The sequence below is a fragment of the Melitaea cinxia genome, chromosome 18, assembly GCF_905220565.1.
Source record: "Melitaea cinxia chromosome 18, ilMelCinx1.1, whole genome shotgun sequence".
NCBI lineage: Eukaryota > Metazoa > Arthropoda > Insecta > Lepidoptera > Nymphalidae > Melitaea > Melitaea cinxia.
The window spans coordinates 8081105-8153193 of NC_059411.1; the positions used below are offsets into that span (position 1 = coordinate 8081105).

General features: G+C 33.1%; 6 protein-coding genes across 6 annotated transcripts; 4 read left to right on the forward strand and 2 right to left on the reverse strand.

Moving 5' to 3' along the window:
• The first annotated feature begins 1845 nt into the window (after positions 1-1845).
• On the forward strand, positions 1846-3917 carry LOC123661997 (beta-1,3-galactosyltransferase 5-like). Its single transcript, XM_045596895.1, has 3 exons — positions 1846-2393; positions 2499-2646; positions 2770-3917. Exons 1-3 carry the CDS (start codon positions 2225-2227, stop codon positions 3518-3520), a joined length of 1068 nt encoding a protein of 355 aa, XP_045452851.1. The 5' UTR covers positions 1846-2224; the 3' UTR covers positions 3521-3917.
• A 351-nt stretch (positions 3918-4268) lies between these two features.
• Positions 4269-6189, reverse strand: LOC123661998. Its single transcript, XM_045596896.1, has 3 exons — positions 5869-6189; positions 5460-5638; positions 4269-4990 (listed from the first exon to the last, which is right to left on the reverse strand). Exons 1-3 carry the CDS (start codon positions 6115-6117, stop codon positions 4576-4578), a joined length of 843 nt encoding a protein of 280 aa, XP_045452852.1. The 5' UTR covers positions 6118-6189; the 3' UTR covers positions 4269-4575.
• A 1068-nt stretch (positions 6190-7257) lies between these two features.
• Positions 7258-8964, forward strand: LOC123662510 (63 kDa chaperonin, mitochondrial-like). Its single transcript, XM_045597353.1, has one exon. It carries the CDS (start codon positions 7258-7260, stop codon positions 8962-8964), a length of 1707 nt encoding a protein of 568 aa, XP_045453309.1.
• Positions 8965-11510: 2546 nt separating this feature from the next.
• On the forward strand, positions 11511-46575 carry LOC123661999 (claspin-like). Its single transcript, XM_045596897.1, has 21 exons — positions 11511-12168; positions 15731-15871; positions 16231-16436; positions 16988-17667; positions 17748-17964; positions 18319-18944; positions 19061-19296; positions 20376-20976; positions 22174-22271; positions 22521-22717; positions 23338-23453; positions 23997-24118; positions 24611-24817; positions 25517-25684; positions 26223-26299; positions 27590-27593; positions 35686-35841; positions 38697-38839; positions 39967-40226; positions 42981-43132; positions 45073-46575. The coding sequence occupies exons 1-21, from the start codon at positions 11662-11664 to the stop codon at positions 46573-46575; spliced, it is 6417 nt and encodes a 2138-aa protein (XP_045452853.1). The 5' UTR covers positions 11511-11661.
• Positions 46576-49977: 3402 nt separating this feature from the next.
• On the forward strand, positions 49978-51066 carry LOC123662511. Its single transcript, XM_045597354.1, has one exon. The coding sequence runs from the start codon at positions 49978-49980 to the stop codon at positions 51064-51066; it is 1089 nt and encodes a 362-aa protein (XP_045453310.1).
• An 8734-nt stretch (positions 51067-59800) lies between these two features.
• Positions 59801-60178, reverse strand: LOC123662512 (protein GVQW3-like). Its single transcript, XM_045597355.1, has one exon. It carries the CDS (start codon positions 60176-60178, stop codon positions 59801-59803), a length of 378 nt encoding a protein of 125 aa, XP_045453311.1.
• Positions 60179-72089: the final 11911 nt, after the last annotated feature.

The window sequence follows — 72089 nt, forward strand, 5'->3', positions numbered from 1 at the left end:
GTGCGAACTCATGTGTGATGCCCATAGTCACCAGGGCTGGCTTTGTCGCACCGAAGACGCTGCCGTCCATCTTCGGCCTGTGTATTTCAAAGCCAGCTGTTGAATAGTTACCCTGCCATCGGTCGGCTTTTTAAGTTCCAAGGTGGTAGTGGAACTGTGTTCTCCCTTAGTCGCTTCTTTCGACACCTACGGGAAGAAAGGGGTTGGCTTTATTTTTACTGCCGTAACCACCAAAGGTAACCACGAATAGATAAAGACGGTACTCCTTTTGTCTACACTCCTTAAAAAGGGAGCTTTTCACCTAAGGCCAACAACGTCATCGATCAGTCGCTGAAATTGACGTTCCACTAACGTAAAAAACGCCGCGGGCGTTGTGGGCGATTTTTTGTTTGTTTTTTTTTCACATATAAATATATAAATACAAATACTAGACCCAGAAATAAGCGGGGATCGAACCCGCAACCCGCGGCACAGAAAGCAGGGCCACTACAAACTGCGCCAACGGGCTAGTCAATTTTATAAGTGGATCGCACATTTGGACGCTGTCAAGTATCGGGTGTCAGCTATAAAACTTAATTTAACATGGATTGCTGGGAATTTGTCGTTGTGTTTTTGCAGAATCAAATGAGAGATAACATTCATAATTTGACTGTTTGATTGTTTTGATGAAAGCCAACTTTGACCCGTCTATATTTTGTGGACGATGTGATCGCGTGTGACGTCTCTCTTCTATATCCATGACGTCGAGTAGCGGTGGGCGTTATTTAACGTAATCGGTTTCAGTAACTAGTTACGAAGCTAATAACCATATACGTAGTTTCGCCGATACGAATGTAACGATTATTTTACGTACGCAGTTTTTTTGCGTACGCAGTTTTATCAAAAACTTGACACAACGACCGGCGCATAAGCGTTTTGCCTAATAACGTAACAGGTTACTATTATAATATTAATCATTACAATACGCAGATACGCTTACGCGTAGGATAAAAAGAGATGGCTATAAGTACTATAGATGCATCTTTGTTTTCGAATATGCTCATGGGATTTTGTACGCAATTGACTATGAGCTTAAGTTTATTTTAATACGCACAGTTTTTTTAAAGAAATTTTAATTTCGGTCGTGTTTCTTTTTAAATATTTTCGAATTTACTATTTAGCATTAAGTTATGACAGTTGACGAGTGATTAATTATTAACGATTAATGTTATTGTCTCGTGTTGAAGTATATACTAAAATAGTATGGGTTTTTTGTTGTATTTTTAATTAGGTATAGGTATGTATGTATGTATTTCGAAAAATAATTAAAAACTGTACATAAAATCAAATGAACTTCTAAATACGCCTGCATCGATTATTATGACTATACAAAAATCAAAAAGTAATTTAAATAACATGTTTTGCAGCCAGTCGTAAGCGTGGATAAAATATGAAGGGAAGTTAATTTAATTATACTATCCATCAATATTAACGTACGTAACGGCATTCGTATATGTTACAAGTTATAACATATAACTACTTCATAACCATAATACAAACAAAAGTAATATGACGTCGCCGTCCCGTACTGATACTGTATACAAAAATAACTAGTTTCGAAAAATAAGCAGTTTCGAAACTAGTTACGCGTATCCACGAAACTACGTATAACCGATTACACATAAAAGACGTTACGACCCACGACTAACGTCGAGTGATCGCTCGCGACAACCACGGGCCTTAAGTGTAAGCTGTGTAATGTAAGTGTAACGATAGAATGGGCGCCGCAGTCGTTGCGGACGCTAAGTGGAATGCGACCAATATACTTCATGCCATGGAGCATACAAATAGATGCTCCATGCTTCATGCCAAAATATCAATATCTAATTGTCAGTGTCAAATCTTTTCAAACAAAAATTATAAATACCTACGAGTTCCGGAATCTACAAAATAAAAACAAATGTACTTTATAAGCATAACTAGTTGTATGAGAAAAAATATAAATAGTTTCGGCAGTCTACACTAAAGTAGCGTAGCGAATAAAACCTAAATTCATTTTCATGGGAGGGGAAGTCTGTCCAGCTGTTTTGAAAGCTGCGTAAATATAATAATAAAAGAATAAAATGTGCAAAAGTTATAATTATAAACTATAGGAAATTAACATATAATAAAAAAAATGCATAAGCAATAAATAATTATTGTCGAAAAATGTGAAACTAAATCATTGATAATATTATTTATTACTATGAAAATGCCAAAAAAATTAGTCTTTTTGATTATTATCGCCTTATTATCACTGTTAATATGGATTTACCACACTTCAAATTTCAAATACAACAATACTATCCTCGTTTTAAAACAAAACAACTATTTCCGAAGTACTCTCTCACAACCTTCCAATACATCTTGTAATCGTAAGTTAATTATTAAATTAAGTAGAAGTATTTCAATAATGTTAGTCATTGTAAGCTATAATTTTCCTCAAATAAATGAATAACTTAATTTCGTATGTACTTTAGGAAATCCATTTCTTGTGATAATCGTCACCTCATATGTGGGACATGTTGAACTCAGAAGTGCTCACAGAAGGGCAATGCCTCCAGAATACTTATCATCTCTAAGAGTGACAAGAGTATTTTTGTTAGCGAAAATTCCACCAAATGAAAGGTATTGATTTAGTATAATCATTGAAATCTATTATTAAACCACTGAAATATGTTTTACAGTCTTTATTATTAAGTATTCTTTATGTTTAATAACTCCATTATAAAGGTATTTAAATTTTTATAGGTATATAACGCAAGAAGCTATCATTGATGAAAGTAATACATTTGGAGATATACTCCAAGGCTCTTTCTATGAAAACTACAGAAATCTCACATACAAACACCTCATGGGATTAGAGTGGGCATCATCTACTTGCAGAAATGCAACCTACATACTAAAAGTTGATGATGATATTGTTTTCAACTTTAATCGTACCTATCATTTTCTTAAAAAACTACCAAAAGGAGACAGAAATCTCTTAATGGGTTATATTTTAAATAGTACTGTTCCGAAAAGGAATAAAGAAAACAAATGGTTTGTTACATTTGAAGAATATAACAGAAATATATACCCACCATATTTATCTGGCTGGTACTACATCGTCAGTCCAAAAATTGCATCTATGATATGTGATGAAGCAATGTACAACACATTTTTCTGGATAGATGATATTTTTGTTACTGGCCTCCTGACTGAGTCTCTTGGCTTAAAATTGAAAGAACTCCCTAAAAACTATTGGTTGGAGTATTATGAACTTCTTGAATGTTGCCTTCGAGATATGATTAAAAAATCTATAAGATGTGACTATGTTGTTGGCCCTAATGGAGGTAGGAACAATTTAATAGTTGAATTTAATGAAGCTTATAGTAATTGCCAAAAAAAAAATTGTACATTGAGGCCAAAAGACCATGAATTAAAGACAGAGTGTGTTGTGTATAAAGATAGAGATATATTTAGTGATGGAGAAGCTGAAGTGTACAGTATTAACTTGTAAATAGAAAAGTTTATCAAGAAATTTAAACAATATACAAGGCATTACACTATCAGTATCAAATGCCCATCAAAGCTAACAAAGAATACAAAAAATGATAAACAAAATTTACCAATCTACAATGGAGAAGCATGAGGTAATAAGCATAAAGCAGCATTTACAGCAGAAAACGGCCTATACTAATCAGTTTGACATTAACTGGTTCAGTTTGTATAAGAAACAATTTCTTTATATATCTAGTGATAGATGGCTTTGTAGTCACAAATATTTCACCAGCTACCTGCTTTTACAGTTTTTAAATATTTATTACTATTTAATTATTCTTGAATTTTATATTCTTTAGAATACTGTGATCACTTTTGTCTGTTTTAACTATAAATATACTTGATATAGATGTAAATTTTATCAATTTAAATTCTATTTTACTGTTTAGAAATGAATACTCCAATTTTATGCCTATAGTATATCTAGTATTCATTAAGTATGTACCTGTTATAAAATAATTGATGTTTAGTTTCAATCTTTATAATAAGATAGCTATGATATTTTAAACTAGGTAGAACTACGATGCCATAAGTTTTAATTATCTAAAAGAAACTTGAATGAACTTATGACATAAATTTTCCTTACTAATGACAACTTCCTGCTTACTGTGATTTTATACTCTTATTCATTCAATTGGCATTTAAACAATTGTTATATTAAAAGATTGTATTAGATGTAGATGATTTGGATTACAAAAAAAAGGTTATTTGTAGAAAAATAATGTATTTATCATTAAATTTTACTAATACGCTTCAGATTATCAACTAGACAAATTATATATGGCACTATGTCAATATCAGAACATAACAACTCGAATAGATTTATTATATGAATGATAATAATAAATTCACTAACAGTATTTGTTATCAACAAAGTATTACATGACAACAAATTACAAAAAAAAATGTAACAATCAGTCAGTCAATAAACAATTGAGAATTAAACAAGTCAAAACACAAAAGTGCTTTTAATTTGATTGAAAATAATTGTCCTATTAAAAAATTGATTCGCCATCAAGATTCGACCCATGTGTTGGTTACAGAGTTTCCATTGACAATACAATCTTTAAAGCCTTTCATCACATAAGTAGATTGGAACCATTTAGTAGATTCTGTTGACTCAATTTCATTAAAATCTTGCTCAGTATCATCACTATTTATATTTAGATTATCTAAATTTTTACTTATAACGTCGCCAAATACTTGAAACTTATTACAGCAGGCTACATTTTCAGGAGTTTCAGCCTTAAAGTCTAAAACAACAATTTTGCAACTTCTAGGTATTTTGTATCCATTAACCAATACAAAACTGTCATGACAAACAATATCTGTGTTGCATACTGGGTTTTTCTTTAGGAACACATACATGTTAGTTGGAGGTAGTGAATTGAAGAAGACTTTACTTAACTCCTCAGATGTCACTAAATTTCTGAAACAAAGAAAAACAATACATTATATATTTCATATGTAAGTTAATATGTTTTTATATTTTTTGGGTAAACACACAGTTCACTCCATTTGTAAGAAAAGCAAATAAATATAAAAAATGTTTTTTAGGTAATTTATAAACATACTAACTAATAAATGTATTTTAAATAAATGTATATATATATATGTATATATATATATATATATATATATATATATATATATATATATATATACACATAACAAATAATACAATACCAAACTCAGCATGAATCAACTCTAAAATTGCATAGCAGAAAGCTCACTGCGGATTGTATCAATAGACCAGTCTAACTATTACCTATCAACATGTAATTGATTAAACATTTAACTCACTTAAAAATTCTTTATTTTCAGGTATTTTTATACTCAATGACATGTAAATGAAAAAGAAACATATAAAATTATTAAAAATTATATAGATCACTTACTTAAAGACGTTCCTTTGAATTTTCTGGTCATTTGCAATGTGAATTGAATGGCACTGTGGCTTATGACACACAGTAGGCAAAAGTAGGCGATATATTTCTTTGCAGGTAATAGGTGTTGCACCGAGTGCTATGCAGATCTCTTCAGGTAAGGTTGCACAGTCAATTTCTTTCAGGAGACTCTAAAATATACAAAATAAACAAACATTATTATATATTAGAAAAAAAAGTATTTAACTACAATGAAATAACATGAAGTAATGATAAAATAAACAGTAAAGAAATAGAACTTAATATTTCAAGACCCAAGAAAATAAGTGTCCAGTTCCAGTTCAAAGAACTCATGCTAGTTATAAGATAGAAATAACCCGTGTTCAAACAACATTTGAACATCGTGATATTCTTTACATACCTTAATAATAAAATCCAGATTATCCAGTGCTGTAGATGCAACACGAAAGTGTCTTTCAGATTGATAACTTTCCTTCACATTTTCACACGCTTTTCTCTTAGTAACAATTTGTTTTAACCATTGATATGTGTAGGGAATTTGAAGTCTTTGATAAGCTAAAAATTTAATAATTTCTACAACGATATGTCCGCAAGATATCGATGTTAATTGATCTCCAATGTTCAAATCAATTTTAATAAAATCTTTCATTGTGTTAATATTAATAATATCTTGTTTATATTAGGTATTACGTATTTTCTTCACTCCAAATTACGTGACACCGTCAAATTAGTACCTACCAAGTATAAGATACCTAGTATATACTGCTACTCAAAATTTGAGTCAAAGAGTATATCACGAAGTACTTTGTATGGAATATATAAATTATAAAGGTGCTCAAACTGCTCAGACTGATTCTTCGTGTACCTAGTTAGTTAGGTATTCAGAAAGTTTTTCTAATTTTGAATAGTAACCGTAGTTTTTGTCAATTTCTAACCACAGATAACCAAAGAGTATATAAAGTACAGATAACCTACTAAATAAATATTAGTTATAACGTATAACCAGTCAACCAAATAGAACTATATTATACTATACCACTATATTATACTTGCAGATAATTTATATTGACATGTAGCACAACTTTATACGGTAGGTACACTTACAAATTAAAAAATACTATAACAAGTAATGTAAAATAATTATATAAGCGTAGACAATATTGTCGTAAAATTAACAAAGGAAAAAAAATCACGACTCTCCAAACTTGGTCTAAGTATAAACTTTAAAACTAATAAATTTTTTATAAAGTTCGCTAAAATATTAATGTCCGTTTTAAATATGTGTTACTACACATATATGGTCGTCTGTTTCTGAGGCAGTAACTTAATGAATTGTATTTTAGATAACAGCCGAATGAAATAGACATTTTTTTGTTACTACATATCGATACTAATAGATTTATCTACGATAGATCGATCTACTTACGTATATCAAAACTCGGGGCGGAAATCAGACCCATAAACACCGAAGCAGAAAGCAGAATACTGTGCACTGTACACTGCGCCGACGTGCTGATCCGTGTTTTATTTATTTAAACAATGGTTGGTAACAGAGCATACAATAAAAAATATCTATCATTATACATAACGTTTGTTTCTAAATTTAGATTTTTTTACGTATGATAACAGATTATATAGCACCAGTAAATGATTCTGGCTTAATGTAGCATTCGAAGTAAGTTTTACATTCCATATTAGAATGGTTTGTCACCATAACTTTCAGAAGATTTCTTGATGTACTACAAGATACTAAAAGTTTTGCTCATATTGTTTTATAAATCGATCAAAAATGTATAAAATCAGAAGTTTATTGAAAATTTTGAATAAAAAATACACTCTCTTTCACCACCCGACACAACGTTTCTTTGCAAAGGAAGTGCGTTTTGGTCCTGATGTAAGGTCACTCATGTTACAAGGAGTAGATATACTAGCAGATGCGGTTGCAGTGACGATGGGTCCAAAAGGTCGAAATGTAATTTTAGAGCAAGTCTTTGGACCACCAAAAATTACGAAAGATGGAGTAACAGTAGCAAAAGGAATAGAATTGAAAGATAGATTTCAAAATATCGGTGCGAAGCTTGTTCAAAATGTTGCAAACAAAACTAACGAAGAAGCTGGAGATGGAACGACAACAGCTACAATATTAGCTCGAGCTATAGCAAGAGAAGGTTTTGAAAGTATTTCGAAAGGTGCCAATCCAATTGAAATTAGAAAAGGTGTCATGCTTGCTGTTGATACTGTAACAGCTCACTTAAAAAAAATTTCTAAACCTGTTAAAACTTCGGAAGAAATCGAACAAGTAGCTACAATTTCAGCCAATGGTGATAAGAGCGTTGGGAAGCTTATAGCTTGTGCTATGAACAGAGTTGGAAAAGATGGAGTTATAACAGTCAAAGATGGAAAAACGTTAGATGACGAATTAGAAGTAGTAGATGGTATTCAAATCGAGAAAGGGTACGTGTCACCTTATTTTGTAAATTCGAAAAAGGGGCCTAAAGTAGAATATAATGACGCTTTAATCCTTTACTCTGACAAAAAGATTTTTACAGCAAATCAAATTATTCCTGCTTTGGAAATAGCTAATAACCAGAAAAAGCCATTGATTATTATTGCAGAAGATTACGAAGGTGAACCTTTATCGGTATTAGTTGTAAATAAATTAAAAATTGGTTTACGTGTTGCTGCTATTAAAGCACCTGGCTTCGGTGAATATCGAAAAAATACGTTGATTGATCTCGCAATCGCAACTGGAGGTGTGATTTTTGAAGATAATGAAAATTTATTACGTTTAGAAGATTGTCAACCTGAAAGCCTTGGAAAAGTAGGTGAAGTGATAATTACTAAAGATTCGACTATTCTTTTGGGTGGACAAGGTGATAAAAACGAGATTGAGCAACGAATTGAACAATTACGTTCCGAATATGATGAAACAACTAAAGAATCTGAAAAACAAAGGCTACTGGATCGAATTTCTAGGCTTAAAAGTAGAGTTGCCATTTTGCGAATTGGAGGCTGTAGTGAGGTAGAAGTAAACGAAAAGAAAGATCGAATAAATGATGCACTTAATGCCACTCGGGCGGCAGTTGCTGAAGGTATAGTTCCAGGAGGTGGCGCAGCGCTTTTACGATGTATACCAGAACTAGAAAAACTAAAGGCAGCGAATTCTGATCAAGCAAAAGGAATAAACATAGTTAAAAAAGCTTTACGTACTCCCTGTTTAACAATAGCAAGTAATGCTGGCTATGATGGTTCTCTTGTTGTATCAAAAGTTGAAAGCTTGCGTACCAATTACGGCTATGACGCACTTAATAATGAATACGTTGACATGATTGAAAGAGGTATTATAGATCCCACAAAAGTAGTTAGAAGTGCAATAATTGATGCCAGTGGCGTTGCATCTCTATTGACAACTGCTGAAGCAGCGATATGTGAAATGCCATCAGAAAAAGAGAGTGCAAGCTTCGGACGTGAAAGTGCAGGGGTTACAATTTATTAATATATTTGTATAGCTCTTAAACATAATTATGATTACCAAAATATTAAATAATTTTTAATCGGTATGAATAAAAAGTATATTATTTTATTTAAAAAACGAAATAAACAAAAAAAAAAAGAACTAGTAGGTATACTTTTTATCTATTGTTTAATTATTACTGATAGGTACGTACATAAAGAAATTAAATATTACAAACAATCGGTGTTAAATTAAGTTCAGATCTTACTATCTAAGAAACTAAATTGTTTGTATCCGTAACAAAGATATATCAAAATAAATGTGTTTTTGTTACCTCTCTATTTCTTTTTGTGGGAAGCTCAAAAGATGTTATGAAAAGAAAAAAAGATTACATAATGTTTACCCAATTAAGAAGACAAATATATATACATATATATACGTATGTATGTTCGGGGATAACTTCGTCGTTTAAGAACCGATTTTGATAATTCTTTTTTTGTTGGAAAGGATATATCCTAAGTGTGGTACCATGAAAAAGAAACTAGGGTCTGATGATGGGATCCTAGAGAAATCGAGGGAAACCCTCGAAAATCTGTATAACTTTTTACTGGGTGAACCGATTTTGATAATTTTTAATTTAATCAAATGCCAGCAAACAAAATTATTATGTTTTAAAAATTTAATTAAAATCACTTAAATATATATATATATATATATATATATATAGCTCTGGTTACAGTAGGGTAGTGGTTGCTAAGAATCCCCAGGATACGGAGCCATGACGTGGAACTTGATGGTGAAGTTTGGTCGCCGACTGCATGTCACTGAGAGAGCTATGGAGCTCTAAGGAGATTCTAAGCTCGGTAACTACTAAGAAACAAGATATGAAAAACTTATCCGACAAAAGACAAAAGCGACTGTTGTCGTTCAAAAGTGTAGCAAACTGAAGTGGTAGTGGACTGATCACATCTGTCGTAGAACCGATGGTTGGTGGACCAAAAAGGTTCTAGAATGGAGGTCATGGCATGGCAAACGTAGTGTTAGACACCCTCCGGCCACATGGATCGAAGTCTTGAGCAGGACAGCTGGTAGTGACTGAATGACTAAAGTGGGTAATCGGGTCTTATAACGTACACTAGGGGAGGCTTGCATCCAGCGGTGGACTGTAAAAGGATGACGATGATGATGATGATGATGAAATATTTGCCATTTTCATATTTTAATATACTTACTTTATTATTAAATCTTGTTACAAAAGTCCAAGCACCATAACGATAGTTTAATGTTTATAAAATTATTTCATTTATCGTAGCTTCATTAAAAATATTTTCATTTTCATTGCGGTTGATATTTTATGTTAATGTATATTTTTTATTTTAATATGACTTTTTTTTCTTATGATAATATCAAATTTTGTTTCTGTATTCGATATATTTTTCTTTTTGTTTTTGGGAATCAGCTAAATCCAAAAAAATATTAAAAGTGGTCAGCCCTGGTTGGTCCTGGTCAGCCCTGGTAATCAGTGACTTTGACATTGTCAATATTGAGTTTTGACATAAATAAGGCGCGAAATGTGCGTTAAAATATTTGTTAGTGGACAAGTGAACTAATGAAATAGTCGTGGGTCGTAACGTCTTTTATGTGTAATCGGTTATACGTAGTTTCGTGGATACGCGTAACTAGTTTCGAAACTGCTTATTTTTCGAAACTAGTTATTTTTGTATACAGTATCAGTACGGGACGGCGACGTCATATTACTTTTGTTTGTATTATGGTTATGAAGTAGTTATATGTTATAACTTGTAACATATACGAATGCCGTTACGTACGTTAATATTGATGGATAGTATAATTAAATTAACTTCCCTTCATATTTTATCCACGCTTACGACTGGCTGCAAAACATGTTATTTAAATTACTTTTTGATTTTTGTATAGTCATAATAATCGATGCAGGCGTATTTAGAAGTTCATTTGATTTTATGTACAGTTTTTAATTATTTTTCGAAATACATACATACATACCTATACCTAATTAAAAATACAACAAAAAACCCATACTATTTTAGTATATACTTCAACACGAGACAATAACATTAATCGTTAATAATTAATCACTCGTCAACTGTCATAACTTAATGCTAAATAGTAAATTCGAAAATATTTAAAAAGAAACACGACCGAAATTAAAATTTCTTTAAAAAAACTGTGCGTATTAAAATAAACTTAAGCTCATAGTCAATTGCGTACAAAATCCCATGAGCATATTCGAAAACAAAGATGCATCTATAGTACTTATAGCCATCTCTTTTTATCCTACGCGTAAGCGTATCTGCGTATTGTAATGATTAATATTATAATAGTAACCTGTTACGTTATTAGGCAAAACGCTTATGCGCCGGTCGTTGTGTCAAGTTTTTGATAAAACTGCGTACGCAAAAAAACTGCGTACGTAAAATAATCGTTACATTCGTATCGGCGAAACTACGTATATGGTTATTAGCTTCGTAACTAGTTACTGAAACCGATTACGTTAAATAACGCCCACCGCTATAATGAAATAATTAATGAAAGACATAAATTGCAACAAAAAGATTATGCAAATATTGTGATTCTCCCTTCAGTCTCTAAAATTATACGTAAAATGAAGTAAAATCGTCACATTTTTGGGTGCGACCGTATCATATTAGCCTCGCAAAAGTAGTTTATAACGTAACAGTTTTATTTTTTTTAAATACGATGACTGAAGATCCTTCTTTAGATGCAAATCCTCCAAATGAGCGACATTCAGAACCTGATATGGACATCGATATGCAAGAAATAAGGAAATGTCCAAGTTCAGATGAAGACGACGAAGAAATCTTTACTGTTTCTAAAAAACGAATCCAAGCATTTTCTGATAGTGAGAGTGACATAGATAAGGATAACGAAGTTGCTGAAAGACTAAGTATTTCAAATTTATCAGACGAAGAAAAATCACTAAGCCTGCCTAGGTCTGAAAATAAAAGATCTAGAATTAAAAATATACAAAATTCAGATAGTGACAATGAAGATTCTTCTGAAGAGTTTGATCAAAAGAAAATACAGTATGAATTAGTGAGGAATGAAAATAAAAGAAAAAAACTTAAAGAAAAATTTAAAAATTTGATTACTTCTAAATCTAAAGTTTCAGAAGAGATGTCACAGATAAATTCTGGTAGTACTAACAATTTGGAAGAAGACACATATTGTGATGAGATTAAACAAGTAAGTATTTAAAATAAATTTACTGTCCTGTTTGTATATATTGTTTTTTATATGATTGAGGTGGCAAATAGTATGTGTAAGGTTCTCTTGATAGCAAGCAGTTACCAAAGCCTATAGGCTCTTGCAAAACTAGAAGCATCGCAAGCACATTGCTGACTCAACCCTGCTGTCAACACAGTGCATTCCCAAGAACCCTGGCTATTTTGCATACCACAGTAATATGACACTTGAGAATAGTATTATAATATGGCTGTCATCTTATTTAAGATTGAAATATTTTTCAGTCAGTTTGCTGTAGATTTTGCTTTACTCATAAGATTAATTTCTTTTCATCACCATAGCAAATTTTGACACAAGATTGACTTACACATAAAACAACCTTTAATTTAATCATAGTTAGACAAAAATGAAATAAAACTTAATATTTAATATAGACAACTTCTACTTCTATATCCTTTTGTTTTGATTTATTATTAAAAACCACAATTTTTTTATTATTGAATTCTCTTATTAATCTTAATGTACAGAAAAGTACACATAAAGTTGATGGCAAAGGTGGACTTATCTCAAGAAGAGATCTCTCACAGTCAACCAATGGTCATGAGAGAGATTGTCATATAGCGGGGAACACAGTGCAAGAAATAACAACGTAAAGGAAATAGCTAAATAACTGTAATATATTACATACTTATAAGTATAAATACATACATTTACATAGACTCATATACTGCCGTCTTAATTAAGAAGGGCACAACTAACATTTTTTGCGAAATTAAGTTATATATATATTCGAAATCAGAAAAAAGAGGCCTATCTGCCTAATTTTTTGTGTATTTTTAGTAGCAAAATTAACAGAGATAGTATAAGCTTAAAGGACACAACTACACTATTATTTAAGTTTTAGTACAGGAAAAGGGCGCATTGAGAGATATGACGTATAAGCCACCTTTAAATTTTAGTATATTTAATTGAAAAGGCGTAACTGGCGTACGTCAAATATAAAAAAGGCTTATGTGGCACTTGTGCTCATCTTTTATACCAACACATTAACAATTAATGTAAAAGAAAGGTCACAACTGGCAGTTATGGTAAGGTTATTTTTATTACTTGTTTCTATACTTATTAATACTTTTTATTTATTTTTATCTAAACATTTTTAACAACAAATAACCCTTCTAGACTACAACTAATGTTGTTAAAAAACCGTAGAAGGGTTAGTTGCTGGTAAAAATATTTTCGTATAGTGAAAATCAAAATCAAAATGTTTAACAGAATAAATGTTAAAATCGCTATAGCCGTGTTTTTAAGCTTTTGCTATTTATACTATTTATAATGCATAATTATAAATAGTGATGCATTTTCATGCATTGTCTATAGGTACTTTATTAGCTAATTATGTTATAAATGTTAAAATGTATTTATTTTGTTGGTTTGTCTTTCTTTTTCATCGCTATATAGGTATAACGTCGCAGTTGTAAGTGTGAAGTTGAAAAGCTAGAGAACAGAGGCCTTTTTTATACAGATACCGTTGCTTTGACTTTGATGACTAGCTCGTTGGCGCAATTTGTAGTGGCCCTACTTTCAGTGCCGTGGGTTGTGGGTTCGATTCCCGCCTGAGTCTAGGTGTAATATTTGTATTTATATATGTATTATTTCTATGTATATTTATAAAAAAAAAATATATAGTTATAACAGTCGGCTGTTACCTGTAACACAAGCATTAAGTTTTTTACCATAGGAACAGACGACCGTGTGTATATGTTATAAGATATTTATTTTATTTATTTATTTAGCGAGTGTAATTGCTCAGCAATAATAATTATACTATTTTTTTTCAGCAATATGTCATCGAGAAGCGCAAAATTAGTAAATGCTGCTTTACGCAACGAAAACTTTGTAAAGGAACAGATATCTGTCCCATCAACAAGTGCCATTAAAAATTCCGTACAGGCATCAAGTGAGGAAATTTGGTCAGTTTTTGATTCTGATGATTCATTATTAGACAAAGATTACGAATTACCTTTAACATACCAACAAAACATCAGTACCAATAACAGTGACTCGGAATCTGACTTTATAGCGTGTTCACAGAAAATTAAACACAGAACAATTTTGGAATCACCTGAACAATCGGGCGGAGAAACAGTTCAACTGACTAAGAAAGGAAGTATAAGGAAGCGGAAAACATACAACGTTAGCTTAAGAGATCGAAAGAGACTAAAGAATGAAGAAAAAATATTAACTAAATATTTTGTAAAGGCAGGTTGCCAGGAAAACATCTGCAAAAAAAGTGCTCAATTTTGATGAATATTGTTTACGTTTGTTACTGGTTGTGTTAATTTTTTTCATTTCAGACAAATTATGTGCTGCAAGCCATTTTAAATTATACGAATTTAATTATAATTTGTGATTTTGACTAAATTCCTTAATCGATACAATTAATTTAAAATAAAAGTTTGATTTTCTAGTAACTGCCTTGAATCTGCTTGCCATCTTTAGAAAAGTAATAAAGTTTTAATATTTTACTTTATATTTTATGTATCTAATTTTACACTAAAAGAGCACAATTGAATAAAAGTGCCTTTTCATGGTAACATTTCAATATTTTACTTAATATTTTACATTAAAAAGGCGCATTTTGTTGTATGTGCCTTTTTAACGTAATATTTTTGTTTTTACCTTATTTTTTATGTTAAGTTGAAAGAAAAAAAGAAAATTATTTATTATATGCATTAAAAATAAAAGAAATATATTGCTATAGTCTAATATGTACTATATAAATGCAAGTATTTACATTCGCACAATTTCGGAAAACATAGCTTTGTGATGATTTTTTTCAACAAAAAGAAAAAATATTTTAAAGTCCTTTTTCTCATTATTTACAAAATGTTAGTTGTGCCCTTTTTAATAAAGACGGCAGTATACATATCATACATATACATATATATACATATACACTACATACATAAATATATTCATACACACAAATACAAATACATGATATAATATTATAGGTAATTATATACTTACATATTCACTAAGGAGATGATTGTAAATTGACTTGAGAAATAAAGTGCTCCTTTAATTTACGTTTGAAGGAAACAAGGGAAGGACTTTTTTAACACTTGCTGGGAGTTTGTTCCACAGTAAAGAGACACGTACCGCAAATGAAATCTCTTAGTAGTTTGTTAGTTTTTGTTCCTTCAAAAATTTTGTTTTCCCACTGTTATTTTATATTAGTTGGTATTAGATATAACCACTGCACTGACCCGGCATTAATCTCTATTTATTTTGTGTTGTATGTATGTAATTTTATTATTTTTTTTTATACTAATTCATTTTACTTTAAAAGAAAGGCATATGATATATAGAAAGTGAAGCATTATTTTTCAAAACCAATCTTCCCTTTTGCTCTATATCTTAAAATATAATGAATGAATATTTTGATTTTGTTAGTTTACAAACGACTACTTACTTTTAACCTGGTGACTTTTAGTACAGGTAGTACATTTTTAAACACCAGTCCTTCAATTATGAATGCCTTTTATTGTTATATTTTTAGATACTAAGAACATCTGCAAATACAATTAACTCGATCTGTGATCCCGATACTTCAGATGAAGAAAGTGCTAAAGAAGAAAATGAACAAAAGGAGAAGTACAAAACCAAAACAATGAAATCCACATCACCAAAGCCATTAAGAGTAAGATATACACATATTATACATTTTTTGAAGTAATACTGTTTGTTCTAGTAGATTTTTATACCTACAGTAAGCATAATTACATTAATATTATAAAATTGTAAATTGACACAAAATAATTTAGTCTGATTCATCTGATTTATCTGTGTCATAACTTTTTATTTGAAATAAAGTAAAACTAAGCATTTCTTGTATAATATTATTGATTGTATTAATTTCATTTATCTTCTATTTATAGTTTTTATCATTAAAATCTTAAATTGATGTATAAAAATTATATACATATATGTGGTTTGTGTTTGCTTAAAAATCCTAAAATCAAAAATTCAATTGCCATTAATTTAAATTACTATTTCTAGATGTCTGCAAAACAAGCTATGGAAAACATGCAGAAAATAAAGAGTGAATCAAATCGAATGTTAAGAGAAATGGAAGTGTCTTTGCCCTATCACAGACCAAAAGCTTTATCTCTTAAAGATATCATGAGTAGAACAAAACCTGCAGTAACCTCTGACGGAAAGATTTTACCTATTAAAATGAATCAGGAACAATTAAAACAATATGCGTAAGTATAGAGTTTATATGTTTATTTGAATGTGCTAATTTCAGAACTTCCCAGTCCTACTTAGAAATCCTTAACATGTTAGCTAGGCTCATATTGATATGGTGTTAAACATTAAATCGGCAAATGGTTCTCTTTTTTATTTGGCCTATATGTTTGGCCTTTGAATGTTGTTTAGATTCTCATTTGATCCTGACATGATTACATAATATGAAATACATATATTAGTAGTGTATATTTGGTTTTAATGTTAAAGTCTGAGCTGTGAATGTAGTAAATAAATGCCTCAAACAAAACGGCCCACACTCCTATGTCAGATGTCCAGAAATACACACAATACACAAGCAAAAATGTCCAGACCAAGGCAAACATGTATGACTTATACATGTTTGCCTTGGTCATATCATTTTATCATATGCCATGTGTGGAGATCGAACCCGCGATGGCCAGCGCAGTTGTCATAAGTCAGTGCTATGACTGTTGCGCTTACGTATTGTCAAGTAAATAATAGTAAATATTTTATTCTGGTACTTATTATATTTATAAAATTTCAGTATGATGTTAGAACAAAGGCAAAAAGAAGTTATAGAACTGTGTAAAAGTGACACAGATGATGAAGGAAATGAACAAGAGAACGAGGAAAAAGTTGAAAATAATAGTACGAATTCAATAAATGACACTGAATCTTCAAGTAATCCTCAAAGTACTCTTAATGTAAATGACATAAATTGCTTAAATATAGACAAAGAAAATCAAGATGATAATAAAACAGAACAAGAAACAGACAAAGAAAATAGTAAAAACGATATCAAAGAAACAGAATTATTAGATAATGAAACAGTTAAAGAACGAGTCAATACTAATGAAAATAATGAAAAAACTCCTATATTACTAGATATTGAAAATTGTATAGATAAGGAACTAAGCAAACAAAATAGTGAATCTATGAATATTACAATTGAAGAAATTGAAATTCAAAGTGAAGTTAATTTGCCATCAGTTCCAAATTCGAATATAGATGACGAAAGTCAAGTTCTGACTCTACATTATGATTCAGAAAAACCAGATAATTTAAATAAAAAAGTAATTCTAAATGATACAAATGTAGATCAACCAGACAACAATGAAATTAGGGAAAATGGTAATGACAATAGTACTAATGAAGATTCGCTTGAAGATGAACTGAATTATGATGAAATAGAAGAGTTTATTGCAAAAGCTGAATCTTTACCCAGTTAGTATTTATTAAAATAAAGAATTTTAAAACTCTGTGTTAAATAGTATACAATTTTTACAAAATTCATTTCATTACAGATGTAATTAAAAAAGCTGGTGATACTTCTGTTAATAGTATGTGTCATGTAAATGCTTCTCCTAAAATAACTGGATGTCCTGGTTCATTTATAAATTTAGATGACAGTGAACCTTCTGATCCTCGTAAAGTGAGCGGAGTGGAAATGTTGAAAGAAAGGTTTACATATTTTGCTAAACTTAATTCACGGGAAGAAAAAGAACAAGATAAGGACAAAAAGTAAGTAAAGAAATATACTTTTAATCATTATAACCTTATATATATCATTTAATGTATAAAATTCTCGTGTCATGGTGTTAAACATTGAACTCCTCCGAAACGGCTCGACCGATTTTAATAAATCGGCCAACATCTATTTTTCATACCCCTAAGGTATAAGGGGGGGGGGGGGATTAAGCAGGTTAATAACATATATGGCAAAGAAACGTTTGCGGGGTCAGCTAGTATTATATATATATATATATATATATATATATATCTTATGTCTCATTAATAAGCTCAATGATTAATGAATGAAGATAACTTGCATTGTCATATTTAGATACAAACTATATATAATATTATAATATTTAGATACAAACCAGGCACACAACATCTGAAATTAAAACAAGAATTAGAAGAACAGATAGCTGAGCAAAGATCTATGGAATGGGAGAAGCGTCTTGAAACAGAGATAAAAATGAAATCTGAAATGAATGGTGAATTATCTGATGATGATATTGAAAAAATTGAAGCTAAATTAGAAGACATGGAAGCGGGTGATAAACCTGGTGAAGAAACTGGTGATGAAATTTCTGAAGGTGAAGAGGAACCTATTGAGAATGACATGATCTTAGAAGATAAGCCAAAGAAACGTAATCCGATGGTTGATGATGAAGCTGAGGAATCCGAAGTTGATGAAATCGATGAAAAAGAAGAAAACGATCTCGATGAAGCAGATTTAAAAGATGGTGATGCAGATGTAGAAGATGGAGGCGAAGATTTAGAGGATGAAGATGAATCTAGTGATAGTTCATCATCAGAGTCGGAAGAAGAAGTTGAACCTAAACCTAAAAAAGGACGAATTTTGAAGGCATTTGAAGATTCAGATGACGAATCTACTGTAAACAATCAGGATAACATAATTAATAAAGAAACCGGTTTGTCATCTAAAGACGTACCTGTAGCTATAGATGAAAATGAAATTAAAGAAACACAAGGTAAAAGGATTCACATTTAAGTTTATACTTAAAGGTTTCTCATTTAATAATATTTACCTCTATAATTGTTTGTTTTTGAATATTCTAAGTGTAACGCAATAAAATTTTTCTACCAGATGATGATTTACAACTGGCTCAAGCAAATCAATCTTCAGAAGACTTGTTTTCAACTCAAGAGTCTAATTATAGACAGGGGACTGAAAATAAAATCATTGATGATATCAGATTTGAGATTGATTTTGGCACTAAATCATTCTCAATTATGGATTCTGTGGGACCAAATCTTAAAAAGTTCGATTTTGATTCTCCAGATAAATTTTCTGTTGATTTTGGAACACCATCACAAGAAAGTGTAAGTATGAAATACTATTTAAAATTTTTACATTAAAAACATAATTCTTATTTGTACCTACTATTGTCATTTAGATTAATTTGTTTTTGTCATTTCCATATTTATGCTAGCTTTAATTAAGTAACATTGTTCTATATATAATTTCAATATGTATCTAGATCAGTGGTAAATTGCTCACAAGTAATGCTGTGTTTCTGTATTGAGTAAGGTAGCCAGAGCTTATGAAGGGTCCGGGATAGGGTCGCCAATGCGTTTGCAATGCTGGCGTCTATAGTCTTTGGTATCTGCTAACCTTAACACAGACAATAGGGTTTGTAATTACATAATGATAGTTCAAAAATTCTTTTTTGTACTGTGTTATTACTCAGAGGATTTTTTTCATGATATCTGATTGCGTCTTATGATGAAGTACAGTTTCGATCACCTCTTGATTGCCGGCATAATTAATTTCTCACCGATTTTGTGTGGTTTTCCTGCTTTTCGATTAAGAACGAAATATTATATGAGGTTCGTAGTCCATCATTTTCTTGTTTAGAACACGATGCAAAAAGGTTTGATTTAGTTGGTTGTTTTAAATATTTCTTCTGAAGTCCTTGAAAATAAATCTAATAAATCTTTATCTTTTTTATCAGTATGTGCTTATTTTATTCATCTGCTTTTGGAGCCTAGAAGGCTTCGTGACTTCATTTGAAAATACTTTTTGGCAAATTAAATAGACAGAGGTAATAAATTCGTTTAAATTTAATGTTGCACTGTTGATAAACCTATTGGTTGGGAACCTCTAGTGATATAAAAAGAAATATATTATTTAAAAAATAGGATCAAATTAGGTAAATTGTAGGTCGCATTAATTTTGAAATAAATTAATAAAAAAATATATTTAAGTGGACTTTGTTCTATGAATATAATATTTATTGTTCTTAATGTTTACACAAATTTTACTCATTATAATGAAACAACTTTTTCGGATTTTATCGCGGTTTAGTAAGTTTTTGAAATGCCCGACGTTTCGAATACTTTACAGCAACTGCGATAAATTCTGAAAAGTTGTTTCATTATAATATTTGTTTTCATTTCAGTCAAATATGAATCACATTGTCGGGTGTTCTGGAAGTTTACCGGAACCCATATCACAATCTCAAGAAATCGGCGATGATGTCCTAGCATTGTGTACCGGAAGATTTTATGATAACCCTATTGCAACACAAGATGATAAAAATAACGATTTACCAGAGTCTATTTCCTATGAAAACAGTCAGTCGCAAGAAATAGGCGATAATATAGTAGCCCTATGTACAGGAAGATTTTATGATAATCCAATTGTATCACAAAATTCCGATGACAAGATCCTTGATACTGAAGTAGATCAAAATACAAAAATACCAGAACAAAATACCGAAATACTAGAACAAAACACCCAAATACCTGAACAAAATAGCGAGAAAGAGAAAACTATTTTAAATTCAATACTGGATGAATTAGACAAACCAGAGTTAGATGTTCCTAAACAGAATAAGTACTTCTTTAATATACAACCCAAGGATAATTTAAATGAAGGTAGCCAGTTGAAAAAGAAATTCGTTATTGATTCAGATGATGAAAACGAGAATAGTGCACCAATAAAAAAATCTAAGAAATTGAAGAAAAGAAAAGCTGAAAAAAGAGCACTTCAGATTTCAGGTAAAATATGTTTTTATTTGTACTTAAAAATTAAAAATGCAATATTTTTATTTTCAAAACTGGTAATTGATGTTTATCTTATGTGAAGTTATGAACATGATAAATATGTTAGATAAGATTTGGAATATTTTTTTAGTATTTAAACTAAAGTATATACGGTGTTCGATTCCTAACTGCGTTCCTTTAAATGGGGGTTTCTGTATAAGTTGTAAATATCATGTTCCGTGTGGAAAAAAAATCTTAGCCTATTTTTAAATTTGACTTTTAATAAGGGGCCACCATAAATTTCGTCACATGTTAGGAAGTCGACGAAGTGAGACATTTTGTGAAAAGGGGCAGCGAGGGGTTCAAAATTTTGAGACATCACACTTCAATATATAATATATCTATTGTAAGTATTAAAACATGATTTTTACATACCTATTAACTTAAAAAATAAAAATTGAAATAGTTTTGTTGGCAAATTCACACTTTGCTGGAATAGTATCCGGAGCCGACGATTTTTTTTTTGATAATTTTTATAAAGTTTTATACCTATGTTGACTATGTTTGACTAATGTTGATTGTATTGAATAATAATTTGATTTGAAATAAAAATAACGTCGAATTTGATCTGCAAATTGCAAAATATTCGACGGCACACTTTGTAGGGATGGTCACAAAAATGTGACCATAAGGACGGGGAGGGGTAAAATATCGTGCAAATATTGTGACGTAATTTATAAATGGTCCTTAAAGTATGATATGTTATTGATATATATATACACCTTTAAAATAACTTATGTTAAAAAAGTGTGTGTACTTATGTACGCACGTAAGAAGTACTTTATTTGCTAGCTAACTTTACGTTGCTAACTTTTTCTTCGTTGACTAGCTAACTTCAGGGTGTCGGTTTTGTGACGGTATGCGCGCGCATCGTAAAAATTTATTCTTATCATTTTTCGCTAACGCGCCAATAGAAGTAACTTATAACTTCAAAAAATATGTGGAAACTTTACAGTTTAATTATGTAATATTTTATTGTTATCACGCATAAGTTTTTAATATTATTGTGTGCATTTATTTAATAGAAATAAAATGACAAATCTTTTTTTGCCATATTTAATTATCATTAAGTAAAAAACATCAATTTGAAAATTTTCCCACATAGTTATAAATATGTTTGAGCTTATCTATATGTTTCAAAAAATATTGTAGATGATGAAGAAGAAGAATTTGAAAAGGAATATGATTCTGAATCAGAAAAAGAAGAGGAAGAAGAGAGAATTGTTGAATATGATTCGGAAGAGAATGAGGTTTGTTGATAATCTTATGTTTTGTAGTACTATTTAGCTAATTTTTATTGTAAATAAAACTTATTTCAGACCTATATGTACTACTATAGCATTATTTATTTAACTGTGGTGACTTCAATTAAATTTAACAACAAAACTTCACTGACAATATTTTAGTTATTTGAAATTAATATTTTTGTTAGTACTTATAAGACGATGATTTTTATATAATATGATCGAATTTACCTAAATATCATCACACAATTACAGGTAGAAGTCCAAGCTAAACCGAAAAAGAAAAAAATCGGCGAGTTCTTTGAAAATGAAGCCGAGTTGACTTCGGAAGATGAATGGGTCGGTTCCGGTGATGAAGACGAGAAGGGCTTGGATCGTATGGAGCGTGAAGAAGGGGATGATGATATTTTTCATCAGGGGCAGTTGCAGAGCGAGCTTGGGCAGATACATATGTAAGACAGTAGTATTATCCGTGGAGTATGAAATTTCGAACACTTATAGTTTTTATAAAGAAGGAGAAATACATTAAATCAATTTAAAAAAACATTACACACACAACCTTTGGCACACATATGCATATATACTCTTTTGTTTATTATTATAGAAGTATAGTCTTTGACAACAGAACCTTAATAATGATCAAACTTTAAAATTTAAATTACTTATGGTCGATTTTCGACCACTGGACAATCTAATCTATAATAATTACAATAAGACATGATTTCATTTAAACTAATTTTATTGTGGGTCCCCATCCTCATCGTCTTTCTGGTGCAGTAGTAGAGTCGCCTTGATGTTGGTGTTTGCTGGCTCAGCTATCGACCTTGAAGAATAAGTAATAGATAGTAGACGACTATGATATCACAATATTGGATATCTCAAAATAATTAATAGTGTGTGTGTTGTGGTGAAAGCTTGAAAACTTATAATATTAAGTCTACGAAAATTCTCATTCAAACTGAGTACTGATGTCATATTTTTCTTTTAACTTAAGGTTCACCAAGTAAAAACATTATTAAATAGTAGTTGAACTTTAATGTAACTTAACTAATAAATACATATTTTTTAACAGGCGTGAAGTCCTCGATCAAGATAAACGTGAAGTGAGATTGTTGCAAGAATTACTTTTTGAAGATGGCGATTTAGGCGATGGGCACCGGCAGCGCAAGTTTCGTTGGAAGAATGCAGGTAAATTAAATGCGACTGTATTGTATACGACTACTGTACGACTGTATGTTAAGTCTAAAACATACTCATGTGGACGCAAATTTATAAATTACTGGATCAGTCCTTGTATTATTGATTTACATTTTTGTTATTCGCGAAAATTTTGATGATTGACAAATTAATAATTCACAATGGATAGTACTACATTAACACAATAAAGGAAGTCGCCGGCTTAATTTCCTCGCGGAACAGGTATTTGTATTTGAGCAAACATTGGTTTCCGATATGGCTGTCTGTCCCAGTAGGTCTCCCCACCGTGCCTCGGAGAGCACGTTAAGCTGTCGGTTCTGGTTCACTCATAGTTTGGAGTCACTCATAGTAGGGGATTAGGAAATGTATCCACCGACACGCAGTGGAGCAATTTGGTGGATTAAGCTCCGATCCCTTCCTACACGGAGGAAGAGGCCTATGCTCGGCAGTAGGATGGTACAGGCTGAATAATCGAATCAATATATTTTTTCTTAAACAATGTATCTCTTCCATTATATATTTCTCCTATTACAGATGGTGAAATAGAGACTGGAACAAATCCCGATTATCTTCTTGATACTCAGGAAGACGAATTCGAGTCTGAAGAGCAGTGGAGGAAGCAGAGGCATGAGAGGGAAATGTTTTTAAGAAAAATGGTTAGTAATAATTGTTAATTAGCATATTATTTTTTTTGTTTTTTTATACAACTAGGTTGGCAAACAAGCGTACGGTTTACCTGATGGTAAGCGATTACCGTAGCGTATCTGCAACATCAGAAGCATCGCAAATGCGTTGCCGATCCTACCCCTGATGACCGGACCCCAGGAGTTCTGGTCACCTTACTCACCATAGCAGCACAACACTGCTTGAAAGCATTATTTAGCTGTGATCTTCTGTGAGGTTGTGGTACTTCCTCAGTCGGGCTGATCTAGATTAAATATTTAATTCTTTTTACACCTTATTCTTCCGATTTTCTAGGTTGTTTACTGTATCTCTGTTTGTATATTTATTGTTTTTATTAAACATACTTTTATTCTTATAATAATAGTGTTTATAAGATTTTGCGTATACTCTAAATATTAATAAAATGAAAGTAACCTTTAATTTATTTTATGTGATTATTCTTTTTTTTTATTTATTCTTTTCAGCAAGAAAAAGACCAGGAAAATCTCGACACAACTATAAATAGGACTGCTATTATCAAAGCTAATCTGAACTCTCGTAGCATGTCGACCGTGATCGCTGAAATTACTGAAAAAAAATCTACAGTCTCTAACAATAAAGAAGTCTTAGCACCGGAGAAAAAAATAACAAAAGATATACCTAGTCCGAAAAAGCCATTTAGTATATTTCAGGTAATGAATAATGATATGGTTTTTTAATACTATTTTTCTACAACCATAAAGAAATTCTCTATTGACTTGACTCACTTGTTCAAATTACAGAAATTGGAAACGATTTGACCGATTTCATTCGCCTTCTTTTTTTTAGCTTTTTAGTACTTTAGCGCTATGCGCTATTTGGTGCTATGCTTGTATTAGTTAAATTTGGAATTTATTAACAAATTATTTACTCACCTGCTTCGCACAGCAGTATGAAAAAAGAGGCCGTGTACGTGGTTTTTTACATTCCCGCAACTCCTACACATGTAATCCGGCATCACGCTGGATCTCAGAGATTGGAAGCCCGTATAATAGGCTAATGTAATTTTATGACGACCGTTCTGGTGTAATGTTGCGTGTGCCGACACGGCCGCGCCTAAACACCGCCCGACCGGATATAGATATTTGTGTGTCAAATATTTATATCCGGTTTGGTCGATAGTCCTTGTGGGTCTCCTCTCCGTGCCTCAGAGAGCACGTTTAGCCATCGGTTTCGGCTGTTATCATGTACATCTGATAGCGATCGTTACTCATAGTAGGGAATATATCCGCCAACCCGCACTGGAGCAGCGTGGTGGATTAAGCTCTGATCCTTCCCCTACATGGGGAAAGGGGTCTATGCCCAGCAGTGGGATATTACAGGCTGAAGCGTAATTTTCTATATATTTCCAGCAAAACTACCACGGCTCGCTGCTGACCCGCGGCCGAGGAGCGCTCGCCCGCCTCGCCGCGCTCGCCACTCCACTCGCCACCGACTCCGACGACACTCCCAAGGCTGTGGCTTCTACAAAAAGAGGGAACTTTGTCTTCGCTACGGTTAACAATGACGATATACCCAAGGCGAGTGTTTACATTTTGGCCAATTTTCAAACAACCCAAGCATTGTTAGTGAAATTCAATGGCTTACCTGGTCCGTTAAATGTAAAACATACCATTTATATTTTTGGAGCAAATAATACTTATACTAATCTCGCTAATATTATTATAAAAATGCGAAGTTTTACGAGGTGGATGTCTTGTTACCCTTTCACGCTAAAACTAGTGAACTAGTTCTAGTGAAACTTGGTATGTGAATGGCTATTGATCTAGAATAACACACAGAGTACCTCTTAACCCGATCACGAGATCGGTATTTACGCCCATCCAGAGACCAGCTAGCGCACACGACCAATCTCAGACTATTGGGAGAATTGAACTCGCTGTTTAGCGATAAGACCGACTTTTGTACTAATTTCCTGCTTATTTAACTTGTTAAGTTGCTTTTTTTGTATATACTATAGAGCTATATATTAACTTGTTATGTTCCTTTTTTTGTATATACTATAGAGCTATATAAATAAACCACAAAAACGATTAAAAAAATTTTTTTATTATTTAGGTGACAACAAAACGAAAGGCTGAAAATGTTAATACGCCAAGATTAATAAAGAAAATGAAGACTGAAGAAAAATCTAAGTATATTAAAAATAGTTTATTTGACCTTTTATAAACTTGACGGCTGTAAAGCAGTTACAAAAGTTTTAAATATAATTTATGTGTAGTTTTATATAGAAATGAAGAATTATTTTGTATAAAAGTGTTAAATAAATTAATAATTCCTTTAATCAAAGTGTTTTATTTATAACTTCACCTGAATTACCATTATACTAGATATACACAACACAAAAATAATTTAAACTATATCAATTTTTCTGCCATTATCAGGTGCAAGTTTCAGTTTTATTGCTTAATAGCCAAAAACCCTAAAATTAACAGTAACTTTCCTTTAGTTGGATAATCTAGTAAGTAAGATTTTCCTTTGAAATAAAAAGAATTTTTGATGTTACTTACAATTTTAAATACTTTATCAGTAGAAAAATTACATTTTTATTTTATTTATTAAACTTTATTGCACACACAAAAAAGAAGATACATTTTAGAACGATTAGATACAAAAACAAATAATATATGCAAAGGCGACCTTTATCGCTTATAGCGATCTCTTTCAGGCAACCTTTAATAAAAGAAGTATATGAAAAATATGTCGGTAATAGTGCGCAATCGACAACGCAAGTTAATTACACATAATTAAATCAATTTATAATACTAAACGTAGTTATATAATACAATATTCATACATTTAAACGCTATATACCTCCATAAACATACATAAATATGTAAATACATACAAAATATATTTATACAAACATACAAATAAAAACAATCTCTCATTACAGCCTATACAGTCCACTGCTGGACATAGGCCTCCACAAGTTTACGCCACAAATAACGTGAACTCATGTGTTTTGCCCATAGTCACCACGCTGGGCAGGCGGGTTGGTGACCGCAGTACTGGCTTTGTCGCACCGAAGACGCTGCTGCCCGTCTTCGGCCTGTGTATTTCAAAGCCAGCAGTTGGATGGTTATCCCGCCATCGGTCGGCTTCTTAAGTTCCAAGGTGGTTGTGGAACCTTGTTATCCCTTAGTCGCCTCTTACGACACCCACGGGAAGAGAGGGGGTGGCTAAATTCTTTAGTGCCGTAGCCACACAGCACGCAAGCAGCAAATAAAAACAATATACCAATAGAATACATATATTTAAAACTATGTAAGTATGTATGTACATGTACTATGTAGTTTCTACTGTTTATGTACTATGTATTACATGTTCTATTAACAAGAGGTCTTATCTAAAATTATCTAAAATTGTGCACAAAGAAGTTCTCAAATATACTAGGACTTTAATAAAATTACTTAAAAGCAAAGTAATGTTAATATTTTAACCTTTTTTGTCTACTTAATATATAAATGTTAAGTATAAAAGCTAAAAAAATAATTTGTACGTTTTGAGTCATCATTATCATCATTACAGCCTATACAGTCCACTGCTGGACATAGGCCTCCACAAGTTTACGCCAAAAATAACGTGAACTCATGTGTTTTGCCCATAGTCACCACGCTGGGCAGGCGGGTTGGTGACCGCAGTACTGGCTTTGTCGCACCGAAGACGCTGCTGCCCGTCTTCGGCCTGACGTTTTGAGTAGGCAAATAAAATTAATAATGACTTATTACTGTTATTACTATTGTGTAATGTCTTTCCTATAAGATCCAAAACTTAAACATACATTTTTACATACAAAATTCTAGTTATATGTCAATGGGGTATTTTAAAATCATAACATTAAATGTTTTATGAAATTAAGAAAATAACTTAAATGTAACAAACTGGCAATATAAGTTAAATGATGTGTATGTTGGATGCATTGATATTAGCTACATCCTTCCGCTCTTTTATCTCAGTCCCTCTTTCGACGAGTACATGCATCCTGCTCTGTCCCGAGCTGGCACCCGCGCGTCCTTCAGTACGCCGTGCTCTCGTGTCTCGTTCAATCAATGCTTTTTTTCTGTGGTGTGGGGTAGTTGTGTGGCGTGGAAGAAATTCTAGTCAAGTAAGAATAGATAATAGAAACGAAAGTACGCCTGATATAGGTAGTGCTAATTAGAAATGGCTACTGATAATAAAGAAATAGGTGACATCGTAAAGAAATGCAAAATCTTGCTTTTAGACGTCGAGGGAACAACAACATCGATCAGCTTTGTTAAGGTAGGTCTGAATAATTGACCGGCCGGTGTTTTGTGCTAACACGTGATAAATTTCTTTTTTTTTCTGTTATTGAATCGTGAAGTTATTTGTAAAATAACATGTGGTGTTCTTTGAATATTTTCTATTGAAATACTTAGGTTTTGTCAAAAGATGAGAAATGCAAAATGGTCGCGATTTCGGATTCGCAACATGGAGGACAAATTCAAAATGGTACCTCTTATCCATCAAAACATTTTGTTAAACATTCTGTTTCATTGTGTTAAAAGATTTGAGGTACCTACACCTATAGTTTATTTTTCGTATTAGAATACGAATCGTTCCCTAAATTTATGGATATCGTTTCGAAGATTTAACAGTATTCTGAGAAATTGTAAATGTTATAGTGTAGTATTAATACATTTTAATAATAAAACCTTTTTTTAATAAACGTGTTTCATAAAAATTCATGTCAACGCCTACCGGCATAAACAGCTGTTCGACGCAGCTGGCTGGTAAAAAAAAGTGGACCAGTTAACTGTTCTCTTCAAGCGAACGTCAAGTTAAGAGAGCTGTCTCTTTTGCACTCGTCATATTCGTATTAAATTAAGACGGAGACAAAAATAATATTTGCTGTATGGTATTATACGCTATTATTTAGGACATAGGTATGTTATATTTTTCGTATTAATGAAAATGTTTACTACTACAAAATTCATTGAGTGTAATCATCAAACAGAAAGTTATGCTATCTGGAAAGATAACGAGATTTTTAATTATTATTTCGCACCGTTTACCCTAGTCCTCGTTGGCAACAAAGCTTTTCAAACTAATATTTTCCTTATGCAAATGCTCATAAGAACTAACAAGACGTGACAAAGTGGAATATGATTATGAGGGTCCGCTCACTGAAAGCGAAATTCCGGCGCGTGGTGAGACAAGGTCCAGTTTTTATACAATGCTTCACAAATCATGATGGTGAAATACTATTTTACGTATGTGAGGTATATGTTTGTACGTGATTTTATCGAGACGAATATTTTAAAATAGATTACTAAAATTGATGAATTTTAAATCTATAATTTTGAATTTTGTTTCGTAATTAAAATTCATATGTATCGAAAAGTAAACTATGGCTAGTTGATAAATTTTTCTAAAATAATAAGAATATTACTTCAATGAATGAATTTAAATCACAATTCAGCTGAGTAATTATAATTTTATTACTATTTAAGAATTTCAGTTTCAAAACTTACGACTATCATACCCAAAGGTAAACTTAAGTTAAGAAAAAAAAAACCGACTTCAATTACACCGACAAAAAATAGTCAATACGCATTATCAAAGATTACTCTAAAAGTTGTAATTAGATCTCGATCAAATTTAAATGTGACCACATGGTAAACATCGGCTTTCGATTAAATTAAAAATCATCAAAATCGGTACACTCAGTGAAAAGTTATGCAGATTTTCGAGGGTTTCCCTCGATTTTTCTGGGATCCCATCATCAGATCCTGGTTTCCTTATCATGGTACCACACTTAGGATATCTCCCTTCCAATAAAAAGAGAATTATCAAAATCTGTTCATGAACGATGAAGTTATCTCCGAACATACATAAAAATATATATATACGAATTCGAATACGGTCGAATTGAGTAATCTCCTTTTTTGAAGTCGGTTAATAAACGTGACTGTAAATTTTTAAATGTGTAGTTAATAAAATTAGAGTCACACAAAAAAGTTATCGTAGTCTGTAACAGCCAAGGCTTGAAAATACTTGACACTGGAAAGGCAATGATCTTAGAAAAACTCTAAGATCATTGTGGGTAGGTATATATTTATTTACAGTATCTTCAATTCTTCGCCCACGTTCAATAAACGGTGTACAATTTTTTATTGGATATAATTCTTGATTTGTTAAACGCGCACGTCTAACAAAAAGTTGGCCAAAAACAAAAACGGTGCATTCCAATCGATCAGTTACGTAGTTTTGGTTTGTACTAACACTTATTACAAAATTTCGTTTGTTTATTAGGCTATTTCTACCTATGACATACTTCTACCTCTGCTTATGAAATATATACAAAAATGAGACTCATCTGTCTGTTCATTGTTTCATGATTGGGTCTTTGATACGAACAGTCAGTACTAGGTATGCATATAAGAAACATTGATGTCTCACGTAGTGTTAAAAATTGCATTTTTTGCGAAACTCTACGAGTGGGATTCCGACTTTTTTTTGAAGCCGTCAATCCCAAGATTGACGGCTTCAATTTTTCAAAAACGGATTGGGTGGTTGCGGGTTCGATCCCCGCACATGACAAACATTTGTATTGGCCATACAGGTGTTTGCCGTGGTTTGGGTGTTTGTGCACCGGACCCCACCTCCCTGGTCTCCCCACCGTGCCTCGGAGAGCACGTTTAGCCGTCGGTCCCGGTTGTTATCATGTACACCTGATAGCGATCGTTACTCATAGTAAGGAATATACCCGCCAAACTGCATTGGAGCAGCGTGGTGGATTAAGCTCTGATCCTTCTCCTACATGGGGAAAGAGGCCTATGCCCAGTAGTGGGATATAACAGCAACTGTCTATTTTTACAAGTCATAGTGAAGTAAAAATAGTCATATTATAAATATAAACACTTTTATTTGACCATATTATAGTCTACGCTCATAACACTCGAGAACAAAGTGGCTATCCCTGCACCGAGGCCGGTCGCTGCTAGGCGGGCTATCCGGTTTGGGCAGCGATTCGCAGTTCGTTCACCCATTATAACGCATCGTAGACTGAGTTTCACTAGCGTATCACGTTATGCTAAACGGCAGACTAGCTTTTCATACATTAATTACAAACATTTTTTATATAATGATAAAAGAATTCGCAGAGAACTATTAAGAGTTTAAAATATGATTTGTAAGATAGTGTGTCCAAATTTTGTCAAATGTTCTCAAACAATCTCTAAAAGCCTTTACGAATTGCTGAAATTGCGAACCAAAAATGGGTAATTGCAACTTTTAAGAAGGAAATAGTACGATAGTAAAAATAACGGAAAATTGAAATTATTTGGTGGTTCAAGAGATTTGTTGAGCTATACAAAAAAACAAGCACTTCTTTCTTTTGTCTAGCCTTGTATATAAAAATTAGGAGTACTCAAGAGAGGACAGGAGGTTCTCAATACGATTGTATTTTTTTTTTATGTATGTAACCTCAGAACTTTTGACAAGGTAGAGTGATTTCGATGATTTTTTTTAAATCGAAGGGTGGTAAATTCGTGTCATGTGGTCTCATTTAAATTTAATTGAGATCTAACAAGTATTTTTTGAGTTATATCTAATCAGAATCAGCAGTATCAGCTCAGCCTATTGCAGTCCACTGCTGGACATAGCCCCCGCCCCCCCAAGTTCGCGCCAGACATCCCGGTTTCCCGTTATATCTAATAATACGTATTTACTTGACTATTTTTCGTCGACCTACGTTGTATTATACCGCATAAATTTTTACTGGGTATACCGATTTTGATGATTTTCCTTTTAATCGAAAGCTGATGCTTGTCTTGTATTGTCCCATTTTATAGTCCCAGTAATTTGATCGAGATCTGATGACTGCTTTTGAGTAATCTTTGTTGATAACGCGTATTTACTTGACTATTTTTTCGTTTTCTTACGTTACAGCACTTGTCGATGTAATTGAAGTCGTTTTTTTTTTCGTTTGCGAGCAAACAGTTATTATATTATAATATTATACGGATGAAAGGTTTGATTTGAGTTTGAATATGCTCCGAAACTACTTAACCGATTTGAAAAATTCTTTCACTGTTGGGAAGCTACACTATCTGCGGGTGATATAGCCTATATTATATTTAAAAAAAAATAGGGAAAAAATATTTTGAATTTTTTTTAAATCCCGTGCGAAGCCGGTGCGGTATGCTAGTTATATTATAAAATAGCTTTGAAGGTCAGCTCTTGGCTATTTATGCTATATAAGTTCACTACTTAATGTCATTGCCGTTTTTTTTGTCAAGAATGATAACAAATGTATGTAAATTGTAAGTTTGTTATTGGAAGACTCGGATAGTCCGATATCTGGCTATAATATGATGAAATCGCTTTCCGTTTTGTCCATCACCAACTGCTACGAAGTAGTGTTATGCATGGTTTCTATAAACTATAAAGGTAGGATTTTTGCACGGTTCTTGTAGGTTTTAGCTTAGCTCAGTAAAATATCGTGCTATAGATGAAAGGTAAAAAGATTTTTTTTTGTTTTCGTTATTGTCAGAACAAGGTTTGTATAGAAGAAAAAAAAATGTATTCACAGAAAAATAAATAGGCGATACGTAGTTCGCCGGGTCAGCTAGTTATAAATATAAAAATACATTTTTCGACGATGACTAATTCTATACATTAAAAGAAAAATTCTATGAAGAATTACGATTAAATGTTAATGGCTATTTCGACATGAGACCTTTGTCATCTATAAATCTATATAAATAAATAAAATTGGAGTGTCTGTTTGTAATAACAAAATAACCGCTTTTTACTAAATGCATATGGATGTATACACGGTACATATACCAAATAGACATTTTATAAAATTGTTATCTGTCTGTCTGTTTTTTCCGGCTAATCTCTGAAAAGGCTGAACCGATTTTGAAGCGACTTTCACTGGCAGATAGCTGACGTAGTAAGGAGTAACTTAGGCTACTTTTATTTTAGAAATTTATTTATTATATAACTCTGTGAACTGAACAATAACTTTTTTGTTAAATTCTACGCGGACGAAGTCGTGAGCACAGCTAGTAATATCATATACATATACTTACAAAAAATTCTTGTAGGTACCTACGGTATACTGTATTCATTTTACATATCAAATTATCTTTTACATATAAGGTAACTTACTTTTTCTTTCTCACGTATTATGTTACTTCTATCATGTTAATTTTTATAGTATTATTACTATTATTACATAGGTGTATTAGATCTATCAAATAATTTGTTGTAAATATGTACCTTTCGAATGCTTTGTGTTATTGTGATAGAAGTTTCAAATTATTGTTACAGATTTTAAAATCGAATTCCTTAATTTCTCTCATTTGTTTACCAAATGATGAAGTACGAAGAAGAGAAATGGCCAAATTTAATTTTTAAATTTTAAGATAGAATTCAAAGTACACTATCACATCAGCCTTTCGCAGTCCACTACTAGACATAGGCGTCCACAAGTTCACGCCAAAAATGGCGTGAACTCATGTGTTTTGCCTATATTCACCACGCTGGGCAGGCGGGTTGGTGACCGCAGGGCTGGCTTTGTCGCACCAAAGACGCTGCTGCCCGTCTTCGGCCTGTGTATTTCAAAGCCAGCAGTTGGATGGTTATCCCGCCATCGGTCGGCTTTTTAAGTTGCAAGGTAGTAGTGGAACTGTGTTATCCCTTAGTCGCCTCTTACGACACCCACGGGGAGAGAGGGGGTGGCTATATTCTTTGATACCGTAACCACACAACATACTACACTATGACTAGTGTTATTCAAGCATTTTAAGTTAGTCATTTATTAAATACTAAACCCGACTAATATAAGAGCGGACCCTGCGAAATTCGAAACGCCGATTATTTTTTCTTCAATAGTTTTTTTTTTTTAATTTTCTATTTTAACTAACTGTCCTTAAAATAATGAGCCGTGTTGGGTAACTTCAGCCTAACGCTGTCCTTATAACGCTTGCCTTCAGTCCACTGCTGGACAAGGCTTCCACAAGTTCGCGCCAATAATGGTGCGAACTCATGTGTGTGGCCCATAGTCACCATATATAGTGACCGCGGGGCTGGCTTTGTCGCACCGAAAACGCTGCCGCCCATCTTCGGCCAGTGTATTTCAAAGCCAGCAGTTGGATGGTTATCCCGCCATCGGTTGGCTTTTTAAGTTCCAAGGTGGTAGTGGAACTGTGTTATTTGTCCCTTAGTCGCCTCTTACGAACGGGTCGCGAACGAATTATCCAATTTGGTGCACTCGTTCGAAAGTTATCAGCGTACATACGTTTTTGCGATGCATTTTCATTGATATAGTATACCTAATTTACTTTGTAAGAATTAACAAATTGCACATTTTTTTTTTATTTGAAACAAAATAATATTACGCCTAGTTATATATTTCATTTAAACCAGTTCTGTCCTAGTGCATTGTTTACGTCGTCTGATTTATCCGTCTCGTACTTATGATTGTATCTGTTGTAAATATGTCTACCCCTTCTTATAGAACTTGTGCCAAAATTATATATTGTAGCATAGGGGAGGTTGGCTGATCATCCTTAACACAGATTATATCTATAATCCATATAGGATGATCAATCTGAACTCAAATTTTTTTGTGTAATTAACCATCTGCATAAGTGAATTCTTGCAATTGTTACCATTGGCTTAAAATGTTTATTTTTAAATAAAGCTATTACTATTATTATTACTTAAATATCAGTAAGGTATTTTTGCAAATATAGCAATGTCGTTTACATAAAATAGTCAAAGCTTTTTTAATACGCATTAAAGGCAGCTTGAATTTTAAATTACAGGTCCAGGAAACTTTCTTCTGTTTTTTTTATAATTTGTTGGTTTCTATTACTTACGTATGCAGCAAGAAATTCACCTATACAGTAATAAATCAATCAATACATGTAATAAAAATGTAACGGATCGCTGTCTGTATATGGAAGATATATGAGAAAAAATATTATTAGGACCTTTATCAACGCAAATAGCACCCAAAACAATGATTGTTAAACAGTTTGTCTCTTTGTATGTGCGTTTGTTCACGCTAATCTCAGAAACGGCTTATTCGATTTCGATGTTGTTGTCAATAATATATTATGGTAAGCTTCACTTGGGTGCCGCGTTGGCGGAACGGTCACAGTACTGGTTTGTGGCTGTTGCTCTGGCGGTTGTGGGTTCTGTTACATCATCCTATCTATGAGCCTTCTCCTACATGCGGAAAGAGGCCTATGCCCAGTAGTAGGATATTACAGGCTGAAGCGTAAATCGGTCCTCCCACTCAAAAAGTTCTGAGTTAACATACATTAAAAAAAAGAAATTACCCGCGAAATGTGAACCTCCTGCTTTTTTGGAAGTCGGTAAAAAATGCTGTCCAATGTCACTATTTCACGCGGACGAAGTCGCGGGCACATCTAGTTAAAAATAAAATTGATATTTAAATTCATATCAATTTCGTATACTTTCATGAGGTACTGTAACATTGACATCTAGTTTTATTTCCTTATAATTTTTTTTGTTATAGGACAAGCTGTTTCCGTATGCCGAGGAAAATGTGAAGCAGTTTTTGGAGACCGAGTGGGAGAACGAAGATGTGAAGGAGGCAGTGAATGCTCTACGAAAACTGGCCCTCGAGGATAAGGAGAAGAGCGTCGAAGGACTTGTCGCTATCCCCGGGGAGGTAATAATTATTTTATTATTAGCTGTTCGTTCGTTTAATGTTTGCTTTTAGAGAGTTGTTTTAAACTTAAAAGCCTGATGTTGGTTGACTTGTTTCTCAATTATTTTTTTTTACTTATGGGCTAAGTTCAGTAAAAGGTAATTTATAAATCTAGTCAAGTATGCTTATCACAACTTCACCAACGACTACTCTTGAAAGTAAATTCGTTTGTAATAATTATGCAATAATTAAAATAGGGGCAAATAGGAATTATATTATGTTCGACTTGGTTTGAAAGGAATTAGATTGCTTCCAAACCTATGAAAAGTTTTGAATAAAAAAAAAATCACTATTAGTGATGACCACTTTTGAAAATTACCTCGTGAATTGTAGTCTTCATATAAATAAAAATCTGTGACCCACAGGTCTAAAATATTATATAGCCTTCCTCGGTATATGGGCTATCCAACATAATAACAATCAATTCGAACAAGTAGTTCCCGAGATTTGCATGTTCTACAAATAGACAAATAAACAATTTTTTAAGTTTTTTAGGGTTCCGTACCTCAGAAGGAAAAAACGTAACTCTTATAGGATCACTTTGTTGTCCGTCTGTCTGTCAGACCCTTTTTCTCAGGAATGCGTGGAGGTATCAAGCTAAAACTCATATTAAATACTCAAGTAATAAATTTTTAGTTATGTCATATCATAAAAATATTTTCAATAATTTTGTTTGTGCGGAACTCTCGGTGTGCGAGTCCGATTCGCACTTGGCCGGTTTTTTAATTTTAGTATAGATTTATTAATGGGAGATAAATTATATACATTCAGTACCATGTGATTTAACATAGTATTACATGATTGTATAGTAGTGACCGCTAGTTATTCAAAATGTACGGGCAAATATATATCAGTTTCGACTAAGTTTCACAGTAGTAAATTTGACAGTGATTAACATTCATCTCGTATTCGGTTGTATACTTTAAGTGGAAATCTACATGCATCTGGAGCATAATATCTGACTTTTATTACATGAAATTGAAAATACTCGACTTCCATTTTCATCTTCCACAGACCTTTCTGTTATTTTCCTTATTATACTTTTTGCTTAAAATAAAATCATCCAATATATATATATTACTTACCGTAGAAACATTTAGTTTGATGTATTTGTAAAATTTGTTTCAATACAAATATCTTGTTTTAACGAAAAAAACATATAAAGATTTTTTTTTTATATCAGTAAGTTCTTTGATAGATATACCATATTTTATTCGTCAACAATAATTGTAAATTGATAACACACATTTTAAAAAAGTAAACACACTTTAAAAATATTATAATTTACGTTGTTTTAAATGTATATTTAATAACCATTACTTGTTTTATTACTGACGACGCTTTGCCGCAACGGTCACATCACTGGTTTGTGGCTGTTGCGCTGGCGGCTGCGGGTTCGATCCCCGCACATGATAAACATTTGAATTGGCTATACAGATGTTTGCCTTGGTCTTTGTGTTTGTGCAGTCCTTGTGGGTCTCCCCACCGTGCCTCGGAGAGCACGTTAATCCGTCGGTCCCGGTTGTTGTCATGTACACCTGATAGCGATCGTTACTCATAGTAGGGAATATATCCGCCAACCCGCATTGGAGCAGCGTGGTAGATAACGCTCTGTTCCCTCTTCTACATGGGGGAAGAGGTCCAGCAATGGGATATTACAGGCTGAAGCGTATATGTACTTTTTTATTCCGCACTCTTTGAGGCTACAGTGAATATAGAGGTAGGTATGCGTATTAAAAACAATCAAAAGTTTAATCACCATCCCGTGATTAAACTTTCCAAAACTTTTTTTAATTTTTAAAAATAACAGTGTACTGGCCAAAATTCATTAGTCTAGTAACACCTTGTACTTGACCTCAGTCGTCCTGTTTTATCAAGATTATATCTACATACATACGTCCATTATCTTTGTACATAATTAAACTTATGACCTTACGAATATGTAGCTGGCTAGGCATTTTGCTGTGAACAATATATAAAAAAACTCAAATTACAATGATATAATGAAACTGCACCAATTTTTAGGTTATATATATATTTTTATATAGAAAGTCCGACCTAGGCTGCTTAGTCTGCTTTTTTCTGCTACAAAACGTTTTTTTTTTTAAATAAACCGATTCCAGCTGAACTTTGTCTAGCTCGCACTGTCGGATTGGTGCATATTTAAGATTTCTACTAGACAGTACTCTTCTTCTTGTTTCCTATGTTTTACTTTACCTCCTCCTAAAGCAGTCATTTAAAGGTTATCATGAAGTCCCTTACTAGTTTAGTAGATTTTAATCCGCGATTTTCCGGTTAAGATTCTAATCATCACGGCCTCTTTTTGTTCTAACGAAATAATGTAAATTTTATGTTCAGGTTTAAGTTCTCGTAACATTAATTCCTTTTTGTCTTAATTCTAAAATCGTCATGTATTTTCTACGGAGGTAGACGAAGTTGCGAGAAAAAGTTAGTATGATATATTTATCATAATAATTCTTATACGTAATGTACACACCAACGATATAACCTCTTTAAATAAATAAAATTTTAACATTCAGTACGTGTACTTATGCATCATTGAAAAGTTATACAAGTAGAATTCTGGCAGTCATACATATAACTGAACTTTATAGATTCGAAGATAACAATATAGAGGTGTAACAGTTCAATGGAATAAATAAGTAAAAATCTACGAAATTGCTGGTAATATTTTATTTCAAACACACTTACATAATAATATTCAGCTTTAATAAGTAGGTACTTCTAAATTGCAATAAAAAGTGCATTTTTAGTCGTTATACAATTAATAACAAACAAACATATTAACATTTCAGGATGCGTCAAAGGAAGATCAAATAGAGGGTTTGGTCAACAATGTTAAGTGGCAGATGTCTTCCGATCGCAAGGTGGGCGCCCTAAAGCAGTTACAAGGTCTTATATGGAAACAGGGCTATGACAAGGGCGATATAAAGGGCCAGTGAGTATTCCTCGTTTTATTATAAGTACTACACGTTGTAGAGCTGACATAATACCACGTGGATAGGATCATGTGAATCAAAATCAATTGTGCAGTAGTGGAAAACAAGTGGGTTTCTAAAAAAATAGATTACATTTTTAAAGACGACTGGTGAATTTCACTCGTATTAAGTTCTGACACTAGGCACTGGTGACATTGGTTGTAGTTAATTCACCCATATGAGTTACTGTAACTCATTAATTACATGGAAATCATTCTTGATAAAAGTATTGTAATAGCCTTCGAAAAAGGTCGTTATCTTTTAATAAATGAAAACAACATTTACATCTCCATTGTTGTCCAAAAATTTAAAAAATTTCGTTGTAATTTCTGCACAGTATAATAATGCTATAATAATGAAGTAATATAATAATTTTAAGATGTTTATATCCTCTCTCCTAGATCTTTTCTAGGGATAAGTCCACCTTTGACATCAACTATACATGTAATTTTCTGTATATTCTTTTCTAGTGCAATAAAGTATATAACATCTACTTGAAATAGTTCTGCGTATGTTTCAACTCAAAGTATATGAAGAGATAAAAACAATGAATTTAGTTTATGGTTATTCATCCCCTCATATCCAAGTAATTTATTTCTAATATCATGACACTGTTGCCTGAATTGTGACAGGTACAATTTTATTTTATAGACTATAATGATAATAGGATCTACTAAACGAGAAGTAAGCAATTTATTGTTTAACATAATATATTTAAACATTTTTGAATATCATATCAAAAATTGACCGCTCCAGCGAGGTTCGAACCTGCGTCTCCGACTGACCGTGTCGGCGCTCTAGCCAAATAAGCTATGGAACGATGTACCCGCTAGAGTCAAATTTTTGATATGATGATTTTTATTTTCGGTTTAAGCGCACCGTGTGCCAATGTTTAGAATTCCTAATGTGTGGGTAACACAAAAATAAAATCGTACATATAATATATTTATTTGCTAAAGGCTTTTAAATATCATACATGCTTAGAACAAATTTATGTAAATAATTTATTCTTTTCTAGATGTTATAAGTCGCACACAAGGATGTTGCATTATTTTCACACTTTGTGACTACATGTTTGCACTTTCAGTGTCTACGACGACGTTTGTTCAGCACTAGAACAGTGGCACTCAGTGGAAGGTCAGAAGATTTACATTTACTCCTCGGGGTCCGTTCAAGCTCAGAAACTGCTATTTGGCCAATCCCTAGTGGGAGATTTGCTTAAATACATCGACGGTCACTTCGACACTGCAGTTGGTGGAAAGCAGGAACCTGCCAGCTACACTGCAATTGTCGAGAAAATTGGTTGCAACACTGATGATATTCTCTTTCTAACCGATGTTGTTAAAGGTAAAGTTTATTTTTATTATTTAAATTTAATTATTTTGTCTAGCCCGTTGCTGTAGTTTACTGTAACACTTTCTGGGCTGGTTGTGGGTTCGAACCCAAACTAAGTAAGGAGCTATATGTATATTTATGAAACAAAGAAAATCTTTTCTGGCGGTGAGTAGGCTGGGAGGCGGGGGTAGGTATTGGAAAAGATGATATAGAATATTATTGAAAAATAAAAAAGGATATGTTAAAAGAAATATGGGAAATTGGCCTGAAAAACATTCAAGATCGTCTTCTATATCATCTTTTCCGATCAATAATAAAATAAATAAATAATAATAAAAGGGTATGTTAAAAGAAATATGGGATTTTTCATTGTTTTCCTATAAATTTATAAAAATCAACAAAGAACCAACCCACACAGAGATAATTTTGCAAAAAGGAATCAACGAGTTTTCCTTTTATTATTATTAAAAATGCCAATGATTTTCCTCAATATTATATTTGTATACATAGAATAAATGATTTGGTACAATATTATAAATAAATTTTATTCAAAGTAACAAACAATTTTACTGTATACAAAATTTTGACAAAAACGGCTTTTTCTCAAAACTGTCAGTGTGTGGGTTGATTCTGTTTTGCGTAAGTAGGTCCAATTAATGTAAATAAGTTTTGTAAAATTTTACCTTGAATTTTTTTCACTGACCTAATATGTTATCTAGGCTATCTAGTCACGCCAATTGTTAAGTAATTACTGGCTATAGCTTGGAACTCCAGTACAAATTAATTACTTGAGTTAAAAAGGTCAATACATTTTGCTTACATTAATATTTGCTGTTTAGTTGTTTTTTTTTTTTGTTTATCAGTACAACTTATTTACAGATATACCGACCAGAGTGCCTAGTGCGAGTTTTATTCACAGAAACATGACAGAAATGCGTTTATACACCACCATAGCACACACCAACCAATTTTTTTATTTTTGAAAATTAATTACACAATGGTGCCAGACAAGCATAGATGATTCGCCCATGTCACGTAGTGCAAGTTATTTATTTATGTATTTATAATCTGCGCCAAAAAGATAGACACTAATATGTGGGTCAATCAACTATTCCTTGTAAAAACGTTGTCCCTACACTTCATATAAGTAGTCTGGCCATAAATACTGTTACATAAAAACTTTTCTTTTTTTCAACTTTTTAATTACTTTGAAATTGAAACACGTATATTATTTTAAAGCACTAAGTGGGTATGGAGCCGTCGATCACATTCCAGACACTTCAAAAACTTGGTATCAGCCGTATGTTCGTATATCGTACTATCATCAGATACAGCAACACTTCGTCTGTCGAAGACCAGAAAAGATCGGGGCGGCCACGAGTTGTTAGAACTACAAAAGCTGTTAATGCTGTTAAAGCAAGAATTCATCGAAACCCCATTAGGAAGCAAAAAATCTTATTTCGAGAAATTAAGATTCCCGCTAGGACTCTGTCGCGTATTATAAAACAAGATCTGAATCGTGATACGCAGGTGAAAGGCACAGAAATATCCTCTTTACCGATGAAAAAATTTTCACGATTGAAGAACACTACAATAAGCAAAATGATAAAGTGTACGCTCACAGTTCTAAAGAAGCTGCTAAAGTTGTCGGAAAGGTACAACGTGGTCATCATCCTGCGTCAGTGATGATTTGGTGGGGCGTGTCTTATCAAGGAGTCACAAAACTACATTTTTGCGAGAAAGGAGTGAAAACTTCAGCCAAAGTGTATCAAGATACAGTCTTGGATCGTGTTGTGAAACCTCTCAGCAATACAGTTTTTAAAAATATACCTTGAACTTTCCAGCAGGACTCTGCACCTGGTCACAAGGCACGAACTACCTAAGCCTGGCTTGAAACCAACGTTCCGGACTTTATAAGAGTTTTTTGAATATCATATCAAAAATTGACCGCTCCAGCGGGATTCGAACCCGCGTCTCCGACTGACCGTGTCGGCGCTCTAGCCAATTAAGCTATGGAACGAGTTGAAGACTGGCCCTCATCTAGCCCAGACCTCAACCCTTTAGACTTCATATTATGGTTAGTTTTAGAGGACATGGCCTGCTCTAAACGACATTGTTTTCAAGACTTCTGTCCACTAAATTATGGCCTTCGAAAGTTCTAAATTAAAAACAAAGATGGCCATAGTAATCCTAAACATATCAATGAACATCAGAAGATGATTAGTAAATATTCTAATAAAGTGCAAAGACAATGTAAAATAAATTCGCCTTGTTTTTTACTTACTGTTTTTTAAAATCCTTACAAAATGTACCAAGAATCCATTCACAATAATATAACACCTAGGAAAGATAAATCGAGTGTTACATCAATTATAGGCACATACAGTTAACAAGAAAACAGTAGGTACAATAAAATTTAAACGAATATCACACAATTAAAATTAATAAAAAAAGTGAAATATTTAACAATCAAATTAAGTTTGATAAATTTACTAGAAAAAGCTTTGCAAGCGCGTTGTCGACCCTACCCCCAATCCCACCAGGAGCTCTGGCCACCTTACTCACCACAGCAATACCATGTAACCAGTGTTATTTAGCTATGATCTTCTGTAAGGTCAAGGTACTTCCCCAGTTGAACTGTTCCGGATTTCGAGCAGGATATTTCCTGCTGTGCCCTAACTAAACCTAACCTAAATACAAGTTTGAAAAAGTGACAAAAAAAGTCTACTCACATTACTAAGATAGATTACTTATATTCTATTACAGAGGCTGAAGCGGCAAGACAAGCGGGTTTACATGTAGCTCTCGTCAGCCGAGAGGGCAACGCTCCTTTAACCCCCGAGGCGACAGAAGCCTTCCCAGTGATTCACTCCTTCGCCCAGCTAGCCATCTCCTACAAACGCAAGACCGAACCCCAGGTGCTATGACGATATTCACAGTAGCTTGCATGTAATATTAATAATATAACAATATATTTTATTCATGTTCTTTGCAAATTAAATATTTATTGCAGTGAGTCTTCCCAATAAGTTATCTCACTCTATACTTGTTATGGGGTTATGAATTTTAAATCCATATTATGTATATTGACATATTATATATATATGTATATTAACGATAGATTTGGCTATAGTCACAGTTGTCTATTTAAAAATATCTATGTTTTTTTTAAAATGCATACAAACATCAATCAATTGAAAAAAAAAAACGACTAAAATGCATCATCTTATTGAAGATTTCCATTAGTCCGATGTCCGATCTTAATTCATCTTTATCTATATATTTTAAAAATTATATATATTTTATGGCATATAACACTGCAAAGAATTGTAAAGAAACTACTTAACAAAAATACCTGACGGAAAGATTTTACTCTAATTTTACAACTGAGATAAACTAAAAAACTATTACTATTTTAATATTTCAAATTAAAGAAACATAATGTCAAAATAAAACTTGTTTTTTTTTGGCACGTTGCCTAAATGAATCGAAGAGGAGAATAATATTGTACTAAGCTTAATAAATTCTTACTATGTATATTGAAATGTGTTATTATACATAATCTGTTATTAGCTTTTTATAAAATAAATTATGTTAAAGTTTATTTTGATTTTTTTTTTGCATGACAAAGAAACATTTATTTTGCCTAAATTTTTATATTTATACTCCATTGTATATATTTAATACGTTTAATAAATAACCTTTAATTTAAGCTTCATTAAAATATAAAATAGATAAGACCTAAGTTTTATTCTAGTTTTATATGGAGGGCCTAAGTGACACGAGAGAAAATATTTCTTAATAAAATAGTAATAACGTATTATATTTATTATTATAATATTCCCATAAGAATTAAATTGTTATCATGCTGTTAGATTATTATTATTATTATCATCACTAAAACAAAAATGATACACATTTTTCTTATTCAGGATATAATCTCCCAAAGAGAAGTCATGTTCATTTTCAACAATTCCACCAACCTGCGAATATGTCAACATTGCTTGTAATAGTTTTTTTTTAAAAATAGAAACAAACATAACAAATAAAAAGACATAAAAACATAAATTTGTTGTAAGAAATTGACATTATATAAATGTCGTTTGTAACAAATTAAATCATTAGTAGAAGAATCTGAAGAACTACATTAAAAAAATTAAATTTGGAAATAATAAGATAACTACTATGATAAGTAACTCCCGAGTTAAGCTTAATTAATACTTGACGACTCGTTGGCGCAATGGTCACAGCAGTGGTTTGTGGCTGTTGCGTAGGCGGTTGCGGGTTCGATCTCTGGACATGACAAACATTTGTATTGGCCTTGCAGAGTTGGCCGTGGTCTGGGTGCTTGTGCAGTCCTTGTGGGTCTCCCCACCGTGCCTCGGAGAGCACGTTAAGCCTTTGGTCCCGGTTGTTATCATGTACACGTGATAGCGATCATTACTCATAGTAGGGAATATATCCGCCACCCCGCATTGGAGCAGCGTGGTAGATAACGCTCTGTTCCCTCTTCTTAGAGCAGGGTGGTGGATAAAGGTCTGACCCTTCTCCCACATGGGAAAAGAGAGCTATGCCCAGCTGTGGGATATTACAGGCTGAAGCGCAAGCATAATGCTTAATCGAAATAAAAGTTGTGATATAATGATACATTTCTTTAGGAAAATGAAGTTAAAATATTAAATTATTAATATTATAATTTGGTTGTTATATTGATGTTTGAAAAACTATTTTTTTACTAATATTATATTTAGTAATTTTATGTTTATGTAATGTTATATGTAATGTAATGTTTTATTTTAAAAGAAACAAGACACTATTTTTAAACAATACTGAATTCAATTTTAATTTTTCGTTTCAGGATGAGCAACCGGCTAAAGTTCTTAAGACTGATGTTAGTTATGATGTTAAGACTGAAACGGAAACAGAAACGGCTAAAAACGACACTTCCATTGCGGATAAAGAAAACGGAGAAACAGAAAAAATGGAAGTGGAAGAAGAAAGTCAACCAGTGAAAGATACTGCAGTAGAAAAAATGGTTGACGAACCTGCACCAGTAATTGAGAAAGTTACAAAAGATGCTGGACCCATTGACTCTGATATCCAACCAGTTTTAAATGAAGTAAGCGACGAAAAAGTGGAGAAAAAAGAGGCCCTGGAAGTCATGGAGACTGACTCTACTGAAAAGGTAGAGAACACGAAAGAAGCGACCCAAAAACCAGAAAGCGATGAAAAAGAAAAGACTGAAACTAATAATACAACTAATACGAGCGAAAGCATTGTAACAGAAAAGAAGACTGAAAATAATGTATCTGATGTGCCAAAAGAAAATTCTGAAGCAGTGAAAGGTGAAGAAGCATCACCTCTTCCAGATGAAACTTCACCTACTGTTATTACAGAAATAGAGGAAGTAACTGACAAGGAAAATCTTACTGACATGGCAGAAATCATAGACGATATTGAGCCAGTTGTAGAGGAACCTAATCCTGCTGATGATATTGAAGAGCTACAGAACGTTGGTGAGGTTTTGGAGAAAGAATGTGACGAAATTTTATCAAAAGTACAAGATGTAACAAATTTAGACAATATAACATTGAAACCATTATTAAATCCTATTATTGAAGAATCAATGGAGACTGACAATGTAGATTCTAATGATATTGTCGAAAGAATATTAGAAAAGGAAATAGAACTTGAAATGAAAAATCAGGAGAACGCTCTTGAAAAAAATACTGAAGATACTAACGACGCAACAAAAGACAATACGACAGTTAAAAACGATAAAAGAAAAGAAAAATTAGATACAGTCGAGGGAAAGACAGAAAGTGCGGAACAGAAAGGAGATGTAGTTAGTTCGGAAACGAGTACTGTTGAGGAAGATAAAGTAATTGAAAATAATGTAAAGATTGAAATTGCTCCAGAAGAATCAAAAATAAATGGTAGTCCAAAAGAAGAGGAATCCGTAAAAGAAAATGAAGAAAAACTACAATCAACTACAACTGAGAATAACAAATCTTTGTCAGAAAATAAATCGAGTGACGTCGCGGTAGCTGAAACAAAAGTACTAGACGCAGTTACGGCAGACGAAAAACCTGAAGAAAGTTCAACAGATGAAGCACAAGTAAACGGTAAAAGAAATGGCGAAGCGGTGAATCAAAATGGAGATGCGAGTAATGAAGATGAACTAAGTTCACGATTATGTGAAAACACTAAAGACGTAAATGGTTCTAATGGAAATGGTATGGAATCGGAAAATGGACAAGACGAGAAGAAAATAGAAGCAGAGGTTACTGATATAAAAGTAAAAACAGTTACAACAGAGGAAACGCGTGCTGAACTCATAGAGCAGGCTACTGAAGCATAAACTATTTTGGTAAGTCAACCACTACACTAAACGTGATTAAAAATAAAATTTGGTATCTTTAACGTACAGATCATCTAATGTCGCGTTCACGCCAGTTACTTTATTTGTGCATTTGCCAATTGTTTGAAGTATCTGTAGCTAAAACTTTACTTAATTCAAATTTCTTACAACAGAAATAAACTGACTAATAGGTACCACGTTGGCGCAACGGTTACAGCCATCGATTGTACCTGTTGCGCTGGCGGGTGCGGGTTCGATGACCAATGACGCGGGCACATGACAAAAATTTGTATTGGCCATACAGGTGTTTGCCGTGGTCTGGGTGGTGGTGCAGTCCTTGTGGGTCTCCCCACCGTGCCTCGGAGAGCACGTTAAGTCGTCGGTCCCGGTTGTTATCGTGTACACCTGACAGCGATCGTTACTTATAGTAGGGAATATATCCGCCAACCCGCATTGGAGCAGCGTGATGGATTAAGCTCTGATCCTTCTCCTACACGGGGAAAGAGGCCTATGCCCAGTAGTGGGATATTACAGGCTGAAGCGTAATAGGTACCACAAGTACTGGAGGCTACTTAACGCTATTAGTTTCTTGTGAAAAATAATTCCTGTGTGGATCCATAACTGTAGGGGTAGCTCTATACGAATGTTAAAGACGCAAAAACTGTTTTCAGAGTGGGACGGGATACTTTTTGGGTGTCTAAGCGTTGGCTTACATCAGATTGACAAGACTGAGGCGGCTATCACACTGACATCACTAACTAGTTTATATGTGTATCGATAACGAACAATCAATGTACTGCGGTGACTCTTTTGTACATTGCCAATATAAAGCAATACTTTAGATAGGTTATTGCGACAATTATTCAAGTAAATGATACATTTTCTATTTCTGGTGATTGTGAATTTTGACATGAATGAATTGTTTTATTCAGTTTTGTTTTTTTTTAAGTTTAGTTCTGTTACTGGAGTATGTTCATCTTCAAATTTCGTTTTTCTGGTAAGCGTTCATCCATAAATCACAAAGGTTTCATGCCTTTTAGACTTTCAGTGACGATAACGGTTTTTATTACATTACTTTTAACCTCTAATGAAACTTAAATTACTTATAGTTGTATTATTATTCAAATTTTTCTACAAAGTTCCACTTATTTAAATTGACATCGTTAAACTTATATTTATACCTCTTCTTTTTACTCTATATTGCCATATTTAGTAATTTATGGATGGCCGTATACATACATACATGACTGCTACCTGATAGCGTCTTAATTATTATTTGTTAATTAGAATTAATTAATATTTTATATACAATAAATGTGTTGTTAGTAAAATATAATCTAAATTGTAATTTTTCAATTATACTAAAATAATTAACAATTTCGATAATTTAATTGTTAAATACAGTGCGACAGTACAATATTATATAATCGTAAGAGACGGATGAAAATGTTTATCGCACAACGCTTCATCACATTAAGTGAGCGTATGACATTCCATCACAATTGATCGTTTTAAGGAAATTAGTTAGGATGCTTATTAGACTAACTCCTTGTATTCGTGCTCTGTTCCTCTTGTTGGTCTCTTCAAAGGGATTTTGATAGCAATTATGTATATAAAAATATTTTATGGTCTTGCAATTTATATACATAATATGTAATTTGGAAACTTTTATACATATATTGTTTTAATCAAAAGCCAAAAGTACCAAAAATACGAATAAGACTAATAATTTTAATGACAAAAATAAAAGTTGCGCGAGTACAGGGCTGGCTTTGTACAATTTCGTCACCGCTTGTCGTATTTGGCTAAGGTAAGTTTTATTCTTAAGTATTAACTGTATTGTGATCTTAATTAACGTACACATTACAGAATTTTCCTATTTTTCTTACACTGCCAAACAACTTGTTGTCTCTCATTCAACGTTGGTTCGTTTGACACATTGTGATATTGACTCGACAAGACTGTAATGTAATAAGTGATTAATTCTGGGCTGTGTTAAGTATTGTATAGGAAAGTGCAGGAAGGAAACGCTCGAGGGTAAGGGATAGTTGATGTGCGTCATTAGATACGACTTCATGTATAGATTTATGTTTGATTGTCTCGCATTGTTGTCGTGAAATTGTGTTCAACGTACCTATTATGTTAAAAGTTAACGTTTATGTATTATGTACCGCCTGTAGTTTTTACATTAATATTTATAATTGCTATAAAATCACAATCGAAACTAATGAAAAATAATAAAACTATACGGAATACTAGTCATGGTGCCTCTGAATCTCTAAAGTACGTACGTTGTAACGAGTACTTGACATACATATTATTGGTACTATTTTAACCGGTCTTCATTGTAATGGATACTATTTTGTATTTTTTTATTATAAGTTCTAAATTTATGTTCCTTTAGTTTTAAGATTGAGGAAATGACGTCGTATGAGCGAAATAACGTTTTGTGAGAGACCAAGTTCCTTTATGTAGACTGATTTTTTACTAATATTTACTCTCGACTTCCATTCATTATCTCAGCAGATTTTTTTAAATGATATAATTTTTACTGAACAGTGTCAAATTGAGATAACTGATACACGAGAGAAGCTTAAGTATTATATAAGTCCTTCAGTTCCCTAAGATACCTTGTATAAATAACAAGAATTTGAATGCGTCTGAAATGTATTAATTTTAATTATCACCACTAATGACGTTGAAATATAATGGATGTAGAATTTTTAGTTGCTTTTTATTTTAAATCCTCTTGCCATCATACCACGTGTTTCTTTGTTATTTTTTTACATAAAAACGTCAATGGTTCCTTCATTTGTTTTTGAAAGTATTTCGTAATAGACCGTAAGTTTGTGGAACCGAATGTTCAAATTATTTCACAATGTCACAACTATTTCCTATATTGCTTATTTTATATATTCTTAGCTTGAAAAATATGTTATAAGAAATGTGACTGGCATTTCATACTCTCATCCAAAATTTAAATGATAAAGCAAAACATTGTTATCTTAACATAATTAACACTTTGTGTATGACAGGAGTCGTCCCGCAATCATGGAAGTCTCAAATTATTATCCCTATATTGAAACAAGGTAAAAATCCCCTAGACAGTAATTCTTATCGTCCTATTGCTTTGTCGTCTACTCTGGCAAAAGTTACTGAGCACCTTTTGAAAAATCGCCTGGAATGGATAGTGGAAAGTAGAAAATTCTGTCTCCCTCCCAATTTTGCTTCCGGAAGGGTTTCAGCACAACTGACAGTTTAAGTTTACTCACAACAGACATTCGATTAGCTTTTGCTAAGGGAGAATATCTTGTAGGAATTTTTCTGGACATAGCGTCTGCATACGATAGTGTCCTTTCAATACTCGGGCAGAAAATGCACCAGCTGAGTATTTCGCCAAGAATGGTTCATTTTATAAGTAGTAGTGCTATCTTGCAGAACAATATTTGTGAGATATCCACTATTTGTGCTTCCAGATTTATCTGGAAGGGTCTCCCTCAAGGCTCTGTCCTCGACCCCTTGCTCTATAGTATTTATACATATGATCTCGATTATCTCGATATGTCTGTTAATAACTTTTGTATCATTCTGCAGTATGCAGACGACATAGTTTTGTATTATAGTTCAGATTCAGTAGTAAATTTATCTTTTCGACTCAACTCTGCTTTACATTATCTAGGTCAGTGGCTGTGTGACAACGGTTTATCATTATCGATAAACAAATACCAGGCTGAAACCTTTACCAGAAAAAGAGTAGCCCCTGCCTTTGATTTGTTTTATGAGGGTGAGCGCATCAACCTAGTGGACAAGGCAAAATTTCTGGGTATAATACTCGACAGCAAATTGAACGGATTTTCCCACATAGAATATATTTCCAAAAAGTGTGAAAAATTACTTAATGTATTAAGAGCAGTATCAGGTGTATGGTGGAGTGCACATCCCTACTGCTTAAAGTTAATTTATGATGCCCTTGTACGTAGCCATATGGATTATTGTCTGTTTGTTTTAGACCCTTTTAGTAAGTCGCTATCACAAAAGTTAGATAAAATCATATACTACTCTAAGTCTCTACTTCCTTCAAAGCCCTTACCTACAATGTTCCTATCGTCACATTTGGGTCCGAAGAAAGGAGATCCTGGTATAAAGTTAAAATTTCCAGAAATTCTTCATCAAAATTGGTTAAATTATCATCAAATATATACTGATGCGTCAAAACTTTTCCCGTCCAACTGTGTCGGTGCTGCCTGCTGGATCCCTAAATTTAAAATCATCCTCCAATTTAAATGTCCCCCTGAAATATCTGTGTTTTCCGGTGAAGGTGTTGCTATACTGGAAGCCATCCTCTTTGCCCTTTCCCACGACTTGGCACCGACGGTAATCTTTACTGACTCACTAAGTTGTCTCTTAGCCATTAAGGAAAATCCCTTTCGTAGCAAATTGAAAGATTCTATTGTTTTTAAGATTAGAGAGGCTTTGCTCTCTTGCATTTAAAAGGTTCTGCATATTCTCTCGTCTGGATTCCAGGCCATTCTGGCATTGCAGGCAATGAAACAGCGGATTCATGTGCTAAAGCTGCAATCCAAACTGGTATCCTTGATCACTACAAAAACTCCTGTCAAAAATTCCGTTCCTTAGCCAAAATCCATATGGACAAGTCCTGGAATTTATCTTGGAGTTCAACAAAATTGGTAAAGGGTAAATTTTACTCAAATATACAACCAGATATCCCAAGACGCTCTTGGTTTTCTCTTCATAGACATGCTAGTCGCTGGGTCACATCCAGCAAATGTCGCTTACGTCTTAGCCATGCGTGTACACCTGTTCATCTGGCCAAAATCAGAGTTCGTGACCACTCATTGTGTGAATATGGCCTTGACGAAGGCACGGTTTCCTACATTCTTTTTTCCTGTCCCAAACTCCTCCGTCCTATATATGACATCCTTTCCTGTGATATTCCCCGCCCTATGCATGTTCAATGTTTGTTAATTGTTGGTGTTTAGTCCATACTGTATATTTTTGTGTAAATATTTTAAAATAAATAAAATTAATTTGTAAATAAAACATGTGTCTGTCCTAGTGTAATTAGTTTGTAATAGTTTAGTTATTTTTTTTTTCAATTTATTGGCCAATACATAACAAATACATTTTAATTTGCAATTTAAGTACCACGAAAACCTCGCGGGTTTATCTGGGTACAGAGAGTCACTCAGTTAATTCCGTTTGTTTTTGTAAAAAATATTTTTTAAAACGTGACTTGTTTTTCGTGGTACTCTTATACATTTCTTGCAGTTCTCTGGGCAGTTCGTTAATATATTCGGGTATTAAGTAGTCGTCAGTTCTCTTTCCATACTTATTGTTAGTTTTTGGTAATTGATATTTAAGGTTTGAATCAAGTTTACGTAAGCCTATAGGTCTTAGTTTTTCATTTAACAAGGTTGTATTATTAATTTGGGTTAGAACAGAAAATTTAACTTTATCATATATATTCATAACATTACAATGACGAAAGAGCTGATTATAGTTATTCTTATAATTATTAAGTATGCGTTTAGGTACAATTGTTTTTAATAATCTTAACTGTAAATTGTAAATATTTTCCAAGTTTGATCTGTAGGATCTACCGTAACTACTAACACCGTAATCGATAACCGAGTCAGCCAAGGCCACGTATAGGAGCCGCAGCGTCTGGTATGTTAATTTGGCTTTAAGTATACTTAGTTTGCTTAATAAGGATCTTAATTTTGTGCACACGTGATCTGTATGCGGACCCCAGGTAAATCTGTCATCGATTATTAAGCCTATGTACATATGTGTTTTCACTTGTTCAATATCTTCACACGAACAATTTAGACTGCATGAGGAGTGCAAACAAGAGTGGCTGTGAGCCACGATGGTAGGTCTGATGTCTGTCTGGTTGTGCAACGAGTGAATGTGTATCATCTTCGTTTTATGTGCGTTTATTATCAGACCCACATCGTGTGCCCATTTACATAATTGATTAAAATTGTGTTGTAATTTTTCCTGGGCATATTTGACTGTTTTTGAGCTACCACTAAACACGTGTCGTCCGCGAACTGGTATACAGTGCCCTCCTTTATTATATTAACCATGTCGTTTACGTATAACAAGTACTCAGTGGGGCCAATAATTGAGCCCTGTGCTGTGCCCCGTGTGGTTGGTATTAAGTTACTCCATTGTTTAGATAAGCTTACTGTGGTTTTTCTGTTAAGATGATAATTTTTTAATAGTTTCAATAAAGGACCCTGTATACCACCCCGCGAAAGTTTATCGAATAAGATATTGTAATTTAATACATCAAAGGCTTTGCTAAAATCTACGAGCAGAACGAGCACGTGAAGTTTTTTGTCCAAATGCGTATTAACTTCATTAGTAAATTTTCTTAGTAATTCGGTGGTGCTTTTATTTTTTTGAAACTTGACTTACAGCGGTAGTCTTAGTTTAACATTAAATGTTTGTTAACAACAGGTTAGGTTAAGGTGTAACATTAAAAGTCTGACTATTTTGCCTGTTTTCAAAATTAAATTGAAACTTTTATCTCAACTGCAGCGATCAATCAATCGTACATGTGTTCTCCACTCTACGTGACATTGGCGGAATCAACCGCACTCAATGAATCAAGAAATGTGACCAAATTTTATCACCATACCGAGTCTGGGTGTAATATTTGTATTTATTTATATGTATTATTTATAAGTTTATCAAAAAAAAAATGTAGCTATACCAGTCGGCTGTTACCTATAACAGAAGCATCAAGTTGCTCACTTTAGCAAAAGATGACCAAGTGTGTAAGTTGTAAATATTATTTATATAATACCTCCTGATACAATATTTTAGACGTCAATAGTTATTGCGTATTGTACAAAGTTTAATACTCAAGAAATATGAAATAATATAAAGAGAAAGTGGATTTGTTTGCTTGAACGCACTAACAGTTGGAAAATTCTTTTATATATAAAAGGCATTATTCCCTGCCTCATGTAGGTTAACTAGTCAAATATTACGGTGTTTAGTCTATGCTAACGTTGAACAGTATGTATGAGCAATGTCTTTAAAAGAATACTCATCAATATTCTGGGATAGACAATCCATGAAGGTGATTGTTCAAGATTTCAATCTCAAAAAAGACAAAATATCCTTAAAAACATTACGAAGGAATCAAGATGAACATGTAGTTTTACATAATTATGTAATTATAAAAAAAACCAAAGAGCTTTCATGAGTATACACAAGTAACCGAAAAAGCTACAAACTTACAGTAACTCTAGTGGATGGAAAATTAAAATTAATGTACTAATAATTTAGTATTTTTAACCGACTTCCAAAAAAGGAGGAGGTTCTCAATTCGACTGTTTTTTTTTTAATGTATGTTACTTCAGAACTTTTGACTGGGTGGAGCGATTTCGACAAATTTTCTTTTGATCGAAAGGTGGTGTGTGTCATTTGGTCCCATTTAAATTTATTTGAGATCTAACAACTACTTTTCGAGATATATCTAATAATGCTTTTTTAACCGACTTCCAAAAAGGAGGAGGTTCTCAATTCGACTGTATTTTTGTTTTTGTTTTTTTTTATCTATGTTACTTCAGAACTTTTGACTGGGTGGAGCGATTTCGACAAATTTTCTTTTGATCGAAAGGTGGTGTGTGTCATTTGGTCCCATTTAAATTTATTTGAGATCTAACAACTACTTTTCGAGTTATATCTAATAATGCGTTTTTACTTTACGCTTTTTTGTCGACCTACGTTGTATTATACCGCATAACTTTCTACTGGATGTACCGATTTTGATAATTCTTTTCTTGTTGGAAAGGGGATATACCTAGTTTGGTACCATGATAAGGAAACCAGGATCTGATAATGGGATCCCAGAGAAATCGAGGGAAACTCTTGAAAATCCGCAATAACTTTTTACTGGGTGTACCGATTTTGATAATTTTTAATTTAATCGAAAGCTGGTGTTTATCATGTGGTCAAATATAAATTTTATCGAGATCTGATAACTACTTTTTGAGTTATCTTTGATAACGCGTTTGACGTAACTTGACTATTTTTTCGTCGATCTACTTTGTATTACTCGTCGATGTAATTGAAGTCGGTTTTTTTTTCGTTTGCTAGCAAACACAATTATTTTGTTAATTTTAACATTCAGGTAAAAATACTTTTAAAAAATCTATGTCCATCACATCTGCCAACCCGCGGTAGTACAGTGTGGTTGATTACGCTCCGCCAATTCTCTTATATGGAGAAAGAGGTATTTTTTTAGCCTTAGTTATGACATCAGAAAGTTGGGAGGAGGCTACGACGACATCACCGCAGTCTCCTCCGCAGCCGCAGCTTTACGACTGCTGCCCGCCGTCCGCCGGACCTACGGGCGACGACAATCCCGCCCCCCCCCATTGTGTGTGACGCCGATTTTCCGGCGCTAGTGCACAAGGCGCAGGTAGGAGTCTCGGTGCAGTTGCCGGCAATGTACTCCCCCTTACTGCACCGGTAGCACCGACCGCTCCTGCCCACCGTGAAGGGACAGGTCGGGCGAGTGTGCCCGATGCCCATACATTTGTAGCAGCGCAGTGGGCACTGCTTTAGCAGTTTGACTCTGGTGGAGCTTCAGCCGACAAGGAGTCTGCTAGCTTCCGCTAGAGTCTTCACAGTGGGAATTGGGCACCTAAGCACCGAAGCGCCTAACCCTCCCAGTCCGGCCACGATCTCGCCAATCTTCACGGCGCCGGCGCCACACTCGTTGGCCTTGGCTACCACCTTGCCCACCATTTCCTCCGTAACGGATTCGTCCAGTCCAGAGACCCAAAGAGTCGTGAGCTTCATGGGCTGGATGACCCCCCTTTTCCCCGCGTATGCCTGCAGCTGTATTAGAACTGCAGGACTTCGGGGGGTCGCCAAGCCGCGCTTTTTGGTCCTCTACTTCTTCTTTTGCCGCTTATACTGGATTACTGGCTCAGCCGCGGTGGCATCCGACGGAAAAGTTTTCGCGCTTTTCTTTTTCTCTTTATGTTTATCGGCTTAATTACTTATATTGTGTGATTTTTATAGTGTGTAGCTAGCTTATATAGCATGGTTATTAACATAATAACAACAACATTCAAATATGCGTCGTTAGTTTACACGTTGTTACAGAATACGTTGAGGAAATAAAGGTTCACTGCTCGTTCCCGGTAGGTGATAGCATCATAATATGTAGTCTATATGTTGACCCGACTTCTTAATAATATTCGTGCCAAATTTGAAGTAAATCCATGCGGTACTTTTTGAGTTTATTCCGGACATACAGACAAACAGACGAAAATTCTAAAAACTATATTTTTGGCTTCGATATCGATTGTAGATCACACCTCCAAGTATTATTTTAAAACAATATTCAATGTACAGTTTTGAGTTTCCTACCATTTTATTATATGTATAGATTTACGAAAAAAAAAAAACTCTTTAGTTGTTAGTTAATCGTCGTTTTAAAAATACTTTTTTTTTAATATTAAATGTTAAAGACAGTTGGATTAAAAAAGCTATGGCATGATTTATACATAATAGTGTAATTTTTAATGCTGCGTTATTTTCTCTTAGTACTTTCTTAGGTACTATCGTGTAATTAAGAAAGTTTCAAATTGACACGGTAACCACTGAGTTAGGTAATATTTGAAACATCCCTGCACTATAAGAATAGTTATGGGCCATTATACATCACACTATGAGTCATAAGGTCGTAGCTGTGATAGTATAACGATAATATAATAAAGTATATATCTTATCTGATTAAAATTATAATTTCAAATGTCCACCAGTTAGTTTGAAAATTATTCTTGTGATAGTCATTTTATTTTGGAAGGCTGTGAAACCTGACGCTAGGAGCAAAGCAGTAAAAGTTAATGCCAACTAATATGAGAAATACCGATACTAAACGATAGTCGTAAGGTAGTTCCACAAGACAACGCGATTGGAGCGACGATTCGCTCCCAATTTTATTTAAAATAAAGCAAAATTAAAACTTGGCACGAATGTGGTCTTATAAATATTTTTATTTTCGCGTATGTTTTGCAAAAATTTTATATGTTACTGTTATCGTGGAAAAAAATCTCTAGGATAAATAAAGGTATGAAAACAACTTATTCAAACCATAACTTTAAGTAACGCAAACCAAAAGGAAATATTATGTGTAAGACTACTAGAACTCCATGTACTCGTATAATTACATAAAGGCTTAGTACCTACTTATTTTTAAATAGAAAAAGCTAATGACATTAAAACAGGAATTAGCTTGTAAAATCGAAAAAAACGACATTTAATAATTATATACATAGATAATAATTCAATGTATATATAGGTATGTGCTGAAGAGAAAACAGATTTCAAAAAATACTTTATTAACCCTGTGCTGTATTTACAACATAATCTTTCACATTATAATTTTTGCGATTTTATCCATTTAAACAATTACGGAAGGTCGTGAGCAACGGAGCGAATTCGGCGCAACACTTCGAACGAGCGAGGTGATGTGGAGGTTATGAATACAAAAGATATAGAAACTCAGAACATTGCGGTCGGAGAACGGAACGCGACGGGCGTGAACCGGCGCGCGCTGCCTTGGGACCTATTCTGTTAACGTCGGAATATTCCTTGTTTTACAATGTAACGTTACATTATACACACACGTACAGTATAATGCTCTTAAAATTTATTATGAATCCAACGTTTACAGGTTACAAATGTTGAAGGTATGCGATGCAATTCACGATACTTTGAAAATATGTCTTATACCTACTTGTTTGGTAGGATTGAAATCATCAGGTATCATCATTTGGTAGGATCGAAACGAAATGTAAACTGAACAGTGAAATCTTGTAAAAAACCTTAACCTTAACCTTAAGACTTAAATTTGGCATACTGTCTTGTTGTAGACAAAGATCGATACCTATTATGGGCCTGACCACTTTAGATGCTATAGTATTTACGTGCTTATATGATAGCGGGGAAACCCTCAAGAATCTGCACCCAGAACAGAAAAAACTATTTAAAGAAATGAGTAGAATAATTTCAAAATAAAAACAGTTTTCCATTTTTATGGTTATTGTAGCCACTTTTTACTCAGAGTATTAAATTAAAAAAATTTGGTTTCTATTAAAAATTAGTAATATATCAAGGTATAGGAAACGGTTAACAATTTCAAAATTAAATTTAAAAAACACTTGTTGGATATGCAAATACATTGCTAATTTTTATTGGCTTTAAAATATTGGTTACAGGAATACTAACTAATTTAAAAAGTATTTACATGCCATACGTTTTTTACACCATAATTATTAATTATTGATTATGGTGTAAAGATAGGTGTGTATGTATGAATGTATGCATGTGTGTGTATGTGTGTGTATGCATATGTGTATGTATGTGTGTATGTATGTGTATGTGTATGTGTATGTATATGAATGTATCTATGTGTATGTATATATATGCATGTATATGTATGTATATGTATATGTATGTGTATGTGTATGTATATGTGTATGTATGTGTATGTGTATGTGTGTATGTGTATGTGTGTATTTGTGCATATATTTATATACTTATGTGTGTGTGTGTGTGTGTGTATGAGCAACGAGCAAGGGCTCACTACAAATCAATTGATTTTAATTGAATTGAAATCAATTTTGTGTTTCGAGTCTTATAATATGTACAAATATTCATATTAAATCTTATGTTTTTTTTTCTATATAAGGTTAAAGATCACTTATTTCTCACAAAAACACTTACATGAGAAATTACAAGAACTAAATTAAACAAAAATGAATAGGTAGGGTACATCGCAATACAATATATAAGCAATTCATAGTGGAGACAAGAAATTGACAATATGTAAGGTAGTATTAAAATATATATACATAAGTTAACAGAAATATGCGCAACTGGAATTGTCATTGTTAAAGGAGTTACTTTATGTGTTATTATATAACAAAATTAATACACCAATCCATTTCTCTATATTTATTCATCCTTTTTTTTTCATTCATTAAAGTGAAGACGTATTAATTGTTTTGCTTTATCATATGTATATAATTTTAGTATCTTATTATATGTGTACCAATATTCAAAATTTATTTTTATTATAGTTTATTAATATATTTTATATAAGAACTGCTTTCCGCCTATCTCTTTAAGGGTGACGCTGAAAATCGGCGTTGGAGTCTTGATTCTCCAACAAATGCCGAGCGTCATCCGTTTCAGTGCTCCCATCAGTACATCGCTATACAGGTTGCCGCTTTCTTTCTTTTTTTTATATTTTGCTTATTTTTCATTTTTTTTTTTGGTATTTTTTTAATTATTATTGTTGATTTTATGTGGGTAGTTACCTATTATTATTATTTTTAATTTCATTGTCTTTTATTTCGGTTGTATATTGTGTTCATTGTTTCCTATTTAGCTATTTGTCATAATATCTACGAGGGGCGGCTGAAAAGTTCTGAGCCTAGGGCATTAAGAGTCTAGATAAAAATCTAAATAAAATTTATTTTTCAATATAGTCCCCCTGGACTTCAATGCACCTTTGACATCTTTTATAGAGGGCTTGTATCCCTGATAAAAAGTAACCCGCGTCTTTGGCTAGAAAATGTTCATTAACGGCCACCTTCATCTCTTCATCATCCCTAAATCTTCGTCCCCATAAGTCTTTTTTCAAATTTTTAAATAAAAAATAATCGCTAGGTGCCAGATCTGGACTATAGGGAGGGTGATTTACTTCATCGAAGCCAGTTTCTCGCAAGGCTTGCCTCGCAATGCGCGCCGTGTGAACCGGCGCGTTGTCTTGCAAAAACAAAATTCCTTTGCTGATTTTACCTCTTCTTTTTTCGACAATGACTTCGCGAACTTTTTTTAAAAGCCGAGCATAATACTCTGCATTCATTGTAGTTTTTATTGGAAGGTAATCTATGAGCAAAACTCCTTCGCAATCCCAAAAAATGGTGGCCATGAGTTTGGAAGCCGATTTTTCCACCTTGAACTTCTTCGGCGGTCTTTCCCCCTTCTCTATCTACTGCATTGACTCCTGTTTTGATTCTGGGTCATATTGTCGGATCCACGTTTCATCAACGGTGACAATACGAGTGCAAATTTCTTCCAAATTATCCTTGCACAAGTCTATAAACTCTTCAGAAGTTTCAACGCGCCGCTGCTTGTCAAGTGGCGTGAGCATTTTTGGCACTCAACGCGCACTGACTTTATTCATATGCAAATGATTGTGCATAATATCTCCAACTCGTTCCTTACTAAAGCCAAACTCTTCTGCTATCTGCCACAATTTTATTCGGCGATCGTCCAGTACAATTTTTTTTACTTTTTCGATGTTTTCATCGGTGACTGCGGTGTTCGGCCGACCCGAGCGGGGGTCATCTTCCAGAGTCTCTCTGCCTTGTTGGAATAGGCGTGTCCATCGTTTAACCGTGGCTGACGACGGTCCAGATTCTCCGTATACACTAAAAGTTTCTTCAAAAATTTCTTTTGCTATTTTCCCCTTTTTAACGAGGAATTTGATGACGGCGCGATGCTCAAACTTCGTTAAGTGCAGTGATGACTCAGACATGGTGATGTTTACGGTTCAATTACTCAAAGCGTAATGAAGCTAATGACGTGAAACTTCGCTTATATAGTGGGTACATGTCGTTCAAATAGTGGCCCACCGGATAAGTAAATAGTACGACTGCAAGTACCCTAGGCTCAGAACTTTTCAGCCGCCCCTCGTATATAGTTAGTTATATTGTAATAGAATTGTCATGTTGTGATTTCTATATATATATTTTTTTTGTCTTTACTGTATATCGATGTATGTGTGTGTTATATTGTAATAGAATTGTCATGTTGTGATTTCTATATATATATTTTTTTTTGTCTTTACTGTATATCGATGTATGTGTGTGAGTATGAATAAATGTTTATTATTATTATTATTTCTACGTTTTATAATCTCGGCTAGTAACCATTAATATTATTATTGTATTCGATATATTATGCGCGGTAATAGGGCCCGGACGCGAGCTGACGTCAGGGATTCTTGCGCTCGCGCAGCTCGGTCGCTTGTGATTCACGCGGCGATGCGATGTGTCACCGACGCCGACGACGGCCGACGACGACCGACGATCGACGCCGCTTCATTTGCTGTTTACGATCAACTCTCGACGAAGATAATAAGCGCTTCCAGGAATGTCGATTTGCTTGTTAAAGCTAGTAGGTATTCTCGGTCTTCATTTAAAAATAAAAGACCACAGATAAAATAGTGTTTAAACATCGTAAAATTTATCGTTTTCGTTCATTATAATAATTATATTTGCATTTTGGGCTTAATTAATACCAAGAGATAAAATTGAATAATGCGATGAAAATATTTGGATCGCATTTGGTATTTATTGTCTGTGTCTAACAAATACGACGTGTACTGTACGCCAAAAGATAAAATAAAGTTGCGGAAATATTTCTGTATGTTTTTTTAGGATATAACAACCGACAAATGTTATAAAGTTTATATAATTACATAATTATCTTACCTTCGATTGAGTGTGCAAAGAATTAATATGTAAACAAATTTAAATATTTTAAATAATATTGTAACAATGACGACGCGTTGACGCAACGGTCACAGCACTGGTTTGTGGTTGTTGCGCTGGAGGTTGCGAGTACGATCCCGCACATGACAAATATTTGTATTGGCCATACAGATGTTTGTCATTGTCTGGCTGTTTGTGCAGTCCATGTGGGTCTCTCCGCAGTGCCTCGGAGAACACGTAAAGCCGTCGGTTCCGGTTGTTATCGTGTACACCTGATAGCGGTCGTTACTCATAGTAGGGAATATATCCGCCAACCCGCATTGGAGCAGCGTGGTAGATTAAGCTCTGATTCTTTTCTACATGGGGAAAGAGGCCTATGCTTAACAGTGGGATATCACTGGCTAAGCGTAACAATGTTACAGTATAGCCAAAAAATCCTTCCGCATTCCACTAAAAACAAGTCTAGTTTTTGTTTAATACTTTCGTAGTGACTACGTTTGTTTAAAACATGTGTCATATTCACGGTATCTTACTGGCGGAGAGAATTGAGGGCACTTTGATAAGCACTGCCTCGCTTTCATTACTTGGTATCAGAGGTTAAATTGTTTTTATTTTATTTTTTATAATTCTTAAAGTAACTCACTTTTACTGCATAGTTCATTCTATGAAACGGTTGAAGCTGAAGACAAACTTTTTTTTTTGTAATTTTTGTTTAGTTTGATACATTATGGATATTTCTTCTTTATGGTTAGCTTATTTCAGTTTTCACGTCTCGGCCTTCAGCATTCCTTCCTCTTGTGTCAAGCGCCCCGGTTAAAGCAACTTTCATAAGAATTGTGCACCTACATATAGTAGAGTATTAATACGCTCATATCATATGATATTAACGTTATTAATCGACTTCCAAAAAGGAGGAGACTCTCAATTCGATTGTATTTTTTTATGTATGTTGTTACTTCAGAACTTTAGACTGGGTGGACAGATTTCGACAAAAATTTTTTTATCGAAAGGTGGTGTGTGTCATTTGGTCCCATTTAAATATATTTGAGATCTAACAATTATTTTTCGAGTTATATCTAGTAATGCGTTTTTACTTGACTATTTTTTGTATTATGTATACCGCATAACTTTTTACTGGGTGTACCGATTTTGATGATTTTTAATTTATTCGAAAGCTGATGTTTATCATGTGGTTACATTCAAATTCACATTCAACTAGATCTGATAACAACGTTTTGAGTAATCTTTGATAATGCGTATTTACTTGACTAATTTTTCATCTTCCTACGTTGTGTTACTTGTCGATGTAATTAAAGTCGGTTTTATTTTCGTTTGCGAACAAATACAATTATTACCGAATCTCTTTCTTGTTTAATAGTTAAACTATACTTAATTAGTAAATGTAATAAATCAATTATTATACTCGCATATTTTGTTTTACTTTCATCTAACAAACATTGCGGTGATCTCTGAATATATATTAACAAATTATATTAACAAAATTTATTTATATATTCTTAATACTTAGAACTTTACAATTAAAGTCATTAGGGAAATTTATGAAAACAAGCAAAACTCTATAGTTGCTAACATTTATAGTTTTCTTTGGTGTATATAGTATAAAAAATAGCTTGTAAATTTTTAGTTAGTATTTTTTACAAATTGTTTATTTTTTAAAAATATAAAACAACTAGCGACCCGCCCCGGCTTCGCACGGGTGCAAAGCTGATACTAAATATACTTTTGAATGTCTTTATTTATAGTGTGAAGCTGGCTTATTACCTGGTTGTTAACATAATAACAACAACTTTGAAATATGCGTCGTTAGATTACACGTTGTTACAGAATGCGTGGAAAAAAATAAAGGTTCACTGTTCGTTCCCCGTAGGTTACCCGACTAGAAAAAAGGTCAGGCTTAACCAAATCGTGTATCTGGATCAGGATAGAATGAGGCATGCCAGATCTGGCAAGCTCTATCAGGACCAGGTCTGGTCCAGACAAGGATAGCCTGATGCAAAATATAATCAAGTATGGTAAGGCATACTGGATCAGGAGAGGGTCCAGTCCAGATAAGGATAGCCTGATGTAATATATAATCAAGTATGGTAAGGCATATTGAATTAGGACCCGGTCCGATCCAGATCAGGATAGCCTGATATAAAATATAATCAAGTATGGTAAGGCATACTGGATCAGGACCCGGTCCTGTTCAGATCAGGATAGCCTGAAAGAAATTACGCGAACTGAGTCTGAATCGCACTATTAATGTTTTTAAGCGCACTTAGTATATATACAGTTATCAGGACAGTCTAACAGGGAGTCCATTTCTACATAGTGGAGCAGTCGTTAGTAGTAGTAGGAAGTAGTTAATTAGTAGTTTATTATTAGAAGTTAATAAATAAAATATAGTTAATAATAATAACTAATTAATAATATAAAAATAAATAAGAATAATTGATATTTAAAGTAAAAACATAAATAAATAATACATTGGAAAAAATAAACGGAAATAAATATCATAATTATTATGTTAAGTAACATATTTATAATATCAATTCGCTTTTTTTTTTACTAAACAATTTTTTCTAGAATATACATTCGTGTTTTTTTAAAAGGACCAGACCGAACCGGCTGATCAGGATGAGATGAGATTTCCTAATCTGGACCCGATCAGGAAATCTCATCTTATCCTGATCAGGTCCGGACAAATCTTCTGCGTTACATACCTTATCCGGTCCAGATCAGGCATGCCCGTTCAGGTCCTTCTAAGGAACACGAAAAAATTTCTACTCGGGTATAGCGTGATAATATGTAGCCTATATGTTGACCCGACTTCTTAATAATATTCGTGCCAAATTTGAAGTAAATCCATGCAGTACTTTTTTAGTTTATCCCGGACATACATACAGACAAACAGACAAAAATTCTAAAAACTATATTTTTGGCTTCGGTATCGATTGTAGATTACACCCCAAGTATTCTTTTGAAAAAATACTTAATGTACAGTTTTGACTTTTCTACCATTTTATTATATGTATAGATTGTTGAACTACTCGTACGAACAATAATAACGTTCTACAGTTTTTTGGTTCATACAGCGCTCCAAGCGGAGAACGCAAGAACTACGAAAATATTATACTCGCCTTTACATTTGACATTTGAAGACTTAATGTTTATGCTACTATTATTTTTGCGTAAAACACTCGTGAGTACAATCCGTAGTAACAACATGAGCACTACATTAAATAAACACTTCAATTGATCACCTAGTTATTATTTGTTATATAATGAATGCATAGTAAATACTTACATCTAATTTCTAATTTCGCATGCTAGGTCCTAAAAGCAAAGTTTTTAAAACTTACATTGGTTGAATAAAAAGTGGACGGCGGAGTAGTGTGGAGCAACCGGTAGTCGGTAGCTCAGAGTCACTCGCTTATATTTTTATGTAACTTGTTACTCAGACATGTTGCGCCATGCCTCGATCTACGATGCGAAATATAAAGACAACTAAACGATTATTTCTTTCAAGCCATACCCTTTTTCTATCCATTTAGAAACGAGGACTCTAAACAATTTTTGACCAGCGTCAAAAATTGTTTTTTTTTTAAATAAAATAAAATAAGAGATCTTATTGTGTACTAAAAATATGTTGTTCAAATTTTGCTTAATTGATGAGTTTAATATAAAAATGTTTTCTTTTTTTGTTTATTGAAATCCATTATAATGTCTTACTTTAACTTTGTAGCTACTCTGGCAACCTATGCACGTCTCAATAATATCAAATGATATTTTTCTTAGCCCTAAAAAACCTGGATAAAGTGAAATATTAAAACAACTACAAACTAAATAATTGTGTTTGCTGGCAAACGAAGAAAAACCGCCTTCAATTATATCGATAAGTAAAACAACGTAGGTAGACAATAATTGTGTTTGCTCGCAAACGAAAAAAAACCGACTTCAATCACATCGACAAGTAATACAACGTAGATCGACGAAAAAATAGTCAAGTAACTACGCATTATCAAAGATTACTCCAAAAGTTGGAATCAAATCTCGATGAAATTTAAATGTGACCACATGATAAACATCGGCTTTCGATTAAATTAAAAATCATCAAAACCGGTACACCCAGTAAAAGGTTATGCGGCTTTTCGAGAGTTTCCTTCGTTTTCTCTCGGATCCCATCATCAGATCCTGGTTTCCTTATCATGGTACCAAACTAGGTATATCTCCTTTCCAACGAAACAAGAATTATCAAAATCGGTTCATAAACGATGGAGTTATCCCCGAACATACATTAAAAAAAAAACATATATACGGTCGAATTAAGTAACCTCCTCCTTTTATTGAAGTCGGTTAAAACAGGTGGAATATTTTATTGTAAATTATAGCTGTGCTTACGTGCTATCGAATGGTATCATGCGGAACGAGGCTATCAAAGTAGCTTGTCTATTTAAACAAAGTCAAATTTAAAAATTTATTTATTTATTTATTTAGTGAACCCAATGCGTTAGTTAAGTTGATCACAGATTCTACATCTATCTACAGATTTTTGTATAGTAAAAACATTAAATGAAACAAATAATTTAAAAAATTCAATAAAATCAATTTAAAATAATAATAATAATAATAATTTTAAGTCAAACTAATTAAATAATCACACTTAAAAAAATTCATGAAATTCATGAAAACAAATATTCAATAATAATAACACAAATTAGTACATTTATATTAATACAATTAAATAAAATTTCAATATGTCAGATTGAATAAATAATGTCATACTTGATCAAATTTTAAAGAATAAAAAAAATTAAGTACACAATTTATAACAAACTTTAGTGAACTCGTCCAGTGTACAACTAAACAGATCGACATGGCGTGCCACCGCGTTGAGCACTCGCAACGAAAAAATAGGATAAAATTTTATTCCACGCTAATCATGATCTATTGCACCTAAAGAACTCCCCATTTGAAGGAACATACTTGAAAACCTTATATGATTCTTCAATAATTAAATATAAATGATTCTTCAATTTCAACATTCATTAATTAACAATTCTTCGACTTCTTTGTGAATACTCTACCAAGTTTTTTCATCATTTTGTACAATGGTCACAACTGGATGTGTTGCGCTTACGATCATGGATTCAATTTTAACTCGTGGCAAATATTCATACAGAAATATGTCTTATATTTGTGTTTCAGTCGTCTTTGCTTCTAAAGCCATAGATTTAGTAATAATAATAATAGAACGAGATTACCGGCATGTGGAATGTACTTACTCAAAGATAAAATTGTTCTATTGTTGTGTCGGTCAATGGTCTATTAGCGAAGAGTTTCGACCAACACCTTAAGAAACTCTCGCCTGACTGTTGAATCAAGGGTCGGATTCAAAAGGCAGTGTGGCTTGAAACGGCCCGCATTGTGAAGAGGTTCCTCAGCCTGGAGCCTTAACTACCGGCGGCTTGGGCCTCAATCTGCCAATGGAGGACTACTATTTTTATATTTTTCAATATTTTTATTTTACTTTTTTATAAATATATGTCGGAGATGAAGAGGAAGGTATACTTTGTCGGCTTGAAGGTATATTTCTCTCTCTCATCCGAAATATATTTAAAAATGTAATCGTAAGGAAATATATTGAATAAAAGACATACTACATACATAATATTAATTATTATTATTACATAAAATATAAAAAATCATGTTTTTTATATTTGTGTCAACCCTGTAGTTATTTATTTATTATTAATAATAATAGCTTAAAAATGGGCTTGATTTTTCTGTCCTTGGTGAACACATACACTTTCACCCCTTATTCAATCGTATTAAAAGTAGGTTTTTCGAAAATCCAAAACGAGGATCTATAAGTGACTATAAATGAACTCCACTGGTTAAATTCCGTGTAGATTTAACTTTGATTGTTTACTCTTAGCTATGACGAATCAGCCAAATTGGTGTTATTTATAAGTATAGGTGTATACTATAGTTTTGTTGTTGAATTTTCGGCGGAAGCGGCGAGGCTCTAATTTTATAGATATGTAAATTTTTTGCTAGGTGGCAATATTTTGTGACAGTCGTATTATATTCTAGAAATGTTTTCTTACGGTTCCCGCTGACCAATAGTTTCCTAGTATAGGACCTTTTTTACTTGGGAAAAATCCTCGTAAATACCTTCAGGCGCGGGGGCACCGGAGAGCTATGCCAGACTCTTACTGGCTAAAAACCACCACGTGTGAGCCGCCTGAGTGGGTCGAGAAGAGATCGCGCCACCTCGCCCCAGCGGTTGGTCCGAACGAGAACATCCGGGCACCGGCACATAGAGGGCGACACCCACAAGACCACCGCTCCCAACGTGTGGGGTCTCAAGCCAGCTGAAGGTTCCCCGGACCCCAGCAGGACATCCCACTTAAGGGACGCTCAACCGGGCCAGTCTACCGTCTGCAGAATGCGGACACAGGGTCCAGGAGCATCCCAACTGCAAGCCAGGCAAGCCTAACCTCCAACGCCCAGCTGCAATGGCGCTGCAGGTCAGGCCTGTCCGACTTCCAACACCGGATCGCACCGATAATCGAGCACAGCTTCAGGGAGCCAGTACAACTCGGCTGGCACACCGCGCTTTCGTGCTACAGGACGGACATGAATACATACATACATACATACACATACATATATAGTTATTGTCATTTGGTACTTATAATCTTCAATAAAACTCCTTTTAAAATATAATGGAGTAAGTAGATGTTGAAATGAGTACGTTCGAACAAATAAACTCTTAACTCAGTTGACGCTATAGCCTTTATGAATGGTCTTTTTGTAAAGTACCTTTTAAGGATTAGCCTAGCACGCGACCCTTCAGCGAAAAAAGGTCACTCGGAGTAATTCAGGGTATGTATATTGTGCTGAGGAAAACACAAAAGTTGACAATCGATTTTCTACAAATAGGAAGTAGATAACGGACAGAAATAATTAAAACAAAATTGTTTTGCGAGGCCCTGGGCGCCCCTTTTACCAACCCTACTTATTTTATTAGATGATTTTTCATTGATTGATTGATTATACTTGTAACATCCCACTGCTGGGATGAATTTATCGCGCGGCTCCACAGTGGGTTGACAGATAATTTCCCTACTACGAGTAAAGGTCGCTAAGGTGCCTATGATGACCACCAGGACCAACAGCTTGAACCTGAAGTAAATGAAATATCTGTACAGATATTTCTTTATGTAAGCACACTCAATTCTTTTTCACTATTTGAGTAGCGCGATGGCGTAGTGTGCAGTGACTGTGCTTTGTGCTCCGAGGGTTGTGGGTTCAATTCCCGCACAGAGTTTGGGTATAATATATGTAATTATTTACACCTATATGTATAATAGTCAAAAAAATAGCTATATCCGTCGGCTATTACATAAAATACAAACATTAAGATGTTTACCTTAGACTTCGACGTAAACACGCGTGTATACGTCAAAGTTATATATTTGTATTGAGTTTTTGATTTTGATAAATGTAAAAGAATGGAAAATTTGACTGTCACTTAAAGTAATGAAGGTAATCCAGGTATATAAAAAGATGTGTATGTATACCTACTATATGTCAGACAGACTTTTTTCTGAGCGGAAATTGAGGTGGATTTTCAATCGGCGATTCTTTACACCTACCTAACTAACCTAACCTTACCTTATAATATTCTTGAAATTATTTATTATATAATATTGTAAGTAGGTATCATTCTGATAACGTATTCTTATATAATAAAGAGAGATCAACAAACTCTAAACCGAATTTATTGATGTAATGTTTTTCACTTCAAAAATAGAAAGGTACTTAATCTAGAAGTAAAATAGGCTTTAAAATATCACGCAATTGATTCTATTAGAAGAACAGTAGCCATAAATACTAACGCAGATTGAACCATGGGGGACGTACACTATTCTGTGGGCCGTGGTGGTGTCTTATGCTCTGCATATGATACTCTTATTGAATCCAGACTACGTACGTTGTTGTTGCACTTAGTCAGAAAGTAGATGTACATATAAATATAATAGGTGTAATATTTTACGGGATGTGGATTTAGTGACGCAGTATTACACGCAAGATATTAAGATATTATGAACTTGTTGCCGATTCTACTGTACAGAATCTACATTCCAAATTAGCAGTAGTTTCCATTTTAACGAAAAAAATTAAATAAAAGTAAAATGACGACTCGAAGTTTCTCTGGTGGTGGCCTATTTGAATAAATGAAAATAAATTTGATAAAAAATTTGATTTTGAATATGAAAATTGCATAATATATTGCCTATTGATTGGCTTTGTTCTAACCATAAATAAAAGTAATAAACTCAAATCCATTTTACCTCGCTCAGCCTGTAACACCCCACTGCTGGGCATAGGCCTCTTTCCCTACGTAGGAGAAGGAGAACAGAGCTTAATCCACCACGCTGTTGCAATGCGGGTTCGCGGATATATTCCCTATTATGAGTAATTTTCCTATTACTGCCTGTATAAGTAAGAGACTGGTACTCGTAAAAAAAAGAATAAAAAAAACTGGTTGTAGCTTTAAAACTTATTCAACTGTGAAAATGGCTCATAATTTAAAGATAAATAAGTAAATAAATAAGTTAATAAAATATTTGATTAGAAATCTTGTATCTTGATGAATCAGAAATAATGCCTAGGTATACATGACTTAAATCAGGTCTAAGATTTGATGAGTACTATTCTATAGTAATACTATATTATTTTGTTTTTAACTGGCTTATTACTTAAAATCGACATAATTTTCATAAATTTTATTTTCTAGTTGTACAGCTTTTTTGTAACAGGATAATTGACGCACAAGTCTGAACGTCCATTAAAATAATACAATACCTATGACTGTAACTGCAAGTTGTGACTAAATGTTTTTTTTTTTCGTTTTTGAGATATTTTTTAAAAGTTGTAGAATGTAGAAAAAATAAGTAAATTAAAAATAAAATTGTATAGACGAAAAATGATCTGTTTATTTAAATGCGCTTCACACTATTCGATTTAAAGTGTTTGCGTCAAAAATCTTCCAGAGATCAATAATCAAGAGAGTTTGCAGTATCATAGTCATCATAAAGGAAAGTCAATCAAAGAAATATGTTTTTATACTTAATTTTGTTTCGAGGTCTATAACGTCGCTAATGGAGAGTTTTTTTATTTTTATTTTCATACATGTTTTCAACACATTTTTATTTGCATTAAAAATATAAACAGTGTTGTTGTTGTTGTTTTTAGTTACTAGTTTACCAAGCTTTTTATTATATAATCGCGAATAAATTTTAGTGCAACTATTAATTATTATTTTTTAAGATACGACCACAGTAGAATTATGAATACAGATTGATTAGCCAAGGAGTTTGTACTATCAATCAAATATTTACAAGAAAATATTTTAAAATTAATAATTTGAAATAACTTTAGAACTTTATTATTTACACATGTCATAATAATTACTACATGTTTGTTAGCATACATTAAATGTATATAAATCACGAAGTAATTTAGACTTGTATCTAAAACAAAATATAAAATCCCTGCAAAGTTTTATCTCACCACGGTCTCGGCTGCGTCCTTCGTACCCTTGGCTTGCACCCTACGACCCTGCGCCCTTGCGCGCCGCACCCTTGTGCGAACGGCCCTTGCTGTCTACTTGCATAGACACTTTCTATACTGTGCTATTGATTTGAGATTTTGTAAAATGATTTCATTTATTTTGGTATTTTTAAACCTGTTACTAATTTAATAAAGTACATATGTCTATTTGTTTACATTTATTTTTGAATGTCATAAGCTATTATAAAAATAAAATTGCGTTAGAAATCCTGCTTATGAAAGGCGATATTTATTTATATAGTCTCTGACACATTATACTATGATTCACGTGGGAGCCAATAGCCCTAAACGTCATCGTGGGTGTAACCACGTATTTCATTGAGGTCTGAAGAAATGAAAATAAGTATCAATTATATTTAACAATAAAATCACTACAAAAAGTCTTACTGAAAAAAAAACAAATGCTATTTTAAAAATAGGTGTGTTATATAATTATATTATTAAATTTATTTAAAGTATAAACACTTAAGATACATATTATTCATTTTATTTTATGTAATACGTTTTGTTTATATTTATATAAGTTAGATTCAATCAAATGTTGCATCTAAACAAAGCCTGAACCAGGTGTGTGCGACTATGCTTTCAACCCTTTTTGATAAACTCTTGAAAATGCTTAATCTTAGGAATGATAATGATACTTAACAGACAACAAAAAGTATTAACATTTTATTTTATTTTTAAAATTTTTTACATCTTCTTCGTTTTTAATTTAATTTAATTTTATTATTTTTTACTCAAAATCAAAATCAACTTTATTCAAGTAGGCTTACAAGAGAACTTATGAATTGTTATTTTATAAATTAAATTATTAATCATTCCTTATTAATCAATTAAATGTAGTCAAATATTAAATTGATTATAACAAGTGTAGTTATTATATTATTAATTTGGACTTACTGATGGTTGTGTTTTCAAAATATATGGGCTGAGCTCGCATATTTAAACAGAAAAATTTTAGAGGGTATATTAGGATAGCTTGGGAATTGATACAAAAAATAGAGTTTGAAATAATAATAATAATAAAAAAAAACTTATTACAACACAGCTTCAGTGTCGTTGAATTGGTGTAAAGGAAACGGAAACATCGATATCCGTGACCGACGTCAGAAAGGCATAAGAATTATACCTAATTATATTTTGTATATATTTATGTATAACATGCTACAAGCAATAAAAAATAAATATCAAATATAAAGAATTATACATGAGTCTATATATTTATAATAATTTCTGCCGTTGATGGCTTTATTAATAACTTATTAGATTTTCTTCTAAATTGTAACGTAACAATAAGCTGTAAAT

Coding starts and splice junctions, on each gene's coding strand:
- LOC123661998 (XM_045596896.1), bottom strand. CDS start 6,117: ATGAAAGATTTTATTAAAATTGATTTGAACATTGGAGATCAATTAACA. Junction 5,639..5,868: donor ATCTGGATTTTATTATTAAG/GTATGTAAAGAA, acceptor TGTATATTTTAG/AGTCTCCTGAAAGAAATTGA. Junction 4,991..5,459: donor ATTCAAAGGAACGTCTTTAA/GTAAGTGATCTA, acceptor TCTTTGTTTCAG/AAATTTAGTGACATCTGAGG.
- LOC123661999 (XM_045596897.1), top strand. CDS start 11,662: ATGACTGAAGATCCTTCTTTAGATGCAAATCCTCCAAATGAGCGACAT. Junction 12,169..15,730: donor ATTGTGATGAGATTAAACAA/GTAAGTATTTAA, acceptor TTATATTTTTAG/ATACTAAGAACATCTGCAAA. Junction 35,842..38,696: donor TTGTCGCTATCCCCGGGGAG/GTAATAATTATT, acceptor TTAACATTTCAG/GATGCGTCAAAGGAAGATCA.
- LOC123662512 (XM_045597355.1), bottom strand. CDS start 60,178: ATGTCTGAGTCATCACTGCACTTAACGAAGTTTGAGCATCGCGCCGTC.
- LOC123662510 (XM_045597353.1), top strand. CDS start 7,258: ATGTATAAAATCAGAAGTTTATTGAAAATTTTGAATAAAAAATACACT.
- LOC123661997 (XM_045596895.1), top strand. CDS start 2,225: ATGAAAATGCCAAAAAAATTAGTCTTTTTGATTATTATCGCCTTATTA. Junction 2,394..2,498: donor TTCCAATACATCTTGTAATC/GTAAGTTAATTA, acceptor TATGTACTTTAG/GAAATCCATTTCTTGTGATA. Junction 2,647..2,769: donor AAAATTCCACCAAATGAAAG/GTATTGATTTAG, acceptor AAATTTTTATAG/GTATATAACGCAAGAAGCTA.
- LOC123662511 (XM_045597354.1), top strand. CDS start 49,978: ATGGTTCATTTTATAAGTAGTAGTGCTATCTTGCAGAACAATATTTGT.